This window comes from Ananas comosus, linkage group 11, assembly GCF_001540865.1.
Source record: "Ananas comosus cultivar F153 linkage group 11, ASM154086v1, whole genome shotgun sequence".
In the NCBI taxonomy this organism is placed as follows: Eukaryota; Viridiplantae; Streptophyta; class Magnoliopsida; order Poales; family Bromeliaceae; genus Ananas; species Ananas comosus.
This window is the reverse complement of record NC_033631.1, coordinates 10,304,455-10,375,796: the sequence shown is the minus strand read 5'-3', so window position 1 is coordinate 10,375,796 and position 71,342 is coordinate 10,304,455. Positions and strand designations below refer to the sequence as shown.

Here is a 71,342-nt window from a genome sequence, read left to right as displayed (position 1 = left end):
AATTAATTGATCACGTGTGTGTCCGAACATTTTCTCGTTGCGTGGCTCACTTAAAGTTGCGGGTCATAAGAAACGTAGTTCAATGCTCCTAATATCACGTTAATTGCGACTACACCCTTCATTAAAGAGAGAGAGAGAGAGAGAGAGAGAGAGAGAGAGAGAGAGAGAGAGTTGGGCTAAAATTGGAACTCTTATTAATTTTGATCCCTTTTGTGTTTTGATCTACAAGCCCAGATTGGTATTCATTAACGATATATGTGGAGTGGGTTGTTGAGTTATCACTCCACCATGCACCTAATTAGTATATTTATAATTAAGTACTACAATTTGAGACTTGATAATTCCAAGGTGAGAGCTAGCTTTCAAATGGAAATTTTTGATGAGATCAGATCAAAGAAATAATATAAGAAAATTTATATTAAAAAGTGACAGAATAAGAAAAAAAAAATGTTAGTGAACTTGTGTTGCAAATGAAAATTTATATAAATTGAACCAAACGTTCCTACGACATGTGATAAAGAACTTGATTGTGTTGATATTCAAGATTCTAAATTTGAAACATAATTATTTCATATCTCCTGCTAAGTTCACGTCTTTTTTTTTTTTTCCTCTCTCTCTCTCTCTCTCTCTTTCTCTCTCTCTCTCATGCATGCACTGCAAGGAAAAAAAAAAAAAAGAAAAAAAGGCCCCCTCACATATTTGGGCCGACAAGTCTAATATTGACTGGCCAAATGGGTCTTACAGAAAGAAGTAGACAATGCCAAAAATTCAATATGTATACGAGAAAAATGTAAAAAAGGTACCTTCATTTTCTCTAAAATAAAAACATCTATTAGTTTTTAGGATAAATTGTATGTTTGGTTTTTAAACTATAGGCATGCGACACTTTAGTACTTCAATTTTAACTTATTTAAATTTCTTGCTCAAATATTTAGAATTGTTTAAAATCAAGTTCTATAACCCAATTTAGTCGACTAAATATTGATTATCTCGAATTGAAAGTGATATATCAATATTGTTAATGACAATACGCCAATAATTAAAATGCCGCATTATTTTTACATTAGCAATGCGTAAATATTTAATTAGTTAACTAAATTGGTTATAAAATATGATTGCAATAATTCTTAAAATTAGAGTTGTAAAGTATAATAAATTAAAATTTAAGAATCAAACTATGCAGCGTCTCATAGTTGGAGGATCGGTACCAAACATGTAAGTTACCCTTTTTTAAATTTTCTCCATTACTTTCCATCTATCTTTTACAATCTTTCAAAAATAGCTATTTTTAGCGTACACATATACTACATCCTCTTAAAAATGTGTAACTTAATTTGTGCCAATACTCTTTTATAATTAGAATTTGCATGTGTAGTGTCAATAAAAAAAAAAAAAAATCAAACTCCATGCTACATAGAATCTCGATTAAAAAAATATATATTATTATCCGCAGAACTGGAATTATTAACTAGGTTAATGTTAACATGATATATTTCATCAACTTAAACTAACGTATCATTCGTGTTATTAAGAGAATGTAATATCTTTTACCATATTTAATATTTGTTATTATGCAAATTTTCAACTCGTGGCGATCCTTTTCTCTATTTAATTTCTATATTAATATTGTTGACCATGAGGAAAATGATTTGTTTGAATTTTACCTTTGACCATATTTTATGAAAGTAAGGTGGGTTGTCCACCTACTCCCCCAATTCTAACACATGCGTTTTGAGCAGCTCATTGTGAATTGAAATTACGCAATTTACAATTTGCTCACTCCACTTCCCCACAGAGAGTTTCCAATTTAGCTGAATTAGGGTTTATTTTGTTCTGTTATAGATTGTAAAACATTGTAACAAAAATTATTATGTAAATAGTATTATTATTAAAAATAGTGTTGCATTAACATTATTTTAGATCTCATTAATTTGGTATTGAGGGTAGTCCTATATAGGGATGCGAATGGAATGCAAATGTATTCGAATTAGTAAAGCTCTCGTCTTGACCCATTCTGAATAGAATGGTAAGTGAGAATAAAAAATATAGAAAAATATAATTTGCTCAGCAACCACCCTAATCCGTCAAGAAAATAAAGTAGGAGAGTACTCTTTTCTTTTCTTTATTTTTTTTTGATCAGTTTCAATCCGTCAAAAATTCGCTCTCGTCCCGATCAGCTCCTAATGAAGCTCTAGCTGAAAGCCAAAATTATCATTAAAATTAATTTGTTCTGATTCCGCTCAATTCGGAACAAAAAATGAAGCAGGAGGTAGAAAACCCCTCCCATCTCCAGATCTGGCCTGTTTGCATCCTTAGTCCTATAAAGTTTACAGACATAACATAATTTAGTTTATTTCTTTGTATGTTTGGAAAACCAAAACCTACTTAGCGCCGGAAAGTGTTAGATGATTATGGTTGTTTTTCTATGATATCATTTGTTATAATTATTTTATAGCAAGAAGTTCCTAATTGGATCTTTTATTTTGAAACTTTTTGTATGAAGGGCGAAATAAGTTATCTAATAATAATATATTTAGTATAATTTTTTAATATAATTATAAGTAAGGAATTAATTTTTTTTGTTCTTTCACAAGCCCTACTATCCATGATTTGATAAAAGAATATATTTCATTCATGAGATAATCTATCTTATTTAAAAAATAACTAGATTTTCACCCGTACGATGCACGGCTAATATAATAATATAGAATAATAAAAATTATTATGTGATGATAACAAAAAGATTTTCTAATTAATTTTATATTTTTTAACAAATAAAAAAATATACTATCAATCTTAATTATAGTACATATTAAAGTACACAAGCTAGAGAAAAAAAAATTTGGACCAAAGTAAATATTCAACTAAAATGCAAAATTCAATCCTGCTCTATTATCTATGAATTGGTATGCAAAATAATTTACATTTACATATTGATGTACGAAATAAAATGATAACTAAAATTGATATGAAAAATTACAAATGACATTAATATTTAAGTATATATTGAGATCAACTAAACTTTCATATTTGACACAAATTAGAGTAAGCACACATATATTATGTTCCTACTGTCGCTTTTAAGATTAAAAAATATATAGATGTTGGTTTTCAAGAAAATATAAAGAAAAAAAATTTTGTTGCATGAAGATGAAAAGTTACATGAGTGACAGAAGGGAAAAAAATTACGAAATGAAAATTACAGAAGTGACAGTAGAAAAATAATATGTTCTATTTTAAATCATCAATATTTAAGAGCGAAGAAAATTACATGAGTGATGTGAGTTTTAAATTTTTTTCTCTTTCCAAAAATGCCTCTATCTTTTTTTACTAATATTTTTATGTTCAGAAATTTTCAACCAATCATTTTAAATAATTAACTAAGTAATAATTTATTTCCAAATAAAGATAAATAATTCGTAACCAATTTGAACTTGACACGTAGATTATTAATAATTCGTAACCAAATATCCATATTTGAGTTTGACACGTGGCAAGCATATAGAAAGCCACGTGTCAGCTTCTTACATAGGGTTCATTAAGGATTCTACTTTTATATATAGTAATAGATAGATTTGAACATTGAATATAGTATCAAATTCTAATCATTTGATTATAATTCTTAGCAATCAAATGTACAAATATTTTAAATAAATTAAGAAAAAAATACCGTACAAAATATTCATGCATCCAAATAAGATCTATCATTAGATCATGTTTGAATGTCGAAATAAATTATTTAAAAATAACTTACAAGGTATAAATTTTTTTTAGTATTATTGTGAGTAAGAAGTTTGAGTTTTTACTTATTGAAAAATATTGATATTCATGATTTGATAAAATAACATATTTTATCTATGAGATAATTAATTCATCTTATTCTAAAAAAAAATTTGAAGTTGAATGTGATATTTCGTTCTAAACATGCCATCACGCTTCTCATTGTCCAAATGTATAAAATTTTCGAGTAAATTAAAATAGATATTGAACAAGATATTTATGCTTCCAAATAGAGTTTTAAAGTTTTATTTAACCATTCCCCAAGAAATTGTATACTTTGATATTTATTAATTCTCTAATTAAAAAGATCACAATTAAAAACAAAAAATAATAATATATTTTGTTACATAGATACAGATTTGGTAGTAATGTATCATTTTAGACGCTAGTATACAGTCATATTACTATCATTTTAATAATGTATTATTATCTAATCAGTTAAATTAAATTGTGCAATTTAATTATAATAATTTTAAAAATTAAATTAAAAAATAAAATAAATTAACATTTGATGTACCCTCGTGAGTGAGTAGGGGTGGCAATCCAGTCGCTTGCTTAGTAAACGAGTCGAACACAAGTTGAAATTTTCAACTTGTTTGATAAACGAGCCGAACACGAGCTGAATTCTTCGACTCGTTTAATAAACGAGCCAAACACGAGTTGGGATCAGCTCGCTCGTATTTGGCTTAATAACAGCTCGAATACATATATTTTATATTTATATAATTTATTTAATTTATATTTTTATATCTAAATAAATAATTATATATAGTATATATTTTTATTATTTAATTTTTAGCAAAATAAAAATATAAATGCGAGCTTAATTATAAAAAGACTCATTTATATATAAGATTTTAACTATTAGATTAAAATCTAATGAATAATATTTTATAAATTTATTTTTATATATATTCAATCTAATTATTTTTAACTTATTATTCGTTGACCAGCTCGTGGGCCAACTCATGTTCGGCTCGTTTATTAACAAACCGAATACGAGCTAAATTTTTTGGCTCATATTTTAACAAGTCAACTTGTGTTCGACTCGTTAGCCGAACATAAGCCGGCCTAGCTCGCTCGTGTTCGGCTTATTTACACCCCTACTCGTGAGAGTCGTGTCGCATAGGGTTTTTATTTTCCTTCGCGGCGGCGACCACGTGTACTCTCTCCGTTTCAATTGCTTTCCAGCTCCTGCGTTCCGACCAGCAACGGTCCTTGATGGACGCCCCTCAAATTCAACGGCTGATACCGCACGTCCGCATACGAAGCGTTCGTATACCGAAATTTTCAGTTGGCGGAGAAAAAAATATCTTTTATTACAGTAGTTTAATATTATATAGAGAGATACGGAGAGGAGATAGAGTCCTCTTCCTCTTCTTCTTCCTCTCCCACCATTTTCGTTCGAGAAAGAGGAGAACGAGCTCTCCCTCCATATCTCCCCTATTCCTCCTCGTGTTCTCTCTCTCTCTCTCTTTTGGAGGGGAATTGAAACCCTTATTCGAGGAGATATGGAGGGAGTTATCCTCGCCAAGGGGCTCTTATCCACGCATCTGAAGCCCAATCCCCTGGGTTTATCCCCAATTCGAAGAGCCCGTGCTCCGCCGCGCACCAACGGGGTCAAAATCGGCGCTTTCCCTTCTCCGATGGCCGCATCCCAAAACCCACTCGGGAATTCGCCCTATTTCGCGAGAAAGGCGAGGCCTTTGTGGATTTCCTCCCTCGCGGCGCCCCCACGGGCCGAGGAATCGCCCTTCCCCTGCGGCGGTGAGGGCTCGTCGCGCGGGGCGGGGATTAAGCGGCGGAATCGGGGGATTCCTCGCGCCGATGCCGCGGTGTCGGGCGACGGGGCCGGGTTCGTGGAGAGCAAGGAGAAGCCCAAGTTTTTGGGCGTCGAGGTTATGACCCTTAAGAAGATTATACCACTCGGGATCATGTTCTTTTGTATCTTGTTCAATTATACTATTCTTAGGGATACCAAGGATGTGTTGGTGGTGACCGCGAAGGGGAGCAGCGCGGAGATTATACCCTTCCTTAAGACGTGGGTGAATTTGCCCATGGCAATTGGGTTCATGCTCTTGTACACCAAACTCTCCAATGTGCTCTCAAAGGAGGCTCTTTTCTACACTGTTATATTCCCCTTTATCGCCTTCTTCGGGGCCTTCGCTTTCGTTCTTTATCCGCTGAGAGACGTTATCCACCCCACCGCGTTGGCCGATAGGCTCGTCGCCACCCTCGGGCCGAGCTTCCTCGGCCCGGTTGCTATCCTGAGGATATGGAGCTTTTGCTTGTTTTATGTCATGGCGGAGCTGTGGGGGAGCGTGGTGATATCGGTTCTTTTCTGGGGATTTGCTAATCAGGTATAATTGCGCCTCTAATCACTGCAAGAGAATGTTAAGGTTCTGATTTTAGTTGTGACGTTCAGTATACTGAGCTAAGATTGTTCTTTTACGGTACAAGAATCTAATAGTATTGTATGCATTATTGTCTGTGATCTTTGATCAGTAATACTGTTTCTAGTTTTAGTAATTTTATGCTGTTCTTTCATTACATGATTTGTTGAGAATCCAACTGTGTTGCTGTTGTTTGATACAATTTGATTCGTGTTTCAGTACAGTGTTTCCTCAGTCACTCTTGCATCTTTGTGCTAATGATTTGATATCTGTAAAGATTTCACCTTTGTCTAAAACACTTCAGTTTGAAATAGATAACTGATTTTGGTACCTCAAAAAGCGAAATATGACAAAACGTGGATTTTCGATTTGTCCGATGCCATCTCAATTATCTGATTCTTCTTTTGCCGGATCCGATGATAACTCTTATCTCATAATTCGATAAACTATTTGAACCATCTAGGATCTTATTTTTCAGAGTCTTTTTATTTGGTACTTTAATTGCTTAGATTCTGTGCTAGCGCTTTGAATGGGAGTTTCTGAACTTCTCCTATTGATATATTGCGAAATTCTTTGGTGAGATTTTCTTTGATCCTATTCTACATGCTGTAGCTGCGAGATGGATATTATTACCAATGTCGAGTCTGAATTTTATATTTGGTAGTCCAGTGTTTCCTCATGTTCATCAAAATATGGGAGACTGAAGGTTCCCTTCTCTGTCCGAAATTGTGATTCGTCAATTGAGCCCCCAAAGTATTTATAGAGGAGGACGATTTAATGACTTAAACCGTAAAAAGCACCATGTTTTTTTTTTCGCAATTATCTTTTTCATCTTTAGAATTTGTCTTACTTAAGTCATCCATTCGGAAGAAGTGTTTCTTTTCTTATTGATTCATTTACATTGGAGTTTACTTTTGTTTTAACTGAGATAATACATACAACTGTACTGGCATATACTGCCTTTAGTCGGCTTTATCGTAAAAACAAATTTTTTTTTTGTATTTTTTCGGCTGGATTTATCTTTTCTATTTGATCTCTTTCAGATCACTACTGTCGAGGAGGCGAAAGAATTCTATCCTCTCTTTGGTCTTGGGGCGAATATTGCCCTCATCTTCTCGGGTCGTACGGTGAAATACTTCTCCAACTTGCGCAAGAATTTGGGCCCGGGCGTCGATGGTTGGGCAATATCTCTGAAAGGAATGATGAGCATCGTGGTGATTCTGGGCCTTGTGATTAGTGGTATCTACTGGGGAGTTAATAAGTTTGTCCTGAGCGACCCCTCTCTTCCGAAATCTGATCGCAAGAAAAAGAAGGTTGGCTGCATCATCTTTCCTCAACTACTTCTTCCCTTTCTTTTCTTTTTAAATTTTCTCCTGATATTTGGTTTGCTTTTTTACAGGAGAAACCCAAACTAGGCATGAAAGAGAGTTTGAAGGTTTTGCTTTCTTCACGGTATGTGAGGGATCTTGCGACCTTGGTGGTTGCTTATGGCATAAGTATCAACCTCGTAGAAGTCACCTGGAAATCAAAGCTCAAGGCGCAGGTAATCTTCTTTCCCCCCCTTTTTGAGATGCATAAATATCCCCGCAAAATCTGGGTCTCTAAAATACCCCTTTTTCTGGTATCTATGGCCTTCTCTGTTTTTAAACTTCAGTTTTTACAGACTCTGCAACCCGTTTTATCCTCTTCTTTAATCTTATTTTATTCATTTCGGCAGTTTCCTAGTCCGAACGAATACTCTTCCTTTATGGGTGATTTCTCGACTGCCACCGGAATCGCGACTTTCACGATGATGTTACTGGGCCGGGTTATACTTAGGAAATTCGGGTGGGGTGTTGCTGCAATGATCACTCCAACAGTTTTGCTGCTCACCGGTGTTGGATTCTTCTCTCTCCTTTTGTTTGGGGAGCCATTGACTCCGATGTTGGCTAGTCTGGGGATGACTCCACTTCTCGCGGCTGTATACGTGGGTGCGTTGCAGAATATCTTCAGTAAGAGTGCAAAGTACAGTTTATTTGATCCCTGCAAGGAGATGGCTTACATCCCTCTAGACGAAGATATGAAGGTGTGTACATACTTGTACCCTCATATTATTCCGAATTATTCATTTGCTTTTGCACAAGTATATGGTGTGACAAATTACTTTTAAGTTTTAATAGAGACCGTGGATATTGATTTGTTTCAACTTCTCTGAAAACTGCTTGTGGGTTGGTTGAGCCTAGTTGTTCATCGTGAAAAGCAATCTATTTCGATGCTATTTTGTGTATTCTTTATGTGGCACAATATTGTACATGTCGCATAGTTATGTTAGTGCTTTTCTTATTTATCCGTTATATTAAATAAGAGGTGATACGATTTTTCGGTACCAAGATCAAACTTTGCCTCTTATATGGTGGTTGGATTTAAAGTTCATGGTTTTTAAGTAGATTAGTAGTTGTATGACTAGATATCTTAACTCATTCTTTTCTTAAACTTGCTTGTAGGTTAAAGGAAAGGCCGCCATCGATGTCGTGTGCAACCCCTTGGGAAAATCCGGCGGAGCCCTGATCCAGCAATTCATGATTCTTACCTTCGGTTCTCTCGCCAACTCGACTCCCTACCTTGGTGGCATACTCCTAGTCATTGTTCTCGCCTGGTTAGGCGCGGCGAGGTCTTTGGACACCCAATTCTCTGCCCTGGCTAAGGAAGAGCTCGTGAAGGAGAAGAGCATGAAAGAGAAGGCGAAGGACTCGGTCATCGATATCTCCGTCGAGAATGGATCTGTTCACGAGAAGTCGTCGAATGGGTCGGTGGTGGAACCGAAGTTGGCTCCGGAGTCTGAGAGCAGTTCGTCGGAGAGCTCCGCCGGCGTTCAGTAGATCTTCGCTCCATTTTCTGGTCGGAAATGAGCAGCGGCGAGAGGGTAATGGTGGAATATATTTTTACTACCATAAAGATGATAAATGGTGAGGCTTAAGCGAAGCTATGCAGTTGTTCATTTGGTTTTAAGTGTAGGCAATTTTTGACCGTTTATTGTTGTTTGTTTTTTAATGTTCTCGTTTACCTTGTTTTATTTTTGTTGTTTTTCCTTTTTGGCCCATCTAAACTCTCTTTCACGAAAACAAAAAAAATGTTTCATTTTGAGGATGCATGTTTTGCTCCTTTTCTTATTGTGCGCATACACACATTTTTCTCCTCCTCAGGAATCTTGAATCTTGGTTATTGCTTACAATAGGCTAATTTACGTATATATATCTTGGATTTCAAAGAGAACTTGATTTTTTTTTTCCTTTTTTGTGGCTTGCGGAAATAAAGAACAGCATCGAAAATTGAAGAAGTGTAGCTTTAATTTAAATTTTTTGCTTAGTTTGGTCTCTGAAAACAAACTTTCTTTGGGCTTTATTATACAAATCACTTTTTTACTTGCGTTTCACGTGTTCCCAAAAAGAAAATATGAAAACAAATCACTTTTTGTATCTTCTTTTTCCCGAAAATTAACGCACCTGTGATCTCATCCAGATGCGCGTAGAAAAACCAAGTACAAGCACCAGTCTCCACGAACGTGCGGTGGAGATTGAACGGGCCGTCCAAACACGTGACCCATTACGACCCAATCAACTCAGCCCCGTGGGCCCGTGCCACTTTAAACACGGCCCTCTTCTTTGGCCAGTGAACGGAGCGGAACCGAATGGGACGGATCCGAGTCGGAGTCGGTTTGATAAATCATTGTTTTAAAAGCTGAACGTAATCTATATATATATATATATATATATTCAGTTTGAGATTTACTCATTAGATTTAATTTTTTATTTTTTTGCAAAAAAAAACCTAAAAATAGTATTTTAATTTTATTGAGAAAAATATTAAAAATAATATTTTATAAATTTATAATATTTTATAATATTTTTAAGATGAATTTTAAACAAATAGCGTTTAATTGTAGAAACCAATTATATGATAGAATTACTAAAGACTCAATAATTTTGTTTCAATAATACAACACTATATCGGACAATACCATATTGTAAAATACTTCTACAGAAACATCACTTCGTACGGATTGACCAAACAGATCTATAATTAGATAGTATAATCGCGTCTTCATCTTAAATAATAATTGTACACACACTATACAAATATTGGGACAAAAATTTATGGATATACTCTCCAAGCATCCGGATGGGCGCCACATGGCGAGCGGGTTCATCCCAAACGCCCAGCAAAAGCGGAGCTCTTCTGGAATCTGGACCCAAGATTTTACCCCAGAAATAATAATATTTTTGCTGGACGGTTGAGATAGGCGCCGCTCGCCATGTGGCAACCATCCGATCAATACCCAAATAGGATTATTTTGGGAGTATGTTCGTAAAATTTTGTCCCAAATATTGGATGGACCTGGCAACATTGTGAGGGGTGATCATTTATGAACATAGCAATGATCCAAATTCAAAGGGAAAGGTCTCACAAAATCTTGTTATCTGAAATAACAAAATGAAATTTCTCAATTGAAATTACCTCCAGTTGAAGAGATCCTTGGCTAAATATAAAACAAGTTCTAACATTTTTATAAATCAAATTGCTATTAGATTTTCTTGCAAGTTGATTATTTTGGCCTCTTAGGACAAAATAGCTTATCTAATTATCTACTATTTTCACAGTAGTTGTCATTACCAACTCTTTTGGTAATGTTAAAAGAGATTAAACTCCACTTTTGCTATAGATAATCGTCTCCAATTGAGGGCTCACTCTCAGTGACATTACCATTTTCTCTGAGGTTCGTTTCATTGAATATAATTATATATACAATGTAATAGTTATAATTTTTGTAGTTTGTTTGATTTTGTGCAGTTGTAAATTGTAATTACTGTAGTTTGGTATTTCAAGATTTTTTAAAAAAAAAAAAGTTTGATGATTTGACTCTTTGGCAATTTTTACAGTTAAAACTATAATTAATTTTTGTGAGTTACAGCTGTAGTTGTTGAATCTTTTTGTGTGGTTTTAATTACAGCAGTCGCACTCAAAATTATTGATTCAAATATTGTATTTGAATTTATATGCAGTTAAGACTAAAATGCAAAAGCAATCACGTGAAATCAAATTGCTTCAATAGGGAGAGAGTATTGGGTAGGGGAAAAGTTGCTTGCTTCAATAAATTATAACAAAATAATTCACAGAGTTAAACAATTCAAGATAATTTATCAACAACATTAAATTCTCTTTATCTTTCATCACAAATAATTGGCGCAAATTATAATAAAAGATGCATTACAAGAAGTCCACGATACAAATTAGGTACTATATATTTTGACACTATCTTAAGATAAAGGTTAGATGCTTGCCATAAAGCAAACAAAGAACAATTAGATGCTCTTATCATCATAACCTATGCTTTTGCTTGGCCTATTTTTAGCACTATAAGCCTACGATTCTTTTATTATCGATTTTCTATTACTCATTTGGTGTTGATGTTAACATCGTTATGCAAAATATCAATAAACTATTTTTCTTCGCATATGATATATGTGAAAGTTTTTCCTAGTCTAAATAAAAGCTAAATGACTTGTACATAATGGCCCTTCCACTACCAATGGACGCAATTGCTTCTAAATTTTTTAATGGTCCTTCGTAACTTCGCGCGCATGCTTGCTTAGTCATCCCAATTTAACTATTTGCCCCTTGAAAATTTTGAATATTCCATCATTGCTTCTAGAGTTAAATGCCTAATTATTAGGGCTTTCGCAAGTCAACCCCTTGAATTTTTTTTGAGAAAATCATTCATCTTAATTTTTTTTTTTTTTTTTGAAACATTTGGACGATGAAAGTAGTGACCTGCAAAATAAAATTACATAATTTTGTGTAAAAATTACACTGTATGCAATTTTCGGAAAATAGATCAGTTAGAAATTTTCACCTTCTACGGAAAGATTAATATTGAAAATTAGCATTTCTACCTAATCCAAAAACCATGTCCTTGATCAGTTTTATAGATAGCTTAAAGTGATGGATTTATTAACACCACTGCTAACGTCCCCGTAAATATACTTATTATTTGTAGGGTCTACAAGTTGTTTCTCTAATAAGTGTGCAAAAAATTATATAATTTGTCATAATGACAAAAATAAAATTAATAGTTCTACTGACCGTTTTTAGTGTAAGTGGCAAAGACTTAATTGTTAATGCTTAAGGTTTTAAATTCGAAGCCTAAGTTGTTTATGTTTCCGAATAAGTTCATTTCTAAAAAAATGAATGAAACACTAACAAACTATTACTTTTTTTAAGAAAAAAAATTGTTCTAATCCTGCTATTGGCATTTAAATTTGAGGTTTAGAATGTTGTTTCTTCTTGTTGTTGTAATAGATCTTCCATAACAAAATGAAAAAGCATGAGCCAAATATGCTTTTAGAAGCAAATTTACTTTGCACCCGAGCGGAACTTCTTAAGTGTTTTCTTTGTCCAACATTGTAAAAAACATGTTGCTACCAAAGAAAAAAAGAGAAGAAGACGACGAAGAAGAAACAAGTATTAAGGAGAGTCATTAGACCATGCTTGAATGTCAAAACCTATTATTCAGTGACTGCAAATTAGGGGGCTTAATTTTATTTAAAAAACTTTGAGATTCATAATTAAATAGAATAACGTATTTTACTGAAAAATAATTAACTTATCTTATTTTGATTTAAAGGCTGAATATATAAAAAATCATCCTAAATATTTGATCACATAAAAGTACTATAAAATTTTTAAATAAATAATAAGAGATATAAGGACAAGTTATTCATACATGAAACTAGGAACCTTAATCTATGGTAATCCCTAATAATGTAATTATATTATAATATAATATAGTGTTTAAAGCATAGTAATAGCGTAAAAAATTACACGCTTCATTTTTAGGCCTAAAAAAAAAAAAGGAAAAAAAAAGGAAAAGACAGTCATGACTAATTAATAAGAGACCTCAGAGAGAACAAGAATCCAACGGCGGTCGGCCCCAACGCCCACCGTTGTATTCTCATCATTTCATGTCCTGTTTTCTCCTCTGTCTATAAATTCCACCCCCCCCCACAAAAAAAAAATAAAAGAATCGACCAGACCGAATGGACGGCGCCGATCAGTACTCGTCGTCGTCGTCGGCGGTGGGGCTGTGCCTCCTCCCCTGGGAGCTGCTGGTGCAGGAGATCCTCCTCCGCCTCTCCCTCCCCGACCTGCTGCGCCTCCGCTCCGTCTCCCGCCCCCTCTCCTCCCTCCTCTCCTCCGACTCCTTCCGCCGCCTCTACCACCTCCGCCACTCCTCCGCCTCCTCCCATGGCTGGGTCTTCGTCTTCAAGAAGCGGCCCCCGCGCGACGCCGTGCTCCGGGGCTTCCACGGCGCAGCCTCCCGCTGGTTCCGCATCCCCGTGGCACCGCTCCTCCTCCCCCCCGGGAGGACGCTCCCTTCCTCCTCGCCGCCTCGGCCCTTCTTTTCCTCTTTCGCTCCAATGGCCTCCGCGCCCTACCTCGCCGTCGACCTCTCCTCCCGCTCCCTCCGCCGCCTCCCCTCCCGCTCGGCCCCCGCGGCACACTCCACTCCTGGCGCCGCTCCCCTCCCACCTCTCTCCTCCGACCTCGGCCCCGCCCACACTCCCCTCCGCTTCGCTTCCTCTTCGCCGAGCTCGTCCACCACCGCCCTTCCTCTTCGAGTACGCTCCGACGGCCGACGCCTGGCGCTCCTTCGAAGCCGCCCCGCCCCCGCCCCGCCCGCCCGCGACGCCGCCGACGTCTACCTCCACGTCGCCCAATCCGGCCCCGAGAGCCTCGTCCTCCGCGCCGGCCCCGACCCGGTCGTGTACCGGCCCCGCTTCCCCCCCGGCGAGGACCCGCGCGCCGGCGACCGGATGCACGTGCACGGCAACGGCCACGTGGCGGTGATCCGATCGGCCGCCGCGGAGGAGGGGGCCGGGGGCAGGGCGCGCGCGCGCGTGGTGACCGGCGTGGAGCTGTGGGGGATGGCCCCGCGCGGCGGCGGCGGCGGCGGCGGTGAGTGCGCGTGGGAGATGACGTCGCGGGTGCCGCGGGAGGGGATCGAGGAGATCAGGAAGCCGTACGGGGTGATGATGGGTTGCCTGGCGGAGAGGGACGGGGTGGTGAGGCTGGTGCTCCTCTCCAACTGCAAGGGCTCCTGGGACTTGGCGTGGCTCTCCTACGACCGCGCCCGCTGGCGGTGGGCCCCCCTGCCGGACTGCGGCACTAAGGGCCTCAACATGGCCGGCATCGCCCTCTCCTCCACCTTCTCCCGCCTCTGGCCCTCTCCCTCCCCGTCCCCCTCCGCCGACGCCGCCGCACAATACTGGTGACCCAGCAGTGACGGCGACGGCCACAGTGACGGCGACGGCATGTCAATTAATTCTGCCCGTAGCTCCTGCACTCCAAACAAACAAAAACTAAAGACTTGGACTCAGGTGCACCGATCTCAAAGCAAATCACTGATGGCTTTGTGAAGTGGTGTGGTTGGTAGCAGCAGGTTAATTTGGTCTGATTTAGCCATTTTGGGGGTTGGTTGAGTTGGTTGCCTTGTTTGTCAGTTTGTAAGTTGAACTGTATATATTATGTCTATATATTTTGCTCTTATTTTCTGTGTTAATTTGTTGGTCTAATTGTTTGAGAAGCCCTGATTGGTGAATTGTATCACGTATTTGAATTAATGAGGAGACGGGAAAAAGAAAGGAAAATGTCTTGGCTTTTACCTGTCACATTATAGTCGTATATATGGCCAACTGTATACAACATATAATAATACTATACTATATAAATAAATGGCGAGGCACCGACCGTCTCTAGAGTAAGTGGTAAAGGACTTAGTGGTTGGTAGTCGATACCTAAGTTCGAATCCTAGTTGATTCACATTTCTAGCTAAATTTATTTCTAAATAAAATAAACGGAACGAATAATATGCTACATATCTCTTTAAAAAAAAAAAAATGACGAGCCCTTAATAAATGCTCAATGATTAAATTGTGTGGAAGAAGATTACTATTTTGTCATTTGTGGAGTTAGATATTCGTTGAACCAACTACAACATCCCCGAGTACGAAGGGAATCACAAATGGCGAACGACATCTTGCAGAATCCGACCCCATTATAGTTACGGGTCAACATTGCTTCGATGGCTAATAGGTTATCTAGGTTTGTTGGGCTCAGGCATGGGTACACAACAAATAGATCTATGCTGCTTTTGCCAACTCATAAAACCTAATCTTTATTTTTTTTAAAAAAAAAACTTATTTTAAATATTTACTTATCTATTATATTTGAAGCAGGGGCACAATTTGTTTCGTGTAATGCTTTTGGTGAAATTGTAGAGCGCAAGTATGTCATCTCCTGGTTCATGTATGGCGCGAATTGCGGCATCACCCTACCCCTGAGTTCAAAAAAATCGATAACTCTGTGGGCCGTGACACAATCCGCTCAAGCTCCTGACCACCGTTTGGTTGGGGGTTAAGGGGTGGAATAACCCCTTAACCCCCAATTTATACCCAAACATCACTTTTTTGGGGTGGGGTTAGTAAATCCCACCCCAAACCGGGTTAGTGAGGTTTACTAATCCTACTCCCCCTCCCAACTTTAACCTCGCACGCATCCCAAGCCCTTACCTTTTTTTTCTTTATCAATCATTAACCCCACTCCCCCTCCCAACTTTAACCCCGCACGCATTTCGAGCTCTCACCTTTTTCTTCTTTATCAATCATTATCTTCTTATCCATCTATTCCAACCAAACATTTTTTTTCACTATCCTAGACTAACTCCAACCTCCAACCAAACACAAAAAAATTTTAACACCATTTTAATCCTGAACTTAACCCTATTCCTGTAATAGCTACTTTTTCTTAACCCCGAACCAAACGGGGGCATAGAGATCAAGAACCAGAATATAAAAAAACTCTGCATAAGAAGCAATTTTATGTTACATTTAAGTCACAAATATTTTAGTCAATAATTTTTGACATGATTAAAAATCCAAACTAGTTTAAAATATCATCAAATATAATGGAATGTCAAAGGCTTTGTTTTCGATGCCGTGGGTTCGATAAAATATTAAAATCCACCATTAGTAAATAACATGCACTAAAAATATGATTTAGACCTTTAATTACGACACACAACTATAATTTACCTACTTTAAGACAGGGACATGTCGCATGCGTCACGTATACGTGAGCAAATTAAATTAAACTTATTAATAAAATCATAATCTTATCCATTTGAAGCCCCCTCTCTTTTAAGTTTAAATGCTCCACGCTTTTCCCCTCCCAAAACCCCTCTCCACAAAAACACCATGCACTCTCCCTCCTCCAACAATGGCGTCAATTTATACAAAAAGTGCCCCAATCCCCTTCTCCCCCAAACCCCCGAAACCCAAAACTCTAAACCCTTTCCCCAACCCCGTTCTCCCACAAATCTCCCCCAAAAAGTCCTCAACACTCTCTTCTCCTACCCCTAACGCCATTACCACCACCTCCTCCTCCTCCGACCTCAACCTCCACATCCGCCGCCTATGCGTCCATGGCCATTTACACCAAGCTATCCTCCTTCTCGACTCCTCTTCTACGGAGGACCCGCTCGAAGAGACCACCTATGTCGCCCTCCTCAGGCTCTGCGAATGGAAGCGGGCGGTCGCCGAGGGCTCGCGCGTGTACTCCCACATCGATTCCACGAGTGTCCATCTCACGCTTCGCCTCGGGAACGCGCTGCTGAGCATGTTTGTTCGGTTTGGGAATCTCCTTGTTGCGTGGTCAGTGTTCGGTAAAATGGTTCAAAGAGACGTCTTTTCCTGGAATGTGATGGTGGGTGGGTATGGAAAGGCCGGGTTTATGGAGGAGGCGTTAGATTTGTATCAAAGGATGATATGGGCCGGCATTGTACCGGATGTGTACACGTTCCCTTGCGTTCTGAGGAGTTGCGGAGGTATTCCCGATCTTAATCTGGGCAGGGAGGTCCATGGCCATGTAGTTCGATTCGGGTTTGCGTCGGAAACTGATGTTCTAAACGCTTTGATTACCATGTATGCAAAGTGCGGTGATTTGGTGAATGCACGGAAGGTGTTTGATGATATGCCTAAAAGAGATTGTATCTCTTGGAATGCAATGATTGCTGGATATTTTGAGAACGAGGAGTCTGTTAAAGGGTTAGCATTGTTTCTCACCATGCGAAATCGTTCTATTGAACCGGACCTTATGACAATGACGAGTGTGATCTCTGCTTATGGATCATTGAGCGATTGGAGTTTAGGAAAGGAGATTCATGGGTATGCGATCAAGAAAGATTTCATTGCTGACGTTTCAGTCCATAACGCATTGATTCAGATGTATTCCAGTCTTGGGAGACTGAGCGAAGCTGAGAAAATCTTCTCTAGAATGGAATTCAAGGATGTTGTTTCATGGACCGCGATGATTTCTGGTTATGAGAAAAATGGTTCCCCGAGTAAGGCTCTGGAAGTCTATGAAGTAATGGAAGCCCAAAACATGAAACCTGATGAGGTCACAATAGCTAGTGTACTTGCGGCCTGTGCCTGCTTGGGTCGTTTAGATATCGGCATCAAGTTACACGAACTTGCAAGAAGTAAAGGGCTTGTTCCGTATACTATAGTTGGAAATACTCTTGTCGATATGTATTCAAAGTCTCGATGCATCGATAAAGCCATTGAAGTATTCAAGCACATGCCTGAGAAAGATGTGATATCTTGGAGTTCAATAATCTCTGGCTTTCGCATAAATCATAGGAGTTTTGAAGCTTTGAGCTTCTTTCGCCGCATGCAAGCCAATGTAAAACCCAACTCTATCACATTCATTGCTGCCCTTTCCGCGTGCGCTGCAGTTGGAGCATTGATGTGCGGAAAGGAGATTCACGCTCAAGCTCTGAGAAATGGTTTAGGATCCGAGGGTTATCTTGCAAATGCGCTCTTAGACTTGTATGCTAAGTGTGGAAGGACAAAATATGCTTGGTCTCAGTTCAATATACAGGAGAAGAAGGACGTGGTATCTTGGAATATCATGCTTACAGGCTATGCCGGGCGCGGACAAGGTGATCTCGCCGTTCAATTGTTCGATTGGATGGTGGATGCTGGAGTGAAGCCAGATGAAGTTACATTTGTTGCTCTCCTTTGTGCTTGTAGTAGGTGTGGATTGGTTAGTCAAGGTTGGAACTTTTTTAACAGCATGAGTAAAAACTACTCCATAGTCCCGAATTTAAAGCACTATGCTTGTATGGTGGACCTTTTGGGACGTGCAGGGCTTTTGGAGGAAGCCCACAGATTCATAAAAGAAATGCCCATTGAGCCAGATGCTGCCATATGGGGAGCACTGTTGAATGGATGCAGAATACACCGCAATATTGAGCTTGGCGAACTTGCTGCTGAGTTCATATTTAATTTGGAGTCGGAAAAAATTGGATACTATATACTCTTATGTAACCTATATGCTGATGGGGGAAGATGGGATCAAGTGGCTAGAGTTAGAAAGATGATGAGAGATAAGGAATTAGAGATTGATCCCGGATGCAGTTGGGTTGAGGTTAAAGGAACCGTTCATGCATTTCTTAGTGGTGATGAATCTCATCCACAGATCAAGGAGATCAATGCTGTCTTAGGTGGCCTTTACGGTAGGATTAAAGCAGCGGGTTATTTTCTTGAGGATCAATCGTCGAATGACCTTGAAGAATCAAAGAGCGATATATTTTGTGGCCATAGTGAGAGATTAGCTGTTTCTTTTGGACTCATAAATAGTGTGCCTGGGACGCCGATTTGGGTTACCAAGAACTTGTATATGTGTCAGAGGTGTCATAGAATTTTAAAGTTGATTTCAAAGGTTGTGCGGCGAGATATAACAGTGAGGGACACAGAGCAATTCCACCATTTTAAAGATGGGAAGTGTTCTTGTGGAGATGAGGGTTATAGGTAAAAAATAACTATGAAGGTATATAAGAGTTGCTTGTTTCTTTTTCTGTAGCCTCATGGATATCAGGTAATGAGCCCTCTATAATGAAGATAATTTTTGGGTCTACAAAAGAGAGTTACATCATGCCATTGATAGCAAATGTGAGCAGCGAGACAGTGCATTGCTGTAGATATGTGGTTTGAGCTAAAGGGTAAAGTTTCATGGAGTAGCTCAATGTGATGGAATTTTACGAGTACAAAGTGGAAAATAACTCTAAATAAGCTATATGCTGTAGAGTTTATAATGGTATTGCAATGATGGGGAACATAGATGGCATTGTATCATCAATTGTCCTGTGAGATCTTTCTACATGGACAAAGGGCTAATATCTTCTCTTTGATCTCATAATTCTCCTTTAAAAATTATCTATTTAAAGGGGGATATAATCCAGATTGATTGATGCCTTAAGGATTCTGCTGTTTTCAGGGAAGGATTTTCATATACTAAAGTTGGATGATCATTTTGCTTTAGCATCGTCATGGCATATTGTGAGTTAGAGAAAGGCCATAACCTTCTATTTTTTGCATGGCAAATAAAAATGCAAAGTCCATTAACTTCTATTTTTTTGCATGGCAAGTAAAAATGCCGAAACATCATTATTGAAACCTCGAAGATAAGAGTTGCTTTGAGATGTTTTGAATCTTTGGTGGCGTCATCAAATATGCGCTCTCATTCTTCCCATGCCTTTATATTCTGAGAAGTAATTCAATTTACTTCTTGATTCTTTTCTCTTACTGCCTTCGACTCGTCAGCATGCTGCAACAAGATATCTAGAGCTTTTCCTGCAAGCAGATTCATTGGGTTCTGCATCTTCTTTCATCCAAGTAAGCCAGAAACATTATAACAGTTTGTACAATGCTAAGATCGGCGATCACTTGCCTGAATTCTTTGTGTATATAACTGTCAGTCTTTATGCATATAACCTCGTGCAAGTATGTGGAATTATGCAAGTTCTCCTGTCAAGTTGGTATTTGTTCATTTCATGTGTCCCTGCCTGTGCCTGTGTGCCTATGCAAAAACCACTTTTGTATGTATACTCTGGCATAACTACAAATAAATATGCTTCCAGGAGTAACGAGCACACCCGCAAATACCAACTTTCTAGGAATACTTAAACAATTTTGCATAGTCATGGGGGTTATATACACACACAAAGAATAAAAAGAACATATAAAAATTGATGATGCATCTACTACCTTGCTGGAATAATTGCTGATATCCATGCTGTATAATCTGTTCTGTAGATTCCTCTGTTCAATGCCACTCTATTATTCTTGACATAAACTAGCTTTTTAAAGGATCATGTACCTGATTAATTTTGCAGCCAACTATGCTTATAACTTGAAAAGGCAGTGTCTCTCAGAGTCTTTACTAATTTTGCGCTGCTAAGTGCTGCCATTAGAGAATGTAAATTAGATTTTTAACATGTTGTCTAATTTATCTGAGTGTTTTAGGGAGTTTCCATAGTAATCATCTTTACCTTATTCTTTTTCCAATGAATATTTTAATGACTAAATCAACTTGACGTGGAAAACATCTTAATATTTCAAACTATTCATCAAAATGCTTACTTTTTGAAAGGTAATTTGTCAGAATAATTCATTTTTCTTGAAATAAGGTAAATCATTCTGTATGTTAAATTCATTATTCTTATTTGCATTAAACTAAAATTAGTTTACTCATGATTTAATGGACATCGAAATGGATTAGAACTAATCTTCTAGATTGCAATTGTTACACATAAGTTCTCTCCAGAACATCTAAACATGCCCCATTTGTGTATTCTTTCTATGGTAAATATAAAGTGATGCATATGATACATACCTTCATGTTGTAAAAGCTTCTTTCCTTTAGAAGTAGGCATTCCGCTGCATCCATCAAATTAGTCACAAGGCCCTCTCTCACCTAGCCCCACATTATTTACAAATTTACTCCTTGTTTTGGATTCCCTTAAGTGAACATTGCCACAAATTGCAAATTCACAAACCCGACCCCAGGGTTCTCCCAAATTAAATTTGGCCTCATAATAATAGTAACCCCTTGCTCTGGTCCCTCACATGCTTTTTTTTTTTTAATATCCTATATAGCAACTTGAGCATCAATAACATAAATATATAGTCTTGCAGGAAAAGGAGGACAAGTGGAAATCCTCACCATTCATAGTAATAAGGACCCGAAAGCTCCCTCATTGAATGGCACAACTCCACAGTCCACACCAAGGTAAAAGAATCTATTAATTATTTTATTACTTTATTTTTATTGCACAATTTAAACTCTGTTGCTCTGAAAATGTTCTTTGAGTTGCATAGGATTCCATATAGTTCTAATTGGTACAATTATCTGGTCATTGCTTTATTTAAGATAATGATGCATTTGAAAGTACAATTGCCTAAAAATTTGAAAATAAAAAAGTTTACAAGTACATCTGGTTGATACTTTTACAAGTCAATTATTGTGATATCAACATCCAAACACTAAGCACTCCAGGTCTTTCTGCGGAAAAAAAGAACCATAAACCACTCTCATGGATTGCTTGTTCATTTTTTAAGATCAATTAATCAACTCCGTCATTAAATTATCATTTCTCTGTTGATGATTGATGCTTGGGATATATGCTAGAGCTTTAACCACATATCATCATTGTAATTGATTTTGTGAGAACCTCAAATCCTTAAATCTCTTAAAGACAGTTACCCAACTATAGGATAATTGTAAAAATGAAAGAAACAAAAGCATAATCAGCATGATTTTCATTATTGGAGCATTCTCGTGAGTACAATGAACATACAGAGATTTCAAAACAATCGGTAGATTTCAGTATCAATTAAGACAGTTCCCTAATCTTTTTTGTCAAGTCATTTGGGTAACAAAAACTTTTCAAACTGTTGTGGATTCCCCCCAGATCCTTAATAGCATGATTAATCACCCTTTACGAGCTATAATTCCAATACCATTTATTTTTGGAAAAACTTTAAATACCACTCCTGTGTTTTGTATTTTTTCACTTTAGTGCCCTATGGTTTAAAGTGTATCAATTTAGTACTTTGTGGTTTCATTTTTTTTATTATTATCTATTTCACTAATTTTTTTCGTTAAATGAGTGACAAAGTTAAAAATTAAAGGATACTAAAGTGAATATTTGATAAATCTAGATGGGATATATGAAGTTTTTTGTATATAATTTAACGAAATATTAACGGATGAGCTGACGAAAAGAAAAAAAAAAATGAAATCATAGGGTACTAAGTTGATACACTTTAACCTACAGGATACTAAAATGTGAAAGTAGGAAATCACAAAAATAGTATTGAAAGTTTACTCTTTATTATTTTTCATATCTACTTTTTCTGTTTCTCTTTGTACTTTATGTTCATCTTATTTTATGCATCCGTGCTTCTTGATGCGTCCCTTAGCCACTAGGTGGTACCCAATTTTTTTTTTAAAATAAATTATATTACCAAGAACGATTATTATCTCCCAATCCATTATAATATAATGTTACACGAATATTGATGTAATCCTTGTCGGGCGCAGAGTGCGTTTTTAATATTAAAATAGTATAATTTGTTGAAGGGCAAGTAATGAGTGCTCATCTTAGACGCTTTAAATTAATAACCCAAGTGGTGATCAAGAGCTATTAGTACATGTATATTATTATTGAACAACCGCTATACTTTTTGCATTGTGCATCTATTTTATATCTTCAAAGTATGAAGGAAAATTTTATAATATATTAGAGAAGTTAAAGGAAACTTATCGATTCTAATCAAACAATTATCCACAGTTGGACCGGAAGGAAAGAGAATAGAATGGTTATTATTAGTTAATCTTTTTTTAATTCATTCATGGAGCAATCAACACGATAGAGATTTTTTAATTGGAAAAAGAAAAAAGAAGGGCAAAAGGATCACAAGAAGTAAAGGACATGGTGTATATTTTTATTGCAAAACAATTTTTATAGTATTGTGGTAAACAAAAAGTTAGAAAATTTTCCTGTGACTTTTATGCTTCCTTGTAATTTTGATTTTACTTCCCCTCTTGCTAAATTTTGTAATACCAGTTCATATTAATATTCGACCCCTGAAACCCATATTTGTCTGCAGTTATTCTGGAATACAAATTAGAGAAGTTGACAAATTCTTCTAATTTGGTTTTTTTTTTTTTTTTCTTTTTTTGAGAGAGAGAAATAGGTAACACGCTACCCGCTTCGTTTATTTCATTTAAAAATAAATTTAGCTAGAAATGTGAATCAACTAGAATTCTAATTTGGTTATTGCTTCTATGTCACAGAGGTAACAACATAGTAGCCGAGATACATATATCAATTTTATATATCAACAAAAGTAAATACAAAAAAAAAAACAAAAGTAAATACATATCAATTTTATATATCAACAAACTTGTTTTATGAACCCATGTTTAATACAAAATTGTGAAGAATCGTACTGTCAAAATAAAAATAAAAATTATTGAACCATATGGTTGACTCTTTCACGGCAAAGATAGCGTTATACGGATAAGATAAGGGCATGTTTAAAAATGAGGGCGGCCTAGGGGTCAAAGACCTAGAGACCATGAATGTAACTTTATTAACTAAATGGTGGTGGAGGTTCTTCTCTAACAGGAACCATCTATGAGGCACACTAGTAGACGGAATCTACTATACCCGATGGAAACCACTTGCGGAAGGCAGGTCATTAAAACCCTACTCTTTTTGGTGGAAGAGTATTCTAATGACCAGGGAGGTCTTCAAATGTGGTATGTCTTTTACAATTGGGAACGGTCAAATGGTTAATTTTTGGACTGATATCTGGTGCGATCGAGCTCCACTGCGAACTTTATATCCATGTATCTTTGATAAGATCACTTCCAAAAACTCTAGACTGAAGGAGTGTTGGGGGAGAAATGTGGAAGTGGCATAAGATTTTGTCAGGATTCACCCCTTCGACCCCGACAGACAGCGACCAACTATCAAATTTCAAGGAGTTGCTTGTTACAATTTCTCCAAGTAATTCACATGACGAAATAAGATGGAGGTGAACACATTCCGAAACGTTCTCGGTCAACTCAGTATATAAATTCCTTACGGACGGTGGAGTCAGAGTTGACAGTCCCGTACGTCTTTGGAAGATTAGATTCCCTCTTAAAGTCAAGATCTTCGTTTGGCTTGTGCTGAAAAACAAGGTGCTTATCAGGGATAACCTTCTCAAAAGGGGCTGGAATAGAGATAAAAATTATGTTTTATGTCTAGATGAGGAGACTGTAGATCATCTCTTCTCTGGCTGCGCCTACACAACAGCTTTACTGAAAGATTTGCTACCTAATAAACTAATCTTTAACAATCGCCATTCCGCGAAGAAGATTTGGGAAAAAAGTAGTGCCAAAAAGGGCGCACAGGGGATATAGAAATGTTAACCATCGTTGCAACGTGGTGAGTATTATGGTTGGAGCGCAACAAAATAATTTTTCAGCAATCAAGACGGGTGCTAAGGAGTCTGTTTTTGGAGATCAGAGTGCTTAGAGACTCGTAGAATCGTTCATGTAGTTGATATGTGATATTTTTGTTTTTCTTTTTGGTTTTCTTTCTCTTTTCTTCTTTTCTTTTCTCTTTTGTCTTTCTTTTGTTTTTCTCGTACCTTGAGTTTGTCTTTTTTTTTTTCCTCTTTTTTTCCTCTCGAGGCTCTGGATGTCTCAATCTGTAGCTAGGTTCACTCCCTAGTTGAATGAAGCGGTAGCATGCTGCTACCTTTTCTCGAAAAAAAAAGGGTAAGGGCATGTTTGGAGGGATGAAATTAAAATATAATGAAACTCATGTGCAGCGACGTTAAATTTATTGTTTGTTTTGATAGAATTTAGTAGCATGAAAGAAAAGTTTCAACATTTCTGTTATTTGTTTAGCTGAAGCTTTACCATAAGTTGTTTTTTTTTTACTTTTTGTTTTTGGTATTATCAGCATGTACGTTTCATCTTATATCATATAATCCTAATTTCTCCTAAATGTTTAGATAAATTGTAGACAAACAATTTTAGTGAGATAACATTTTAATAATTTTTATAGAAAGTGAATAAGTGGACGAAGATTACTAAACTTCCATATAGAGTCAAGTGCGCTGAAGTAGGAAAAAAATTATAACTACAGTAACAGTACCTTTTCATACTTACAGTAAAAGAGCCATTTTTGTATATTTCTGAAAATTTTTTATCTTTCTTATTTAATCTTATCAAAAGCTAATATTAAAAATATTTTTTAAAGGTTCTAAATTATTTCAAATATGCTTTTCTATTAGTGAACTGTTACGAAAACCATTGTCTCTGTGACCCTTCAAACATACTTTTTTACTGTTATCAACTGTTCTTATTTGTCCTTAGGTTAGAGGCAAAAGAAGTATTTTGACTTTTACCTTTCAGATATATTATTTTAGCGTCACCAATTTTTCTTATCTGCTTTTAAATTAGGGGTAAAAAAAGGTATTCTGACATTTTTTTAATTCTAATAGAAAATTAATGCGGAATTAATCTGAAATGACTTGACAGTGGAATATATTCAAAATAAAAAAATTAAAAATATATAAAGATATTTGAAAATTTTGAAAGACATATTAGATATTGACCTTATATATTAAAATAATGGGGCAATTATTTATATACCCTTGAAAAGTTTCTGACTTTTCGATTTATCTCTCTTAGAAGACTAATATTAAAAATATCTTTTTTACGTTCCAACCTATTTCTAATATACTTCTAGAGTTAAAATCTGTTAATTAACTCTGTTATCTCTATAAAATTACTATTTTGTCCTTTCAAATATACCCTTCCACTATCACTGATTTTCTTATTTATCCTTAAAGTAAGGGGCACAAAAAGTATTTTGACTTTTGGTCTTTCTAATATACCCCTCTACCATAACCAATATTTCTTATTTACCTTTAAGTTAAGAGCAAAATTGATATTTTAATTTTTTTTAACTGTGGTAGATATTTAACTCACGTTTAACTCAAGTTAACTTAATAGGAGATAACTGTAGGGATATTTTGCAGTAATGGTGGAACATATAAAGAATATTTTAGAAAAAAAAAAAATAAATCGGATATTTTTAAATATACTAGAGGTATATAGATAATTATCCCTAAAATAATTGTGGGAAGTTACCCCTTACACGAATTCAAACACGCCCCAAGCGGTAATGGTCCCTTAAAAGCGAAACGGAGACCACAGAAAGATTCCGAATTGGCCCCTCCCAATGCACTAAACGTGACTAACCATCTCGGACGCGGACCACCGCATCATTGGCTCGACTCGGGCCCCACCACAATCGGGTCCGTTTCCATCCCGTGCATTGTGCCTGCACCTGGTGCACGAGCAAGCACCGCACCACCTGTCAATTATTATTTTAAAATTAAAATAATAATAATATGATAGATGTGATATGCAGTATCGTAAATGTGTATACATATTAAAATTCATACATCTTCTGGGCACCCAGTAGCTTTAAAATTTAACGTCGTTGAAGGAGTTATTAATTTGGTTTATAAAGAATCGGTGGTGGTCGAAATTTATAATTTATGTTGTATAAAATTTTTGAATATAATGGAAGACATTTAGGAATCGTTGTTAGGTTGATACATATCAATTTCATTGTAGTTTTTAAGCATATACAGATTCAAATATGATATTAGATTTTAATGCAGTGGACATTAAATAATGTAGTTGAAACTATACCAAGAAGCTTAATTGTGACAATTAGCATTACGTCCAAATTGACCATAATTTTAACTACAGTAGTTAAAAAGAATAATTTTAATGCTATATAATTTTAACTATACTGTATTTTAATTGCATTTAATCAGGCTCCTGAATGCGTAAATATTTTAATTTTAAAGTCTAGTTTTATTTTCTTCTAGAGTGTGGTGTATAAAATGTATTTAAACGCCGGGCGCAGGCAACAATTTTTTTTTGCACCTTGTGAGTTGTGACCCCGTAACGCTAACGCCCACCTTGGGCGCGCCACCCTGTGACGTGGGCCCCACCGATCCGGCGGATCGGTGGGCACGCACCCGATTAGCCGTCCGCGTCTCGATTGGACGGCCGTGATCGCGACGCGGCCCCTCGAAAGCGATTCCCGTCACCCGCGACGAGCCGTGTCGACTCACCGGGACCCACCCGGGAGAGAGCCGGGCCCCACGTGTCAGTGTCCAAGCATGCTCATTAGTTCCTTTCACCTGACGGGGTCTCACTCCTCCAGTTCTTCTTTTTTTCTTTTTTCTTTTTTTTTTTTTTCTTTTTTTGGGGTACCCTTTTGCCCCAATTGGATATGGGCGGTGAAAGATACAACCCGCATTTTTTTTTCCAATCTATAAAGTGTTGAAACAGGTAGGGCCCACAAGGGTGAATCCAGAACAACATTGGCTGGGCTTGGCGCACTGCGCCATCCGTGGACCGCGACCCGCACGGGCGGTGTTGATTGGAAAGTATTTCGAATGGACGACACGAGAGAGTACGGTCCACGGAAGACGTGGTGGACCGAGTCGATGCAAAAATTGAACGATCTACTCGCAACAGGCGCGTGCCTCAACACGAGCAGCGTCACCGCTTCACGCACTCAAGAGGAAACGGGGGAACAGCGCCACCCTCTTCAAAAGGGCGCTGGGGCCCGCACGAGCCGAGCGACGTTAACGGTTCCGCGACACGTGCCGACCAGTACAGCTGTAGGGGCGACACGGCGCGGTTTTGGGGCTCTCTCGTGGGTCTGACCCGGGCTTTAATTGCCGAGCCCGAATAGGAAATTCTCAGTCACACTGCTCAGCTACGTCCCCTATCCGAGTTTTTTTTTTTTTTTTCCCTCTAAATATGCTGGAATATGCTAAGTTAACTTCAGTGAAAAAAAAAAAAAAAGAAAAAAGAAAATCTGTTAAAAGAGATAAAAATTAATTTTAAATTAGAGACAAATTTAAAAAGATACAAATTGGATAAAAATAAGAAGCGGTTTAAGATCAAAGTTAAAAAAAAAAAAAATGAGGGACTAATATAATGCAATTAATTCCAAATGTTAAAATCTAATTGCAAAAGTTGGTGATCAAAATTTTTTTTAAAAAAAAATAGATAAAGATGAGAACAAATGGTTCGATTATTAAATTCTCTTTTTTTTCTTCGACATGCTCTGACGAGAAAATAGGCTGCTGTAAAGATAACAATGCTTAATTTATTTTTAGTTTATTAATTACTTGTACCGCGGATCAGAAAAAGTAACTTAGCCCAGAGTCGATCTGGTGCCGGTGTGCTTACGTGTCAGCGCACTTCGGCACTCGCGCTTGCCACGTGTTCGTGTTACCTCGCTGACGTCATCGTCTCGGTCCCTTCCCCCTGCTTCCGGTCACCCACATAAGAGAGACGAGAAGAGGAAAAGGAGAGGGATAGAGACAGAGAGAGACCGCTTCCCCGCTCCATCTTTTCTCCGTGTATCTCCGGAGATAGCTAGCGTTGCCTCCGCTCTCACGTTGTGGCAGCGGCGGTACGTGCCAGGGCGATGGGGTCGCGTCCGTACGGGTTCGGGTCGGCGGGCGCAGGGGACGGGTGGGGGGCCCACGACCCGGCCTCCCTGCAGAGCTCCGGGCCCGAGATCGACGGCCTCCTCGCCGGCGCGGGGTACCGCGTGCGATCGTCGGATCTCCGCCACGTGGCGCGGAGCCTCGAGCGCCTCGACGCCGCCGCCGCCGCCGCCGCCGCCCCCGAGGCGGTTCACTACAACCCCTCCGACCTCACCGCCTGGGTCGACTCCATGCTCTCCGAGCTGAACCCCGACGCCGCGGCGGCGGCGGGGCCGGAATCCGCGTTCCCCCAGCCGCAGCGCGACGCGTGGACTGCCCAGATGCTGCAGCAGCAGCAGCAGATTCAGATGGCGGCGGCGGCGGCGCGGCGGCGGAGAGAGGAGGAGGAGGAGGACTCGGGGATACGGCTCGTGCACCTCCTGATGAGCTGCGCCGACGCGGTCCAGCGCGGCGACGCCCCGCTGGCCGGATCCCTGGTGGACGAGATGCGGCTCCTCCTCGCGGGGCGCGTCAACACCGCGTTCGGGATCGGCAAGGTCGCGGGATACTTCGCCGACGCGCTCTTCCGCCGCCTCTACCTACCTCCGCCCCCGGCGAGCACGAGATCCTCTACCACCACTTCTACGAGGCGTGCCCCTACCTCAAGTTCGCGCACTTCACCGCCAACCAGGCCATACTGGAAGCCTTCGACGGCCACGACCGCGTCCACGTGGTCGACTTCAGCCTGATGCAGGGCCTGCAGTGGCCGGCGCTGATCCAGGCCCTCGCGCTCCGCCCCGGGGGCCCCCCCATCCTGCGCGTGACGGGCATCGGGCCCCCGTCGACCAACGGCCGCGACGAGCTCCGCGAGGTGGGCCTCCGCCTGGCCGAGCTGGCCCGCTCCGTCCACGTCCGCTTCGCCTTCCGCGGGGTCGCCGCCGCCCGGCTCGACGACGTGCGCCCCTGGATGCTCCAGGTCGCGCGCGGCGAGGCCGTCGCCGTCAACTGCGTGCTCCAGCTCCACCGCCTCCTCGCCGCCGCCCCCGCCCCGGCCCCGGCCCCCATCGACTCCGTGCTCCGCTGGGTGGTCGGCCTCCGCCCCAAGATCGTCACCGTGGTCGAGCAAGAGGCGGACCACAACAGCCCCGCCTTCCTCGACCGCTTCACCGAGGCCCTCTTCTACTACTCGACCGTGTTCGACTCCCTCGAAGCCGGCTCCACCGCGCCCCACCACCACCACCACCACCACCACCACCAGTCGTCGCTGATGATGGCGGAGATGTACCTGCAGAGGGAGATATGCAACATCNACAACGTATAGAGGGAGACGTCCATGTAGAGGCGGTAGTAGTCGCTGTCGTCTGCTGCGACGGCGCCGACCGGGTCGAGCGCCACGAGCCGCTGGGCCGGTGGCGGGCCCGGCTCACCCGGGCCGGCCTCTGCCCGGTTCATCTTGGGTCCAACGCGTTCAAGCAAGCGAGCATGCTCCTCACCCTCTTCTCCGGCGAGGGCTACTGCGTCGACGAGGTCGACGGCTGCCTCACGCTCGGTTGGCACAATCGCCCCCTCATCTCCGCCTCCGCTTGGCGCGCCGATTCTGATGACGTGGCGTCTGACGACACCACCACCCTCGTAGCGAATAATAATCATCATAATAATTTTTACATAATAAACAACAATAATAATAATAATAATAATAATAATAATAATAATAGTAGTAGCGCTCAAAGTAATTCTAATAGCAGTAACAACAATAATAGCAGCACAGGTGACGTTCAGGATGCAGCGGGAGCGGTTTTGATGTAAATGATGGTGATTCCCAATTTCTATTGATTTAATTTTAAACTCTCTCTCTCTCTCTCTCTCTCTCTGCGACTTGTGTGGTGTATATCTTGTGACGTTATTGGCGACGATGATGGTGATGATGGGAGGAATAATCGGACGGCTGGTGATGACGGAGCGCGAATCTTAGGGCACGGATTGGGATGCGGATTCGCTGCCGCTACTTGGTGTGCGTGAGGGGGCAGCACACGATTGACAGGTCATCACGTGGGCGGTCAGAGGCCTCGGCCACGAGATCAGAGGTCACGCGGGCGTTATCTGCCACGTGTCGGGCCGAGGTTACTCCTGCGCATGCGTGATGCGTTCGGGGCTCCGGGTGTTCTCAGCCGTCCGATGGTGTTCCGGCGGTGGGAGTCCGAGGCGTAGGAACTGTGTAAGGAGGAGAAGGGGGTGCGAGGAAAGAGGTAGAGGCCCCAGCGTGAAACGGGGACCGTTCGATGGTGGTTGCTCCGGGAAGATCGTACCGTTGCTTTCACGTGCCACAGTTTACCATCCTCGCCCGTGAGGTGGCATCTCACATGTGCGGACGGGGACCAAAAGATCTCGCGCGATGTGGACGACACGTGGCACCACTAGGAAACGCTGTAACTGTAGCTTCTTTATACAAACAAAAGAAAAAAAAGAAAAAAAAGAAAAAAAAAACTGCATTAGCAGCGTCCGATTTTTCTACGTAGCTTGTCAGATCTCATGAGTCTCATCATGAGCTACGTACACATCATATATACGTATTTTTATTTTGGAGTTATTACCGTTAAAAATTTAATGTAAAAATATACTGAAATTATCTAGCTATGTATCATTTTAAATAAATTGATTAATCTTTCAAAATTTTAATTGTACCATCCATTTTTTTTATTTACTTAATTTAAATCAGTCAATCAGATTTAGTGAATACATTTCGAAGCGGATAGCGTGTTATCTATCTCTCTAAAAAAAAAAAAATCAACTGCAAACGGCAGTTCTAGTAATGGTCATCCACCTGCAAGTGATGGTTCAACCACCACATAATGGAAGGACATAAAAGAAGAATAGGGCATCACAATATACATAATTAAGAAGCACTAAGTTGATAATATATATTTGGGTAAAATTTAAATACCACTTCTATGGTTTCATACTTTGTCACTTTAGTATTCTGTGATTTAAAGTATATCAAGTTTGTATCATGTGATTTTATTTTTATCTTTTCGTTAATTTTTTTTGTTAATATTTTATTAAATTATATACAAAAAACTTCAAATATTCTACATAAATTTATCGAATATTCTTCTTTTTTTTGAGAAAAAAATTTATCGAATATTTATTTTAGTACTATTTAGTTTTAACTTTATCACCCATTTAACAAAAAAAATTAGTAAAATCGATAATAAAAAAATAAAAATAAAATCATAGGACACTAAATTTATACACTTTAAAATATAGGGTACTAAAATAAGAAAATATAAAATCAGAGGAGTGGTATTTAAAGTTTTTCTTATATATTTTTATATACTAAATTGACTTATTAATAATATTNATGCTCCTCACCCTCTTCTCCGGCGAGGGCTACTGCGTCGACGAGGTCGACGGCTGCCTCACGCTCGGTTGGCACAATCGCCCCCTCATCTCCGCCTCCGCTTGGCGCGCCGATTCTGATGACGTGGCGTCTGACGACACCACCACCCTCGTAGCGAATAATAATCATCATAATAATTTTTACATAATAAACAACAACAATAATAATAATAATAATAATAATAATAATAATAATAATAATAATAGTAGCGCTCAAAGTAATTCTAATAGCAGTAACAACAATAATAGCAGCACAGTTGACGTTCAGGATGCAGCAGGAGCGGTTTTGATGTAAATGATGATGATTCCCAATTTCTATTGATTTATTTTTAAACTCTCTCTCTCTCTCTCTCTCTCTCTCTCTCTCTGCGACTTGTGTGGTGTATATCTTGTGACGTTATTGGCGACGATGATGGTGATGATGGGAGGAATAATCGGACGGCTGGTGATGACGGAGCGCGAATCTTAGGGCACGGATTGGGATGCGGATTCGCTGCCGCTACTTGGTGTGCGTGCGGGGGCAGCACACGATTGACAGGTCATCACGTGGGCGGTCAGAGGCCTCGGCCACGAGATCAGAGGTCACGCGGGCGTTATCTGCCACGTGTCGGGCCGAGGTTACTCCTGCGCATGCGTGATGCGTTCGGGGCTCCGGGTGTTCTCAGCCGTCCGATGGTGTTCCGGCGGTGGGAGTCCGAGGCGTAGGAACTGTGTAAGGAGGAGAAGGGGGTGCGAGGAAAGAGGTAGAGGCCCCAGCGTGAAACGGGGACCGTTCGATGGTGGTTGCTTCGGGAAGATCGTACCGTTGCTTTCACGTGCCACAGTTTACCATCCTCGCCCGTGAGGTGGCATCTCACATGTGCGGACGGGGACCAAAAGATCTCGCGCGATGTGGACGACACGTGGCACCACTAGGAAACGCTGTAACTGTAGCTTCTTTATACAAACAAAAGAAAAAAAGAAAAGAAAAAAAAAAACTGCATTCGCAGCGTCCGATTTTTCTACGTAGCTTGTCAGATCTCATGAGTCTCATGATGAGCTACGTACACATCATATATACGTATTTTTATTTTGGAGTTATTACCGTTAAAAATTTAATGTAAAAATATACTGAAATTACCTAACTATGCATCATTTTAAATCAATTGGTAAATCTTTCAAAATTTTAATTCTACCATCCAATTTTTTTATTTACTTAATTTAAATCAGTCAATCAGATTTAGTGAATATATTTCAAAACGGATAGCGTGCAATCTATCTCTCAAAAAAATCAACTGCAAACAGCAGTTCTAGTAATGGTCATTCACCTGCGAGTGATGGTTCAACCACCACATAATGGAAGGACATAAAAGAAGAATAGGGCATCATAATATACATAATTAAGAAGCACTAATAAGTTGATAATTAATATATATTTGGGTAAATTTCAAATACCACTTTTGTGGTTTCAAACTTTGTCACTTAAGTATCCTGTGGTTTAAAGTATATCAAGTTAGTATCATATGGTTTTATTTTTATCTTTTCGTCAGCTTCTTCGTTAATATTTTATTAAATTATATACAAAAAACTTCAGATATCCTACATAAATTTATCGAATATTCACTTTAATACTATTTAGTTTTAACTTTATCACCGATTTAACAAAAAATATTAGTAAAATCGATAATAAAAAAATAAAAATAAAATCATAAGGTAATAAATTAATAGACTTTAAATCATAGGGTACTAATGAGAAAGTATAAAATCAGATGAGTGGTATTTAAAGTTTTTCTTACATATTTTTATATACTAAATTGACTTATTAATAATATTTTAGAGTACATAATTAAATGCTCATAATATCAGTAACTATTATTAGGTATAATTGATTTGCTTTTCACGAGGCTATTTGAGAGATCAGGTCAAATCTTGTGCGTGCGCGCGATTTAAACATGGGCTTCAAACTTATCTTAAACTCTTTAATAAAATAATTTATAAGTTCTTAGGAAGGACCCCGCTAGAGACAACTTAAAGAATAATAATAAAAAAATGATCATTCCATTTACACAGAAAAAGAATTAAAATGTTGTGATATGACATTTGCTATCTATATCCTAATGATTGCGAAGTTTCATTTGGTGACCGTCAACCTTTTATCCTTTATGTTTGGTTTTTTTTTTTTTATTAAAAAAAAGTCTACTATATAATACTTATATCATATTATCAATAATAAATTAATTATATTTTTTAAAAAATATATAATAATAGTATTTTTTATATAATTATAATGAAACGGATAAATTTTAAAAAATATTTAATTAGTTAAAAATACTATATCACTAATATATCTGGTGCATTTTAATTTTTTTTGGCCCGTAAAACAAATCCATGGGATGAATAGAATATCAATGCAATTGCTTTGTCACCTTGATGCTTACATGAAGTGACATATGAACTACAACTTGCTCGAGCTAATACAAAATTGTATTTTTTCTTTATTTATTTCAGCCCTCTTTAAATAAATAAATAAATATTTTATTTAATATATTTTTTAAATTTACACTAGAAGTTTGCAGATTAGGAGTGCCATCAAATCTTTGAAATGGAATACCATGTTAAAGTTTTAAATTATTTTTGAAAGGAAAAATTAACTTTATTAGTATAATATATCATCTTATCAAATTATATATATCATGACCACCAAACTGGACCTTCCTTTATCCCCCCTATTTCTACTTCTAAGTAATGAGCTTAAGCGCGTATTGTGTTACAAAATATATTTGAAGGATGAAACTGGACAAGGAGGATTGTTTTCCTTTTTATAATAGAAACTTAAACGATAAAGTATCTTTTGTTATAATGTGACAATTCCATTACCTATTCGAGCTATGATGCGCTACTAAATAAATGTGGTGTGTAAGAAAGCAAGGAGTATAACAGATTATTATTATTCAATTAGGGGCCGCTTGGTTAGATGTAATTATAAATACAGTATAGTTGAACATACATACAGTTGAAAATGCAGCAGTTTCAATTACATCCATTCTGTTTGATTAGATGTAGTAGAAAATACTGCAACTATAAATAATTTATTTGATTGTATGCAGTTGAAAAATAATTTTTTAAAAATTACCATGTTATAGATATGATGGTGAGATTACCTCCAATATAAAAAATATATATATTTTTTACTTTAAAAATAACTAATGATGTAAGGATATATTTTGTTTAAAGTTATTCTCTCCAGCTGCTGTAGTTGGAATTGCGGCCAATTTGGGCGTAATTCCACCTGCTGCAGTTGAACCTCCTCTTGCAGTTCCTATTGCAATAGTTAAGGTTAAATATATCAAACCAAACACTGAATTTACATTTACATGCAATTACAATTACAGTACAATTGTAACTATATGCAACCAAACGGCCCCTTATTTGCATAAAAAAAAAAGAGCAGGGCAAGAGGGGAAGATAGATAAACAGAGCCTTTATATAGATTTTAGTAGTCATTCTATATTATAAAATGATTACTTTACCATGTAGAAACGTAAGACAATATAAATAAATTAATAATGAAGGAACATTTAGGCATGTCTTTTGCCTCAGCATATTTGCATTTTACTATTCTGTGATTTTGTTTGTTGCATGTAATTAACCGTGCGCACCTTTATGCACTTTTAAGCTCGCTCTCTCGGGCGAGGATTGTTTCTCTGTGAATATTTGTGAGCCCATTTACGATTTAAGATTTTCGGCCTATTTAGGCCTGCTATTATTTGATCCTTGTATGTTGGGTCCAGCTAAAAATGGAACTGGGCCCACATTTTTATTCTTTGTTTCGACTTAAAAACCGTAATCATAGAAGGTGAGGGGCCCCACAGTTCAGAAGTAGAAGAAGAACCTGCAATGGGCCCCTAAATAGTAAATCCTAATTTCTGGTCTCAACTTTTATTAGGTTCGTAGAAGCGTCGATACATTTATACAAAACTTGTACCCCGAGAACACGCAATGGAGCCGTAGACAGTCAAGTAAAATCCAATCCACGAAATAATTTGATCTATGGACGACATCGTTGTGGTAAAGATCATAATGCCAGAGGAATCATTACCGCAAGGCATAGAGGGAGAGGTCATAAGCGTCTACACCGTAAAATCAATCGACTGTATAACCAAGTATCATATCTAAAGTTTACTGTAATTACCAAACAATAGTTCAATTGGTAGGTATATTCATACTAAGAACGTTAATATCAACTTTTCAGTCATGTCTCTTACATCCAATAACTTATTACGAATTTGACCTGGCTGCAACGGCACCTAACCTTAATGAGCTCCTGTGCTTTTAAAAACATAGAAGCATTTATGCTCGCGGTTTTTTGCAGTTGGATCGCCTCAAGATCCGTATAGCATTATTAACGATGTGTCGCATTAAGTTTTTTTTACTAGTACTGTATGAATTTTCAGACTATTCGACAGCTAAAAAATTGTAAGCACATTGAGCACCGGTGTTTTTAAAAGCACAAAAGCTCAACTCATATATTATATGGTTGAAAATTGATTGAAACAACTGGTAGACACTGAACATCCATTTGAAACATCTGAGAACATGTTTGATTCTTATTGAAATGAGAATAAGAAGTAAAATTAGATTGCATTGAAATGAAAAATAAAATGACAAATCATCCAAATATTTGATTCATTATTAGAACAAAATTCGAAATAGACAATTGAAACACCTAAGATTTTGACCGAGAAAATTAGTTAAGAAAAAGGAGTGATGAAGAGATTCAAGAGAGAGGTTTGAATGATTTACTTTAGAATGGGCCAATCTAAAATTTAAAACTGTAGAGTCATAAATGTATTGGGTCATTTTTATTCCAAAGGAATAAACAGTAATTGCTGAACTCAGTGAACCCTATTCTGATTTCAGTGAACCCCATTTTGATTTCATAGTCTAAAATGTGTGCACCAAACAAGGCCTAAAATTGAAGACAAAAGTAGAAACTAAAATTAGTAGTGCATTTAATACTTGTGTCTACATAAATGGCAAGAGTAACCCAATGGTATGCGAGTCCTTGGGCCTATATTTAAAACCGGTGCCGGTACAATGTCTGTAGCAATTTATCCGCAGTGTTTGCACTGAAGCAAAGATTTAATGCTTTACACAGCCCATTCTGTGATATTTTGGCTCTAATTTGTAACGCAAATTAATAGAGTACGTGCAAAGGAGTTGGTGGATACATCAAGGTCACATCAAATTTACTCGAGTAGTGAGATTTCAAATATCTTGTTTGGGAACAAACAGAAATTTTTTTTTTGCCAAACTTCTCCGGTAAATGTAAAGCATTTCACGATCAGCTAGACTTAAATGTTAGCGAATGAAAAAACCACTTAAATTTGGTCCAGACTAATTATCAGAATAGCATTTGAATCGAGCAAGATCACTATCAAATATTGAGTTTCAATACGTATGTGAGTACGAGAAATTATATCCAATCCATAATGCATTAACGTACCTTAATTAATTACAAGTTCCTCTAAATTCTCCATTGATGGCAAACCGAACCACCTCTGCAACGCGCTGCAGCTTTCTAAATCTCTTCAGAGCTCTTGTCCGTGCAATATAAATTTTCAGCCGCTTCAACAAACCAAAATTTTGTCAGAGTCCAAAAGCTGAAACCAACAGAAAAGAATTAAGCCAAAATTACTTCTTCTGCTACTTCCTGCCATAAAGTTTAACTGGAAGCTTAGCATACAATCCATCTCATCCCTGCAACAATTTAATTCCAACCACCAATTGGTTCCATGGACAGGGAACCAACTTACCAGCAAAAAGATCCGCAGATGATTCTGTACGAGGTACACTGCAACGGTAAATCGAAGAGACCTTAAATACCATGAATGCAGAATCCTTATTGCACGAAGCAGATAGCATGTATCAAAGAACCCAACGTAACGGCCAGAACTGTGCCCGAACAAGGTTTAAAAACTCACCTAGTCAGACTTTAAACCCAATTCACGTGGCTGAAGTCCAATAAGTCAAACTAGTGAGTTCAATGGTACTAAAGCATCTTTTCAGGTTACGGCCGATGAGTTCAATTTCCTAGCCGTTGTTTTTATGAAAATATTTGAAAGTTTAAATAGTAATGCAACTAATGCCCTCTAAATTTTCTTCTTCTATTTATTGCCTCATCTTTCCTAGTATCTCAGCTATAGACAGAAATAGCAGACCCAATATTTTCCGGGTTTCTCCATTCTCAGAACCTTCACATAGTGTTTGTCTCTCTCTATTGATCAAAAATCAATTTGTTACTGAAATTGGATGGTATTTGTAGTGAGTTTTCAGATCAAAAAGCTAAATAATCCTCCATCCAGATAGCCGTAACGACAAAGTAGCCATATGGATATCACCGGAGGCCAAATATTCACCGGACTACGCCGGAGTGGCTCAGCATGGAGGAGCAGCAGCGGGAAGGATATCTTCTCCCGCTCTTCTCGGGATGAAGATGACGAAGAAGCACTCAGGTGGGCAGCACTCGAGAAGCTGCCCACTTATGATAGAATGAGGAGAGCAATATTAACCGCACCTACGGGTGAGCACAAGGAAATCGACGTCGAGAATCTCGGTTTTCAAGAGAGGAAGGATCTGATAGAGAGGCTAATTAGAGTGGCAGAGCAGGATAATGAGAAGTTCCTATTGAAGCTCAAGAACCGGTTAGACAGGTAAGCAAATTCCCTATTTCTAGCTTTGTTTGCCTGTTAGGCCCGGTTGTAAGGTGTGTTGCTTGAGCAGTCCTGCTAAGAGAAGCTCTAAAGTTTTTTTGAGCAAAGTCTATCCCAGTAGCTTCTGTCTAGAGCAGCAAAAGATCCTCAATTTGTAGCTCAGCTTTTGGGACTCAAAATCTTTTTTTTTCCCCCCTGCTTTCCACCATAGTAGAAGAGAAAAGCAAGCTTTTTATTTGCCAAATGTTTCACTAGAGATGGCTGCAACAGACAGTAGTAGCAGCTAGGCTAAACAGGCACTTCGACAAAATGCTTAGTTCCTTAAAAAAGCGTAATGAAATTTTGCTCTCTTTTTTAGAGTTGGGATTGAGAATCCAACTATCGAGGTCAGGTTCGAGCATTTAGAAATCAGTTCAGAAGCTTATGTTGGAAACAGGGGTGTTCCTACCGTCATGAACTTCTTTATCAATAAAATAGAGGTAAGATGCAGATAAATCTCATCAGGATCCTGAGTAAAACTACATAAAGTTTTGACTTTGATTTCCTATGTTTCTTTTATAGGATTTTCTGAATGCAGTGTGCGTACTTCCAAGCAGAAAGAGACCAATAAAAATACTTAATGACATCAGTGGAATCATCAAACCTGGCAGGTAAAAGGAGTAACAAAGACCGAGCACCAACTGAAATGTGAACCAACTATTTGTTATGCTAAGACTAAAGTTTCTGCATGTCTCCAGGATGACCTTGCTTTTGGGGCCTCCAGGCTCTGGAAAAACCACTTTGCTCCTCACCTTAGCAGGAAAGCTCAACGCTAACTTAAAAGTATAATTGCTACCTTTTCTTGGTGGGAGCTATGCAGCTATTTTTCCTTGTTCATGAAGCATAAAAGTGCTTAATTTATAATCATGAAATAATAGGTTTCGGGTGAAGTCACTTACAATGGCCATGGGATGGATGAGTTTGTTCCCCAAAGAACTTCTGCTTACATCAGCCAAAATGACCTGCACATAGGAGAAATGACAGTTAGAGAAACCTTGGCTTTCTCTGCTAGATGCCAAGGTGTAGGAACACGATACGGTAGGCTCTAGATTAACTAAAACTGTCAATTTGATATCCAATTTCTCTTCAGTATCTGAAACTAATTTGGTTGCATTCCCCGATGCATGAACTCCAGAGATGTTAACAGAGCTATCAAGGAGAGAGAAGGCCACAAACATTAAACCAGACCCTGACATTGATGCATACATGAAGGTGTGTGAAATCTTTTTCCACAGAAAGGTTATATTAATGTAGAGAAATTTGCCTCACCCTGGTTTCCTGCTGACAATGAACTAATATTTTGGCATATAACGCATGTCTCCAAACACCAAAAACCTTGGACCAAAATTTGAAGTGATTTCATCTACAATGGTTAGACCCATTTGGCCAAAGCAATGCAACTAAATGTCGCTGCTAATTTTCAACTTTTCTCATAGCTCATACATTAATTAAACACCTCTATATCTTCCCAAAAATTTAAGAAATCTAAACTCTGGTAACTTTTGTTATTTACTAGTTACAAATATAAGAAAACAAAGTCATATAAATCATAGTTCACTAAAAAACGAAGAATTAGATGTCTATAAGTTTCAGAAACAGTTTAGAAAAAGTATGAATATAATAATATAGGAAGGCACCACTTATTATCAATATATCTCTGTAATGAATCGTGAAAACTCAATACATGAAAGAGATAATAAATGCAATTTATATCAACAGGGTTTGATCTGAAAATTTTTTAACAGGAAAAAATATGTTGCTAAAAGAAAGTTACAAATTAGTAATATGAAAATTGAAGAAATTATTTCCTAAACTCTAAACTCTAAACTCCAATTCTCAAGGTTTTTAAGTGCCGTGGCACGGGGTCATGCCGAGCATTTCTACCATGCCAATATGTGCCGTTCACCAAAAACCTACATGTCGATACAAAAAAGCATAAAATATTTTGTTTTCTTTGGCATTAATATATTCTTATTGATTAGTAGATATATCTTTGTCAATTTTTTTGCACTTTATTGATGTAACTACTAGCAAATTTCAAAGAAAAGAAAGTTTTGAACCTTGCAGCTGAATGGAGGTTATAGCATACCGATATCTTGTAAGCGCGAAACGGCAAGGAGAGCACGGCCCGTGTTGATGGGCACTTAAATCCTTACTAAATCCTAAAAGATCTATCACAAAATTATAAGAGAACGTAAATAGACATTACTAAGATTAAATGTATACGATTTTTACTTCATAGCTTGACACTAACATTCCCTCTTCTGTTTCAGGCAACTTCAGTACAAGGGCAAGAGGGCATAGTTACAGACTACATACTGAAGGTAGACCTTAAGATGATGTTATCCTTAGTATAAGTTTCGACAGATCTTACAAAAGCGAATATTAGGATTTCTACCAATAGCACTTCTGATCATAGCCACTAACACCCATAACATGAGTGGCTCCAAATAATTCTCCAACTGGGTGCATGAGTAAATTACAACATTGATTACAAAAAAATGAAGTTTAAATTAACATACTAATCGTTGGTAACAGAGAAAGGATTAAGCTGGTAGTAAAAGAGAACTAGTTTATAAAGTTAATTCAATGTGCAAAAAGATTTACTCAGGGCAAAGAAGAAGACAAACATGACTCAAATATAGATGGTAATCTGCGAGAAACTATCATAGTATCAGTGGCTAATAGCCATAACTACCTAACTGTCATATGTTATTTCCTCTGGAACTGCAGATATTAGGACTCGATATCTGCGCTGATACTATGGTAGGGGATGCAATGTTAAGGGGTATCTCTGGAGGTCAGAAAAAGCGAGTTACAACAGGTTAGCTTGCACTTTCAATGAAAAAAATTCTTTTTCTTTATTTTTTCTTGTTTATAATGCCTAAATTTTAATTTGATTCCTCTCTTGCCAATAGGTGAAATGCTTGTCGGACCAGCAAAAGCCCTATTTATGGATGAGATCTCCACTGGGCTTGACAGCTCCACGACCTTCCAGATAGTCAATTCCCTTCGCCAGTCCATCCACATACTTGGGGGCACCGCACTCATTGCTCTGCTTCAGCCAGCTCCAGAGACTTACGACCTTTTTGACGACATCATTCTCCTCTCAGAAGGACAGATCGTGTATCAGGGTCCTCGCGAGCAAGTGCTTGGCTTCTTCAGATCAATGGGATTTAGCTGTCCTGAGAGGAAAGGAGTTGCTGACTTCTTGCAAGAAGTAAGCGGCTACAATAAGCTCAAACGCAGATATAAGTCCATCTAGCAAAATTTATTAAATATCGAATCCTGTAATATTCAAATTTTGGAAGGCTAATGTGAAAATTGGAGTTCTACACCAGCACAAACATAAATAGGTAACTTCGGATATATACATAATTATCTGAAAGAATTTTACTAACAAAACTCATTCTTTTTATAAAAGGTAACATCACAAAAAGATCAGCAGCAATATTGGACAAGGAGATATGAACCATACCACTTTGTGTCAGTTACGGAATTCGCAGATGCATTCTGGTCTTTCCATGTTGGTCGCGAGTTGCGAGATGAATTGTCCACCCCTTTCGACAAAAGCAAGAATCATCCAGCTGCTTTAACTACTTCAAGATATGGCGTCAGTAAAAGGGAGCTGCTGAGAGCTTGCATGTCAAGAGAGTTCTTACTTATGAAAAGGAACTCATTTGTTTACATCTTCAAGCTTTTCCAGGTGAGCTCTACTTCGTATCACAGATAACTTAAATACATGGTTCAAAATTGAAACTTACTTTTTGCATATATTTTCAGCTTTTACTGATAGCAACTATAGCAATGACGGTTTTCCTACGTACCAAGATGAATCATGGTTCCATTGAGGATGGATTAGTCTATATGGGTGCACTGTTTGTTGGAATTCTTACTCATCTATTCAATGGGTTTGCGGAATTGGCAATGAGTATCGCAAAACTTCCTGTATTCTACAAGCAAAGAGATCTCCTGTTCTATCCAGCCTGGGCTTATGCAATTCCTACATGGATCCTCAAGATTCCAATATCTTTTCTGGAATGTGGCATATATGTCGGCTTGACTTACTATGTTATTGGTTTTGATCCAGATATCCAAAGGTAACCCTATTTTGATAATACATTATCAATTATCATAAGATCCTAATAGTCTTAATGATTAAATTTAACTTTTGTTGCTTTTTGTGGGGGGAAGCAGGATGTTCAAACAATTCCTGATATTTTCACTGGTCAGCCAAACAGCATCTGGGCTCTTCAGGCTCCTTGCTGCATGTGGCAGAGAAATGGTTGTTGCAAACACATTAGGTGCATTTGCACAGGTGGTGCTTATAGTGCTGGGAGGCTTCGTCATATCACGAAGTATGATATAAAGAATATCAAGAGAACAATGCACTTGACAACAAAATCAAAACTTGTCTTCTTCATAAGTACCGCAATTAATGCCAGATAAAACCTGACAGATAGGTGCATGAGTTAACCTCATTTTCCTTCTACAGATAATATCAAGAAATGGTGGACCTGGGGTTATTGGTCATCACCCCTGATGTACGCGCAGAACGCGGTAGCTGTCAATGAGTTTCTAGGGAAAAGTTGGAAGCAGGTAAAATGTCATCTTTTCAGATATGATAATACTTTACACCAAGACCTATCTACAGCACCAAAGTACTAATTGGCCTTCAAAAAGTAGGCTGTCAATGCAACTTCAAGCAAAGTTCCATTAGGAGTTCAAATTTTGGAGTCTCGAGGTCTGATTCCACAAGCAAAATGGTTTTGGATAAGCGTCAGTGCAATGGTTGGATATATTCTGGCTTTCAATGTCCTCTTTACTGCTGCACTTGCCTATCTCAACCGTAAGTGTCCATTTATCCAAAGTTTAGATGTTTCCAAGTAATCAGGCATCTCAAACATGATAACCTGATGACCTTTTCTTTGTTTAAATGCATTGATCCAGCTATTCGAGAAAACCAACCAATAATATCTGAGGATGTTTTAAAAGAGAAAGAATCAATAGAAAAAGAATCGGACGCCATCCAAACAGGTGAAATCATTGAGACACTATCAAAAGGCTCAAAAGGTTGGATGAGCAAGCTAGTTGGCCTTTGCTCTATGTCAATCTGTGCAACTAATAAGTAAATGAATGCAGGTAATAGAACTACAACAACAAAGAAGGAAAGCAAACATGAACCTAATCAGTACAGGAAGAGGGGTATGGTACTTCCATTCTGTCCCCTCTCAATCACCTTCAGTGATATCAAATATTCCGTGGATATGCCACAGGTATGTTTTAAGTTCAAACACATTAATTTATAGAGTTAGTTAGATACATAAATATATCCTTGCAAAGATCGAAGTTCTCAGAGATGTCTTTCAGAAACTTATTTACTTGCATACACGCCCTTATACTTAAATAATCCTTTCTAAATATGTTTCAGCTCCCCCTTATGAAGTGGAGTACCCAAACTAAGGTTATGTTACTTTGGAAGAAATATGTTTTAGAGGGGCATGTACTGTGAATAGATGATTTTACAGGGACATATATACATCTTTAAAAGCCTCTAATGTATATGGTTACTTAGGTTAAGAATCATCGTTCAAGTACGCAATAGAATAACTTGGCTATTAAAGTTCTCCTTGCAGGAAATGAGAGCTCAAGGTGTAAAGGAAAATCACCTACTACTTCTCAAAGGTGTAAGTGGAGCATTTAGGCCGGGAGTACTTACCGCACTAATGGGTGTCAGCGGAGCAGGTAAAACAACCTTAATGGATGTATTGGCTGGAAGGAAAACCGGGGGCTACATAGAGGGGAAAATATGTATAAACGGACATGCGAAGAAACAGGAAACATTTGCTAGGATTTCAGGATACTGCGAACAGGATGACATCCACTCACCTCATGTGACAGTCTACGAGTCTCTTGTTTTCTCTGCATGGCTTCGATTAGCCGCTGAAGTAGATTCTGCCACAAAAAAGGTTCGGACTAAAATAACTAATTGTATCCTTTGATTTAAGTAAATCACTAATAATAGCAACATTACTTCATATGTATCATTATTTGACAAAGTAAAAGGTTGAAAACTACATGGAAAAAAAAGCACAACGCTTCTATAAAACTATAAAACTACATGGGTGATACACAGCACAACACTTCTATAAAACTACAAAACATTGTGCAGGTTTACGTCACTTCACTCACATAATTTAGATTGCTAAAAACTACCACTACAAATCACTTAATTTCATGATCATTTTCTTGTACATCAAGTGGAATAATAAATAGTAAGAATGTAATACTTAAATACCAAGATTTGCTCTGGTAATTCCAAGAACTGTCTGGATGTGCAGATTCTAGCACCTAATGAAGGAAATTGACAAGATAATCCTAATCTAGTTTGAACAGAACAACATCTTTGAGAGTACTTGAAAATTCTAATACTATTTTGGTCCCTGCATCTGAATCTAGTCAATCTGGATTTTATCAATCTGTTCCATCTGGAAAAAAGGAAAAGATGACGAATAAGTGTTACATGCAGATGTTCATCGAGGAGGTTATGGAGCTAGTCGAGCTAACGCCACTGAGGAAAACATTAGTTGGATTGCCCGGTGTGAATGGATTGTCAACTGAACAGCGTAAAAGACTCACGATTGCTGTTGAACTTGTCGCCAATCCATCCATAATTTTCATGGATGAGCCTACTTCAGGATTAGATGCAAGGGCAGCCGCAATTGTTATGAGAACTGTTCGGAACACAGTGGACACAGGAAGAACAGTTGTATGCACAATTCACCAACCTAGCATAGATATTTTCGAAGCATTTGACGAGGTAAAAGAATAGTTAAATAGTTACAACAAAGAACAGCTAATTCTATATTATGGAAGGATATCTTAGTGAGCTAATCTTTCTATCATTCGAATGACTTACGCGGCAGCTCTTTCTAATGAAAAGAGGAGGAGAAGAAATATATGTAGGCCCACTGGGGCACAACTCGTGTGAACTCATCAAATATTTTGAGGTGATCTAACTGGAGAAAACAGTTTAATGCTTCTTCAAACTTTGTCCACACTAAAGAAGCTTAACAGATTCTTTTTATCTTTCCTTTTCTTTTATTTTCTTTTTTTTCAAGGGAATACATGAAGTGAGTAAAATAAAGGATGGTTACAATCCAGCAACATGGATGTTGGAAGTGACTTCAACGGCACAAGAAGAAGTATTGGGAGTCAACTTTGCTAAGATATACAAGAATTCAGACTTATATCGGTACGATAAATTATAAATGTTTGTATAGCATTTCGTTTTCCTGATTGAGATATATATATATATATATATTTGGTGATTGTCTCAGGAGAAACAAATATCTAATAGATGAAATGAGTGCACCCCCTCCTGGTTCAAAAGATCTTTACTTTCCTACAAAATATTCACAACCCTTCTTCACTCAGTGCATAGCTTGCTTATGGAAACAATACAAGTCATACTGGCGAAACCCATCATACAATGCCATAAGGCTGGTCTTCACAACAGTAATAGGCCTGATGTTGGGGACAATCTTTTGGAGACTCGGCTCTAAAACGTACGTTAATGAAGAAGCATTGCTAGAATCACTATGTTCTAACTCTCAAATTCTTGTCAACTAATGATTGTAATAACTATCCATTTAATTGCAGGACAACGAAGCAAGATCTCTTCAATGCCATGGGTTCAATATATGCTGCAGTTATGTTCATTGGAGTTCAGAATTCTCAATCCGTACAGCCAATCGTGGACATCGAGCGTACAGTCTTTTACAGAGAAAAGGCTGCGGGAATGTATTCTGCTTTACCGTATGCCTATGCACAGGTAAACATACTTCATTGAAATTTCTTACAAAAGTCACATAGCAACAATCAAAATGTCTCTATTTTTTCACGGGCTTTTTTTGATATTCATACACTCACCGACTTCTACCTATTTTTCCGCACTTAGGTGGCAATTGAAATCCCCTATACCTTGATTCAGACCGTGGTTTATGCATTAATAGTAGTCAAAATGATAAATTTTGACTGGTCCGCAACCAAGTTCATGTGGTACATATTCTTTATGTTCTTCACATTTCTCTACTTCACTTACTACGGGATGATGGCGGTGGCAATGACCCCCAACTCAGATATTGCTGCAATTGTCGCCACGGCATTTTACGCAATATGGAATCTCTTCGCCGGATTTATTATTCCTCGTCCCGTAAGTTCTCCATCACGTCATTGCGCGACCCTGAACAATTTAGTTCCCAATGTATATCCTGCATAACAATTAAATCCTCCCCTTAATCCCCGACTACGAACTTAATCCTTTTTCTCATTTATTATATAGAATTGCATGACTTAAGTTGTTTTGCCGACACAACAGAGATTACCTATATGGTGGAGATGGTACTTTTGGGCATGCCCAGTCTCTTGGACTTTGTACGGCCTATTCGCGTCGCAATTCGGCGACACAGATCGCATTATGGACAATGGTGAAACAGTGAACAGATTCTTGGAGAGGTACTTCGGATACAGAGACGACTTCTTGGGGACGGTTGCTGCTGCAGTTGTGGGATTTACTTTGCTCTTTGCTTTCGTATTCGCGCTCGGCATCAAGATGCTAAACTTTCAGAGGAGATAACATCTCTTTGACATAAATTTCATGTTCCCTGAAATGTCTAGTAGATACTAAACAATGTAGCTTAGATTAAGAATATGTTGAGGTTCCTTTCTAATTAACAAGTATGCTGGATCATTGTCATAAGAAACATGTTTTTTCTATCCTAGAAGTTCTCTTACTAATTTTGGTAAAAATATCTCAATTTATGCTTTAGAATTAATAACATCAAACTAAAAGTAAAAAATAAAAAATAAAACTAGAGAGAATGTATGAACTAGTTATTATGGATCATGGATCAGAGAAAAAAGTTTTGATAAGTTTAATTAGACAAACTCTACTTAATGTGTTCTCCATGAAATTATCACGGCGAGGATTGATACACCAAAATAAAAATAAATTATTTTAAAAAAAAAACTTTTGACTGCTAAGAGAGCGAGTATTGAAGCAACAGGGAAAAGATGGGGGAATTAGCGCCGTGTGGTGAAAGGTGGAAACGAACAAACAAAAAAAATGGAAAGGACGAGAAATTGAAAACCATGAGTTGATCTAAGTACCTCTTTGAAGTTCGACGTAGCAACGAAGATAGGAGATGAGCCGGAGAGGCTGAACCCAGCTTTTATCTGGTCTGGTCAGGCAAGGTCTGGTTCGTTGGGTCGATCTGTGGGCCCTAATATTAGGGGCCCACGAAGAGGCTGAACCCAACTCCCAAAGCATTGGGAGTTGGGAGCCAGGCCCAAGGGTCTGACCCTTGGGAGTTAGTTGGGTAGCATCTCCAAAAGTCAAAATTTTGATTGTTGTAGAGGGCATTTTGTCCCACTAAAAATATTTAATATTTTAAATTTTTAAATTTTAAAATATTTAAAATTTTAAATATTTTTAAAAATTTGAAACTTTTCACTAATATTTTATTTTAAAAATAGTATTTTAATTTTTAATTTTTTAAATTTTTTTGATAGTTTTAAATAAAACTAATGAATTAAAAAGATCCGGCTTGGCCCGGGTCATTTCGACCCCGGGCCCATTTTGACCGGGCTGAATGTGGTCCATGCCAGACCCGCATTCCACGCCTAATATAGAGTTTTGCTAGCTAATATTGATAGTAAACAACTCGACTTACTACTGATTTGTTTTCAATCATAAAGCTTCCAAATCGATGTTTAGCTCCGTTGAACATAATCTAAACCATTCAAACTATAAAAAACCCAATTTTATATTTTTTCGATATCACTAACCAAACGAACAATTCGTTAGAAAATTTATCGCCGGTGCAATGTGTTTAATCGTTTAATGGTAGAAAAGAGTCCAAGTCAGCTGAATGTTTTTAAAAGAATTCTTTAAATTATTTAAAACAAGATCTAAGCTCTAAATCTTGATTACAAAATTTGATATTTATTTTCGGTCATTCATTTTATATCAACTCGATAGATAAAAGAATAAAATCAAAAAAACATAAAATTTAATTTTGAGATAATTTAAATGGTTTAAATTATATTTAATAATGTCGATCGTCGATTTGAAAGCTCTATCATTAAAAATAAATTGATAGTAAATCGGACTCATATATATATATATATATATATAGAGAGAGAGAGAGAGAGAGAGAGAGAGAGAGAGAGTAAAGCTACTATACTATCGGAAGCATAGGGGATCTGATGCTTTCTACTTTTTGGCCCTTAAATCAATCCCTTAGATCATTTCTAACCTTTGGATTAATACTATTACTCTGTGGGACCACTCAACCTTAGAAGTACTACTCAACTCTAGGGGGGAACCGCAATCATCCCAACCGCACAATTTTTAATCCAAAGGTCAAAAAGTCGAAAGTTTAAAATTCTCTATACTTTCGATAGTACAGTATCTCTACACTATACATATATATATATATATATATATATAGAGAGAGAGAGAGAGAGAGAGAGAGAGAAAGAGAGAGTGAGAGAGAGTTGAGCTAGAATACTCTCAAAAACACCAAGAGGGCTGTGCTTTTGAGTTTTTAGTCATTGGATGGAGAGATGTAAGTTTGGGATGATAGTGGTAGTTGGTGGTAGGTGGAGGTAGGTGGAATAGTGTTTAAATAATCAAGGAGTAGATCAAGGGCTAGAAATCTAGAAGCACCAAGGGATTGGTGCTTCTAAAAGTATTCTAGCTCAATTATATATATATATATATATATATANCTCCATGAAATTATCACGGCGAGGATTGATACACCAAAATAAAAATAAAATTTTTTTAAAAAAAAGCTTTTGACTGCTAAGAGAGCGAGTATTGAAGCAACAGGGAAAAGGTGGGGGAATTAGCGACGTGTGGTGAAAGGTGGAAACGAACAAACAAAAAAATGGAAAGGACGAGAAATTGAAAACCTTGAGTTGATCTAAGTACCTCTTTGAAGTTCGACGTAGCAACGAAGATAGGAGATGAGCCGGAGAGGCTGAACCCAGCTTTTATCTGGTCTGGTCAGGCAAGGTCTGGTTCGTTGGGTCGATCTGTGGGCCCTAATATTAGGGGCCCACGAAGAAGCTGAACCCAACTCCCAAAGCATTGGGAGTTGGGAGCCAGGCCCAAGGGCCTGACCCTTGGGAGTTAGTTGGGTAGCATCTCCAAAAGTCAAAATTTTGATTGTTGTAGAGGGCATTTTTGTCCCACTAAAAATATTTAATTTTTTAAATTTTTTAATTTTAAAATATTAAATATTTTAAATATTTTTAAATTTTGAAAATTTGCACTAATATTTTATTTTAAAAATAGTATTTTAATTTTTTAATTTTTTAATTTTTTTGATAGTTTTAAATAAAACTAATAAATTAAAACGATCCGGCCTGGCCCGGGTCATTTCAACCCCGGGCCCATTTCGACCGAGCTGAATGTTGTCCATGCCACACCGACATTCCACGCCTAATATAGAGTTTTGCTAGCTAATATTGATAGTAAACACCTCGATTTACTACTGATTTGTTTTCAATCATAAAGCTTTCAAATTGACGCTTAGCTCCGTTGAACATAATCTAAACCATTCAAACTATAAAAAACCCAATTTTATATTTTTTTCGATATCACTAACCAAACGAACAATTCGTTAGAAAATTTATCGTCGGTGCAATGTGTTTAATCGTTTAATGGTAGAAAAGAGTCCAAGTCAGCTGAATGTTTTTAAAAGAATTCTTTAAATTATTTAAAACAAGATCTAAGCTCTAAATCTTGAATACAAAATTTGATATTTATTTTAGGCCATTCATTTTATATCAACTCGATAGATAAAAGAATAAAATCAAAAAAACATAAAATTTAATTTTGAGATAATTTAAATGGTTTAAATTATATTTAATAATGTCGATCGTCGATATCATAAAAAATAAATTGATAATAAATCGGACTCATATATATATATATATATATAGAGAGAGAGAGAGAGAGAGAAAGAGAGAGTAGAGCTACTATACTATCGGAAGCATAGAGGATCTGATGCTTTCGACTTTTTGGCCTTTAAATCAATCCCTTAGATCATTTCTAATCTTTGGATTAATACTATTACTCTGTGGGACCACTCAACCTTAGGAGTACTACTCAACTCTAGGGGGGAACCGCAATCATCCCAACCGCACAATTTTTAATCCAAAGGTCAAAAAATCGAAAGTTTAAAATCCTCTATACTTTCGATAGTACAGTATCTCTACACTATATATATATATATATATATATATAGAGAGAGAGAGAGAGAGAGAGAGAGAGAGTTGAGCTAGAATACTCTCAAAAACACCAAGAGGGCTGTGCTTTTGAGTTTTTAGTCATCTGATGGAGAGATGTAAGTTTGGGATGATAGTGGTAGGTGGTGGTAGGTGGAGGTAGGTGGAATAGAGTTTAAATAATCAAGAAGTAGATCAAGGGCTAGAAATCTAGAAGCACCAAGGGGTTGGCGCTTCTAAAAGTATTCTAGCTCAATTATATATATATATAAAAAATAGGACTTGTGTGCTATTATATATTATATAGAATTAGGCTATATCATACTACCTATAGTGATGTTCAAATTAATGATCCATATTGTTGAATATGTCTTAGGGTATACAGAGTTCTTAGAAATAAAATTTTAATTTTTTTCAATATGATTTATTTAGTAAGTAAATTATGTTAAAATGAACGGTTGAAATTGAACAATCTTTAAAATTTGAGGATAGAACTTTTAAATTTAAAATCAAGGATGTTGATCTTGATTTAAATAGTTTAAAGTATTTTTTTATCAAAATTTGAATAAATTTAGATTCTTCTATATTGTTAAACTACAAATTCGTCATGCTAGCTATTGAAAATTGATAATTTTGAAATGAGTTGATCATAAAGTAAACTATGCCGAAAAAATATAAAATTTATTTAGGCTTTGTTTGGTATTGCGGGGAGATTGTGTTACGTGCGATGAGAAAGTACGTTGAAAAAATACCCTGTTTGTTTCTGTACGTAATATTGCGTTCTGTATATCGCGATGAGTCGGTTACGATATATTTTCTGCGATCCCACCGGAGAACGCAGAAGCATATCCCTATATGCTTTTTCCTCAACTCAATTTTATCTAATAACATTTGATAAGCCTCAATACCAAACTAAGCCTTATAAAAACTTCAAGTATTGATTTTATAGATAATATAGGAGCCTGACTATATATATAGAGAGAGAGTTGAGCTGGAATGCTATCAATAGCAAACAAGCTCTTGTAACGACCCAGCCTACTAGCAATAATAACTCGTTGGGCCCAGCCAACAGCCCAAAATGCTTAAGCCCAGTTATTATTACTAGTGTCTAAGTCTCTTATAAATCCAATGACAACCCCATTCCCATCCGATATGGGACTATTGGAGTGTCACAGACTCCCCCCGTTAAGGCCCTGACGTCCTCGTTAGTCCAATCACACACACAGCCCAAGATCACCACCAGGCGATGTGAGACTCGTCTCGCTAGCCCGTCATCCAGACCCTGGCTCAGCCGAGACTCGCCACACATGTCTAGCTGGTGAACCGGCGCTGATACCAAATGTAATGACCCAGCCCACTAGCAATAATAACTCGTTGGGCCCAGCCAACAGCCCAAAATACTTAAGCCCAGTTATTATTACTAGTGTCTAAGTCTCTTATAAATCCAATGACAACCCCATTCCCGTCCGATGTGGGACTATTGGGGTGTCACAGCTCCGTTGTCACTCATTTGTTTTGATGATGGAGCCTCCAAATCGACGATTGGTACTGTTGAACATAATCTATACCACATGAAGCATTTAGAAACCAAATTTTATATATTTCTTGATATTGTTCACTTGTCTACCAAGTGTACACAAAAATAAAGGTTGAAAATAAATATTCTTAAAAAAATAATGATCGGAGTCTTGTAATCAAGATCAAGAGTATAGATATTGTTCTAAATAGTTAAAAAAAAATTTCTAACCAAAATTTAATTGATTTGGATATCTTTACGCCATTAAACGATAAAATATCTTATATCAACCGTTAAAATTACAAATTTTAAAACTTTTTAGTCATTAGGCCAATAATGTCAAAAAGATTTGAAATTTAGTTTGTGAATATTTTAAGTAGTATAGATCAAGTTCAACGGTTCCGATCATCGACTTGAAGTTTTCAACATCGAAAACAAATAGGTGGCAACGGAGCTTGTTATATATATATATATATATATATATATATATATATATATATATATATATATATATATATATATATATATATAGAGAAGGGTTGAGTGAGTGGTTGGTTGAATAGTATAATCTAACAGGTAAAAATAATGTTAAATCTAACGATAGAAAACTTAATAGCATCAAATTATTGGTACTATCAACAGTATCCCAACCGGACTCTCTATATATAAATATATAGAGTGCGTATGGTATGCTTCTGAAAGTATAGAGCGCTCCGTGCTTTCAAGTCGTTTTCGATGTTGGGACTTTCGAATTGATGATCAGCTCCATTAGACTTGATTTAGAGTATTTTAAGTATCTAGAAAATAATTTTTGTGATTTTTTGATATCATTTGCCTAGTAATCGAAGTGGCTCAAAATCAACGGCTAAAAATAAAAATCTTACAAAACATGATGATATGACATTAAAATTTTAGATAAAAAATATTGATCTTGTTTTATATAGTATAAAGAATTTTCTATTAAAATTTCACGTGATTTTGATATTTCTATACCGTTAAACTTGGAAACGGCTCACCATGCATGGTCATTAAAATTATTGATTTTGAGCCCCTTCGATCACTAGGCAAATGATATCGAAAAATTATAAAGTTTATTTTCTAGATGCTTCAAATACTCTAGATCAAGTTTAACGGAGCCAATCACACTACAACAAAAATGGTCTATAGCGACACTTTTAAATATCGGTACTGGTCAAAAAAAGTGCTGCTGGCTAAATTACCAATACTTTTAAAAAGTGTTGCTATATGTGGGGTCGCTAGATATATAGTGATAATTAAAGAGTGTCGCTATAACATAAAAAAGTGCTGCTAATTTACCAACATTTATTTAAGAATTTAGCAACCGCCGAAACTCTACCTCGTTGGCTGCGGTGGTGGAGGAGGACGAGAGGAAGGGACCTTCGTCTAGGATTTCAGTCGATTGAGTGAGGGGAGAAGGGAAAATGGTAATCGATTTTTCTTTTCTTTTTCTTTTTTGTTTGTAATTGGGCCGAATGGGCTGGGTGGGGTAGGTTGAGTAGAGTAACTTTTTATTTTTTGTTGGATTAGACTTTATATTTAGACATTAGTAGATTTTTTTTAAAAGTTTTGGTATAAATGGGACACTTACATAAAAGTGTCCCAAACATGTGTCCCTATAACCTAATTCTGTTGTAGTGTCATCGATTCGAAAGTCTCAACATCGAAGACGACTTGGAAGCATGGAAGGCTCCGTGTTTCCAGAAGCATGCCAGCTTAATATATATATATATATATATATATATATATATATATATATTATAAAAGTATTTAATATACGGCTGCAAATTGCAATATAATATATTTAAGAATTGAATCCGCAACGCGGCAGCAAAAAAATCCATACAACGAACCAAACCATGCCCCACTCACATACAAGTGGTCGACAAATCCCTACCCTTTGCTAGTAGTGAAATTATTGCGTGAACCCAGAGCATCCTTTAATTTATTTATACATCATTCATTTACCCGCCGTATCTTATTAATAAAACCAATTATTGCGTGAACCCAGAGCATCCTTTAATTTATTTATACATCATTCATTTACCCGCCGTATCTTATTAATAAAACCAATAACTTATGACATTAATTTTGACTTTTACTGTTATTCAAAAAATTGATTTGAATCTGATCATATTCAATGATAATAGAAGAAATAGAAAGTGAGAATCTATGCCATTGAATGACGAATCAGATACGTGCTCTAATAATATATTATTGATCAAAAAATTTAATCTGATAGAGAATAGTTTACAAATAGTTTAAATAAGAAATAATGATATGCAAGTCATATTTAGAATAAAAGGCTAATAGATATGCCGTGTATGATTGTAGGATGCACTCGTGCACACAATAATTCGTTTTTGCTATTGCATACTGCATAGTGAGTCATGGTTGAGTGAAAACTCTCCGGGTTCACGAGAGAGAACAACTCTTCTTTTTTCTTTTTTTTTTTCCGCCTCCTCTGAGGGTACAGATCAAGTATAATGGAGTCGATCATTAATTTGTAAGCTATATCGATCATTAAAAATAACCCGATAGTACGGAGGCCTCCGTGCTACCGATAGTATACCAACCTAGCCCTCTCTCTCTCTCTCTCTCTAGATATATATATATAGTTCGGGTACAATAATATCAATAGCATTAAGAACTTGGTGCTATCAAGTTTTCTTCCGTTGGATCAACCCCGTTGACCATATTCACCCGCTAGATCATGCTATTCAACCAACCACCCGCTCAACCCTAGGATACCACTATTATCCTAACAGTACATTCTTTCATCCAAGGGCCGAAAACTTAATAGCACCAATAACTTGGTGCTATTAATAGTTTTCTAGCCTAATTCTATATATATATAGAGAGAGAGAGAGAGAGCTAGGCTGGAATACTATTGATAATAAAAAAAAAAAATTACTATCAAGTTTTTAACTCTTGAATGAAAAATTATAGGGTTAGGATAATATTAATCCCTTAGGGTTGAGTGGTCCCACTAGGTTATAATATTTAATCCAATGGTTAGAAATGATAAAAACAATTGATTCAAAGGCTAAAAACTTGATAGCAAATAAGACCTTTTGCTATCAATAGTATTCTACCCCAACTCTCTCTCTCTCTCTATATATAGTTGAGCTGGAATATTATTAATAATATTCGGACTCTTTTGCTATGGATTTTTTAACCGTCAGATATACACTTTAATCAATTTTATCCTGTAAATCATACTATTCAACCAACACTCACTTAACCCTTAAAAAAACTACTATTAAACTCTAGAGTACTACTATCATCTTAATCCTATATTTTTTCATTCAATGGTTAAAAACTTGATAGCAAATAAGCCCAAATATTATTAATAATATTCCAGTCCAATTCTATATTTATTCTGTGCTCCTAATAGTACATAAAATTTACTCTCTCTCTCTCTCTCTCTCTCTCTCTCTCTCTCTATATATATATATATATATATATATATATATATAGTGTAATGCTATTATACTTTCGGAAGCATAAGAGTGTTTGTCCTTCCGACTTTTTAGTATTTAGAATTATATAGTTGGGATGATAGTAATTCTTTCTAGAGTTGAGTGATTCTCTTAGAATTGAGTCGTTCCCACAGAAAAATAATATTAATTTAAAAATTATAAATAATTAAAGAAATTAACGTACAGACCAAAAAGTCAAAAATACTACACTTTTTATGCTTTGGAAAACTTAATAACTTTATTTTATATCTATATAAAAAGAGAAAGGGACCAACCGTCCATAGAGCAAATGGCAAAGGGCTTGGTGGTTGGTGCTCGAGACCTAGGTTCGAATCCTAGTTGATTCACATTTCCAGCTAAGTTTATTTCTAAATAAAATAAACGAAACGGGTAGTGTGCTATCTATCTCTCAAAAAACAAAAAAACAAAAAAAAAAGAAAAGAGAAAGGGTCCCTGCAATTTCGTTTCCGTGTTTTACTCAAAAAAGAAAAAATCGAAGAGGGAAGGTGCCTCGACCGCTCGGGTGGAGATTCCCCGATCTGCAGGGCAAGTGGTCACATATATAGCGTCGGTCCAAAAAAATCATCTTTTTGTGGCCACTCAGCACCGAAATTTTCGACAAATAATTCGGCACAGGTGTTTTAATCCCAAATGCTGTAATCAGTTATAAAAAAAAAAAAAGTTTTATTCTGACTTCTTTTGAAAAAGTCTGTAGACAGGTCTATTTATTTGATTTTTTTTCATAGTTCACGAATAATTTGTATTTTATTTATGAATTAACTACAAAGAATGGGAGATAGTTATCCAAAAAATATTAAAATATACCAACTCAATTTTTAATAAAACAGTAAAAAATTATATGATAATTAAATTATTTTTCACCATAGATTTACCTGCCAAACTTGGAATGTCCGTTTAGATTTATTTTACTTTATGGTCGAGAAGTAAGATTAGATCCCGAGTTTCCCAGCGGAGGGAAAAAAAAGTTCACTGGCTATAAGATTTACGTACAGGGACCCAAAGCAAAGGTACAAATTTTGTACGGACTAACGTGCAAAAGTCCTCACAAAAAGAAAGCGCAAGCATTGGATGCACGACATGCACGATAACGAACTCCATTTAATAGCCTCCAAGTAGTAGGCGGCTCTTTGGACTTCCGCGTTCGCCACCCGGTCAAATAAATGCAGTCACAAAAAGTTGAAAACCAAAAAAAAGGGCCAACCATTGACTTCGCCGTTAAAGGCTTATTCCTACACCCGGTTCATTACGTCACCCCCACCTCATAATTTCATCCAATGTTTACTGTTTAGACCTCCATTGATTTTATTGCCATTTCTTTACAAATAAAATTTTTACATAAAATAATACCGAGAGAAATTATGAATTGTTTATAATTCTTGCATTAAAAATACTTTTTTAGTAGCCAAAAATTAAAATTCAAATTTTTTCAAATTACTTATCATTCTTCACGTTGGAATGTATTACTGACTAACTAATTACGACAATAATAATAAGAAAAATATTTTCACTGATATATCAATTTATATAAAATTAGTGTTTTAAAAAGTAGAAAATCAGCAGCGAGGCCTTAAAATCAAGTTTTTTCCTTCTCATGTACAAAAAAAAAAAATTAAATAATGGAGATTTAAAATAAGATATAATGCTGCGAGATTAGTGCGTGGATGATATGGTGCGCCAGGTGCATGCGTCGACTTCCACCTCCGCAAACCGACTCTATCACTAATTACTCGCCGTCGTTTTCCTCATATTCAAACTAACAAAGGTCAAAATATAGACGCCACCTTAGTCAAAGAATAACGTATGGATATATATAGATAGTCTCTATACTATCTCACTATTACAATTTGGTCCCTCTGTATCTCCTCTTTTAGGTACTGTTTGATTCGGGTATAAGTAAGAAGTAGCTATTACAGGGATAGGTACAAATATAGGGATAAGAAAAATAGCATTTGGATGAAAATTGGATTGTTTCCGGGGATAAGAAAAAATATTAGGTAGTTTTATATAGAAAATGAAGGTGTTGGTGGGGATAACCAAGAACTACTATTCTCGAGTAAAAAATTAGCGTTTGGGTATAAAGGGGGATAAGGACCTATCCCTATTCCTATCCCTATCCCCGAACCAAACGCTGCCTTAATGCATACCGTAGTTTAGTTTAAACCCATCTCTTAATCTTATTTCGAGCAAATCGAGATAATCTTGGTCCTTCTGAAGTGAAGGGTTTTATGCGAAAAGTATAGGGACCGAGCTGCTATATAGGAAAAATAGAGGGAATATTCGTGCAGTTTACACTATAACTGATGACCAATCCCCATGTGAAAAGGTCTTCCAGCGAAGAGGAGACCAAGGCAACAAAGACTGCAAATTAAGTAACTTAGAATCGAAGTCGCGGCTGGCCAGTCCCCATAAATTAGACGACTTCCTCCATTTCCATACTTATCCGAATTCACTAACATTTCGCAAAGCGAAGAAGAGCAGAAGAAGAAGATTTAGAAGCAATTAGTTTGCTGAATTGAGCATAAAGCGGAATAACGGTATAGAGAGCTTAGTTCATGATCAATGGAGGGCAATTACAGGATTGCGAGCTTGCGAGGGAGTATACGGCGGACCATGAGCAGCTCCTCCTTCCGCTCGTCCACCGCCAGCCAGATCTTCGGGCGGTCGGGCCGTGAGGAGGACGACGAAGAGGCTCTAAAATGGGCCGCACTCGAGAAGCTTCCGACCTACGATCGCATGAGAAAAGGCATACTCGCGGGGGCGGAGGGCGAGTCGCACGAAGTCGACGTTCACGGCCTCGACATGCAGGATCGGAAGAACTTGTTGGAGCGCCTGGTTCGAACTGCCGAAGAGGATAACGAGAAGTTCCTTCTGAAGCTCAGAAGCCGCATGGACCGGTGAGTGAGGTCGCCTTCATGTTGTGGCAAATTCTGTCATTTTGAGTAACGAATCATTGGTCGGCTTAACTTTCTTCTTGTTCCTCTTCTAGTGTTGGGATCGATAACCCCACGATCGAAGTGCGGTTTGAGGATTTGAATGTCGATGCGGAAGCCTATGTGGGGAATCGAGGAGTTCCGACGTTTCTCAACTTCTTCGTCAATAAGATTATGGTAGATATTGCTTCGGATCGCATCGCAACGTAAAAATAATAGACGTCATAAATCTGCTTCTAAGATCATAACACGATATATTGTCGCAGGCAATTCTGAGTTATCTTCATATAATTCCGAGCGGAAAGAGACCAATATCGATTCTTAACGACATCAGCGGAATCATCAAGCCTAGCAGGTAAGGAGATGAAGAGCTCTCACCAAATCATAAGATGTGTGTAGATAAAGTGATTGCAGATGAAATCTCTGACACCACAATCTGAAATTATTCCTGTTTTTCGATGTGTATGTCGCAGAATGACTTTACTTCTAGGCCCCCCAGGTTCCGGAAAGACGACACTGCTGTTAGCTTTGGCTGGAAAGCTTGACTCAAACTTGCAGGTAATCATTCACTTTGACAAATTGAGTGGCTGAGATTAAGTTAATGAGAGAAATATACCAAGATGTTTGAATACTGAAGAAGAGTATTTTATACACGACTAGATTCTTGAGGACTGAAAAAGCAATGAATTTTCTTAAACATTTATCAGGTTTCTGGAAGGGTCACTTACAATGGTTTCGACATGGACGAGTTCGTGCCAGAGAGAACCTCCGCATATATTGGTCAGCACGATCTTCATATCGGAGAGATGACTGTGAGGGAAACTTTGGCTTTCTCTGCAAGATGTCAGGGAGTCGGAACCCGTTATGGTAGGTTTAAGCCACAAAACCCTCGGCTAATGTAATTAAAGAGCTATAGAGATTGCAACTGATATGTAACTCATGAATTACATTGCAGATATGTTGACAGAGCTATCACGGCGGGAAAAGGAAGCAAACATTAAGCCTGATCCTGATATTGATCTCTATATGAAGGTTAGAATCAGTCATAACTTCAGTAGTAGTATAATTTTCCATTGGTTTCCAATTTATTGCTTAAATTCTTGCAAAATACAACATAATTTTCTTCCGGATTTTGCGTGATAAGATTTTAGACCATCAATAATCCTATGTTGTTTTCATAGCATTGGCAATGTAGTTTTGCCTTTCTCATGACCAACTTTAGCTCGACTTTTCAATTCATATTTGCAAATTGCATTACATGCTAATTAATAAGAAACTCAAAACTTGTAAAAGCTTGTGGATAAGATGCTATGTATTAGTTATTTAATTGCAAAAAAAATGAACTGTTACAGGCAATCTCTGTGGAAGGGCAGGAGAGTGTGGTCACAGATTACATTTTGAAGGTAAGAATAGTAACTGCAAAAGAAAAAAAAAAAACAAAAAAAAGGTGGTCTACAATTGGTGTAAATTTAAAGCTTACAAAAATTGAAAATTTCAAACCATTCTATGGCAGGTATTAGGTCTGGACATCTGTGCTGATACTTTGGTAGGAGATGCAATGATAAGGGGCATATCAGGAGGACAAAAGAAACGTGTTACAACCGGTAGATAATCATAAAAAGCACATATAATTGTAACTACCTCGATTATTCAGAAAAATAAGCCAACTGTGTACCGCTGCTGGGATTTCGTGCAGGTGAGATGCTTGTTGGACCAGCTAAAGCTCTTTTCATGGATGAGATCTCCACGGGGCTTGACAGCTCCACGACTTTCCAAATTGTCAATTCCATAAGACAATCTGTTCACATCCTTGAAGGGACGGCACTGATTGCTTTGCTTCAGCCTGCTCCAGAGACCTACGAACTCTTCGACGACATTATACTCCTCTCAGATGGGCAAATTGTCTACCAAGGTCCCCGAGAAAACGTGCTCGAGTTTTTTGAATCGATGGGCTTCAGATGTCCTGAAAGGAAAGGCGTCGCAGATTTTCTGCAAGAAGTAAGTTGTAGTGATAGTTAGTAGATAGTACTAATCATAGCAAAGGACTTGTTTAGCTCAGCTTTTGCTTCTACAATATGCTGTTCAAGTAGAGCTGGCAACTCTTTTTCTATTATAATCACCTCAACAGCTTCTTGCTGCAGCAGAAGTGGGAGGTTCAAGTCGTAGCATTAGCTTTTGGGCTCAAAAGTTCCTTTAGCTTGTAATACAAGTTCCAAAATTTGTTTTAGTCATATATATGATTTCTGAAAGCTTCTGCTTTCTAGTGCAGTAAAGCAGTTCCAGGAGCTAGGCCAAATAGGCACTAATTAAGCTTACTTAATCGAATACTCAAATCTTTACAAACACTCTTTAATCATAGGTAACATCTAGGAAGGATCAACATCAGTACTGGGCACACAGGAATGAGCCATACAGATATATTTCTGTGAACGAATTTGCTGAAGCTTTTCAGTCGTTCCATATTGGCAGCAAGCTAGGCGACGAGCTCAGCACCCCATTTGACAGGAGAAGAAACCATCCTGCTGCTCTGACTACTACAAAATATGGTACAAGCAAAATGGAGTTACTCAAAGCTTGCATTGCTAGGGAATGGCTCTTAATGAAGAGAAACTCATTTGTCTATATATTTAAACTTGTCCAAGTAAGTCACAAACTACCTTAAACCTTCGCTCTTTAAAATTTACGGATTAGAAAGATCTACTTTTTCTTCAAATACATTCTAATCTCTTTTTTTTTTGGTGTTAGCTTATAGTTCTCGGATGCATTGCAATGACGGTCTTCTTGAGAACTACAATGCATCGTGAAACACATGAAGATGGAATTATCTACTTAGGTGCACTGTTTCTGGGACTTGTGACTCATCTCTTCAACGGATTTGCCGAATTAGCTATGACAATTTTTAAGCTGCCAGTATTCTACAAACAAAGAGGCTTCCTATTTTATCCATCTTGGGCTTATGCTTTGCCCACATGGATCCTCAAGATTCCAATATCGTTTGCGGAATGTGCGATTTGGTTAGTCATGACTTATTACGTCATTGGCTTCGATCCAAATATCCACAGGTTAGATAAATACAACTTACCTGATTGCTTTCGCATTCTATTAAGTAAACAGTCTATTTTAACTACGTAATTGGCTGGAATTACAGGTTCTTCAGGCATTATCTTCTGCTTGTGTTGGTAAGTCAAATGGCTTCTGGACTTTTTCGGCTTCTTGCTTCAGTTGGAAGGGAGATGGTGGTGGCAGATACATTCGGGTCCTTCTCTCAGCTTGTTGTTTTGGTTCTCGGTGGATTCGTTATATCACGAGGTAAATCGAATGTTCAAGAAATCTAACAGGACAATTTTGTGTCTGTTTTTTCTTACCTTTTGAAGCAACTTCCTACCCCATAAAGAAGGAGCTTCTAGAAACAAGCCATTAGGTTATCTAATAGACGGAGCTTACCTATGACAAGAAGCTAAAATGGGCTCTTGGGGCCCAAAAGTCGCATATTCAATTTGAAGCTTTTACTTCGATGCAAAGAGAAGCTGTAGAGGAGATTAGTGCTTCTCAGAATTGCTTCTCTCAAACAGCATATTTCTAGAAGCTCCAGACGAGCCAAACAGTGTCAAGTTACCTATCATCCTTTCATCTTTAGAGCACTGCAGTGAATAACTGATGAGCACATTTTTCCTACAGAGAATATCAAGAAATGGTGGATCTGGGGTTATTGGGCTTCCCCCTTGATGTATGCACAGAATGCAGTAGCAGTGAATGAGTTCTTTGGACACAGTTGGCAAAAGGTAAGAAGAAAACAAATGAGCTAAGCACTATTTTTTTACATTACTTCTCAATATATCATGGACCGTCTCTAACCATTTGCTCCATCATATACAGATTGTCAATCCAGCTATCAGCAATGACACACTCGGTGTTCAAATCCTCAAGTCTCGCGGGATCTTTCTTGATCCGAACTGGTATTGGATCGGCGTGGGTGCTCTGTTTGGATACATCATGTTGTTCAACATCCTTTTCATTCTGTTTCTTAAGTGGCTCGAACGTAAGTTTCAATCCCTTTGATGAAAAATATCCTTTTTCTATAAAATTTATCTCATTCTACATTCTAAAATTTCTATGGGATGCATGCAGCCCTTGGGAAGGGTCAGGCTGTTATATCTGAAGAAGCATTGAAGCAGAAACAGGCCAATAGAACAGGAGAGAATGTTGAGCTATTGCTACAAGGAACTGACTCTACTAGGCCATCCACCGAAGGCTAGTCTCCACAACCCAACAACTTCATATATTATTATACCATGGGCCAGTTTGGCAGGCTGAGCTTATGGAAAACTGTTATTTTCATAGAGCTGTTAAAATAAGCAGAAACTGCAAAGACTTTTGTTCACCAAACGTCTGGTTCTAAAGCTAGTACTTTCTAGAGTAGAGAAACTGATTCTGAAGCCAGGCCAAAAGGCACTACAAACATAAACCCCGATATTATCTGATGTTTCTTTAAAATTTATGCAGAAAGAGGCAAAAGAATTAGTTCTCCGCATGATGAAGCTATCTCAGACAGAAGACAGAAGGGAATGGTGCTCCCATTTTCTCCGCTTTCAATCACCTTCGACAATATAAGATACTCCGTGGACATGCCACAGGTTTTATTCACATCTATAATTTCTATGTAACAAAAGTCATCTATTACGGAAATACGGAAATAGTTCTAAATTTGTTACTCACAGGAGATGAAAAACCATGGAGTTGTGGAAGATCGACTGGTGCTACTGAAGGGGGTGAGCGGAGCTTTCAGGCCCGGTGTTCTTACAGCACTGATGGGTGTTAGTGGAGCTGGAAAGACTACTTTAATGGATGTCTTGGCTGGGCGAAAGACCGGTGGTTATATAGAAGGTGATATTTTCATCTCTGGGTATCCCAAGAAGCAGGAAACATTTGCACGAGTATCCGGCTACTGTGAGCAGAACGACATTCATTCCCCACACGTCACGGTCTACGAATCACTTCTTTACTCGGCATGGCTTCGATTGCCTTCTGAAGTTGATACCAAGACAAGAAAGGTTTGTGGATTAGCACCTGTTTGACCCAGCTTCCAGAATAGATTCTCTACTTCTTTGGTTTAATATAAAAACTGTTGAGGAGATTTTAGTGAAAAATTTGTCGATGCTTCTTCCAATAGCTATCCTCAAACAGAATTTTAAGCTTTCAAAGGATATTGTTTATTCGATTTATATTCCAAAAGACTTGAAAAGATATTTACTGCAGATGTTCATTGAAGAGGTGATGGAACTCGTAGAGCTGAACTCCATTAGAGGAGCTCTCGTAGGATTGCCTGGTGTTAATGGTCTTTCGACAGAGCAAAGAAAGAGGCTGACGATTGCAGTTGAGCTTGTAGCAAATCCTTCTATCATATTCATGGATGAGCCTACCTCCGGATTAGATGCAAGGGCCGCAGCGATTGTGATGAGGACAGTGCGGAACACAGTGGACACCGGAAGAACTGTAGTGTGCACCATTCACCAACCCAGCATCGATATCTTCGAAGCTTTTGATGAGGTGAGATCACTGACATGCTATTTAATGAAGCCAATACGCATTGTTTGTTGATATTTCACTTCGTAATCTTGGACTATCGCATACTCATCCTCGGCTAATTTTCAGCTCTTTCTTCTCAAACGAGGAGGAGAAGAAATATATGTCGGCCCACTGGGTCGGCATTCATGCCATTTGATTAAATACTTCGAGGTAAGCCTATCCCAGACATGACATTTGAATTGTTTGCATGTATTGCTATATGAGGAGACAAACTGAATATACTGCTATCTTGTACTATTTAGAGTATTCCGGGGGTTAAAAAGATAAAAGACGGTTACAACCCAGCAACATGGATGCTGGAGGTTACAACTATTGGACAAGAGGATATTTTGGGGGTTAGCTTCACCGACATATACAAAAACTCTGATCTATACAGGTAAAAGAGTCAATCAGAGTCGATCTCGCTCTCACATTTAGCTCCAACATATCCTATTTACTCACCGGTATCACTTGTTACAGGCGAAACAAAGCTTTAATTCATGAGCTTAGTGCTCCTCCCCCTGGTTCAAGCGTTCTTTTCTTCCCCACTAAGTACTCACAATCCTTCTTCCAACAATGCACGGCTTGTTTATGGAAGCAACATAAATCTTATTGGCGTAATCCATCGTATACCGCGACAAGAATATTTTTCACCGCTGTCATTGCCCTGATATTCGGGACAATCTTTTGGAAACTTGGCAAGAAAGTGTAAGCATTTTGTGCTCCATACGAGAAATATTTTTCTTATATCACTCATAAGAATCATCTTCCTTTTTCGTCGCAAAATTTAAATATTGATGGAAACTGAAACCTTATGTATATTCAAACATTTCAGGAGTACACAACAGGATCTGTTCAATTCCCTGGGCTCGATGTACGCTGCTGTTATATTCATCGGCATCCAGAATGGCATGACCGTGCAGCCAATTGTAGATGTCGAAAGAACAGTCTTCTACAGAGAGAAGGCCGCGGGAATGTACTCCGCTCTGCCTTACGCATTCGCACAGGCACGCCTTTATAGAAATTTCCACCCTAACTATCATCAAAATGTTTCGAATGCACTAATCCTAATGTCAATTCCTCTTCACCTTACAATTCTTCACCTACAGGTCATGATTGAGGTTCCCCACATTTTCCTCCAAGCTGTCATATATGGTGCCATTGTATATAGCTGCATTGGTTTCGACTGGACACCAGCGAAATTCTTCTGGTACTTGTTCTTCATGTTCTTCACATTTTTGTACTTCACCTTCTACGGGATGATGGCCGTGGCCATGACACCGAATGGCGACATTGGTGCTATTCTCTCCACCGCATTCTACGCAATTTGGAACATCTTCGCCGGCTTCCTCATCCCTCGACCCGTAAGTCCTTGACCTCACATCTCATTAAAGTGAACACACTTCCTAATAGGAAAAATCACACCATTAGTCGCCCATCTCACTTTGGACAATTTACGCAATGAATTTCAATCTTGAAATAAAAAGTTCATGTCATGCATTAATTGCAAGACATCAAAGTTTGGCGACCTACGTGAACATTCACGACAAGTTCGCCTAGCAGTGATGTAATTCACCTTTCCTAGTGAAACATGGATTGCTAAAGATGCTTGTGGCCTTGATCACAGAGAATTCCTATATGGTGGAGATGGTACTACTGGGCGTGCCCGGTCGCATGGACGTTGTACGGGCTCGTCGCCTCGCAGTTCGGAGACTACACCAATATCATGGACGACAATGGTCTCACTGTGCAGCAGTTCCTCGAGAGCTTCTTCGGCTTCAGGCACGACTTCTTGGGCGTAGTAGCCGTCGCCGTCGTCGGCTTCACCGTGCTCTTTGCCTTCGTCTTTGCCTTCTCAATTAGGGTGTTCAACTTCCAGAGAAGATAGAGAAGCATGTATCAAAAGTTGCTAAAATCAAACTACATTGTGTGTTTGATACGTAAGCATACTAAAGTAGGAATGTAGGATTGTTCTTTGTTCTTGTTGTACTTGTTTATTCAAAGTTGGCGGTTGTAATTAATTGTGTTCAATATGTACAAGCAATAAAAGTTGTCTAAGTTTTGCACAAATTACTTGCATTAGATTGCGATACAGTAATAACAAATTCTAGATAAAAAGAAGATGAAATTGTTTGTGAGCCGTAGGAAAAATGAGAAATGATAAAGAGGCCCAAATGGAGAATGCAATAGCTGTGGAAAATTACCTCCATGCATCGTTTGATGGCAACTTTGGTTGTTGTTACGCTCTAGCGGTAGCCGGTAGAATATTAAGTACTTAGGATAANAATAAAAAAAAAAAAAAAAAAAGTGAGTTAAAAAAACAACTCGAGGGTGAGTGGGGAATTTTATCAAACAGGTGGAGGATAAACATGGGCAAAGGAGTGGAAATGTAAGCGCTAATAAACGAGGCGCTTTTTTGTGGCTTCGGGGCCTTTGCTGGACACACGAGCCCATTGCGTTAGCAGTCTAGCGGGCCCTTCTATCCCTGTATAGACTATGGACCCATAAATCACTATTCCCCCTAACACTCTTTAAAAAAAAAAAAAAAAAAAAAAAAAAAAAAACCATGTAATCTGCTTAGTTTATTTTTTAAAAATTAAATTTAATAAAAAGTATGAAGCAAATAAATTTTGAATTTAGAATTTCGAATACTAATCATTAAGTTTTTGCCACTTGTATTGGAAAGGGTCAGGGTGGTTGTTAAGAACTCATATATTTGTATTAAAAAATTATTCGTATTAAATACAAAAATAATAAAATATCCTAAACTATGCTTACTATAATATGCTAACTTCACCGATATTTCTTAGGGCCTTTCAACTTCATTGCCCAAAGGCAATTTAAACATCTTTAAGTTAAAAATAGAAAAAACTTCAAATATCACCGTTGTGGTTTTCTACTTTTCAATTAGTATCATGTGGTTTAAAATGTACTAATTTAGTGTCATGTGGTTGCATTTTTATTTTTTTTATTATCTATTTTAATATTTTTTTCGTTAAATTAGTGACAAAGTTAAAACTAAAGGGTATTAAAGTAAATATTTGATAAATCTAGGTGGGATATCCGAAGTTTTTTGTGTATAATTTAACAAAATATTAACAGAGAAGCTAACGAAAGAATAAAAATAAAACCACAGAGAACTAACTTGATACACTTTATACCGTATGGTACTAAAGTGAGAAAGTACGAAACTACAGGAATGGTATTTAAAATTTATCCTAAAAAATATGAAGAGTTTTTGAAATATTACAAACAGTGAAATAAATAGTAGTAAGAGTTATTGCAAACCATCAATTGTTCTTAGTGCAAATGACGAAGGGTTTGGTACTTGATTGTTGAGATCCCAAGTTCGAATCCAAGTTGGTTCATATGTAATTGAAAGTTAGAAGTTTAATTTTTACTGCTTTAAAAGTCTTTTGTTTTAGAAATAAGTAGCATGCTACCCGTTTCATTTATTTCATTCTCCTTCAAAAATCTTAGTATTCATAATTTAATAGGATAGCATATTTCACCTACGGGATGATCTATTTTAGTCTGAAAAAATAATTTGAATGTTGAATTTGGTTCCCAATTCATATAATTGATCATGTGATCTACTAAATACTGTATGCTTTTTTAGTAAATTGAAAAAATATATATACGAATAAGATATATGTATTCAAGCAGAGCATAAAACACAAGTCTACATCTTCTATTCAAATGTATAAAAATAACAATAAACATTGAAGATAGATTCACTTTATTCTTCAATAATAATGCTTAATTTTAAATTTAAATATTGGAGAAAAAACAGGTCGCTTTGTATTTTAAAGTTGTACAAAATCATGTGTATCATATGCGCTCAAAACAGTTATTGTATGCTCGAAAAGAGGGATCTATTAAAATATTTGATAATGTTTAGGAAATTCAATTGTCACGAATTAAAATTTAGATGTCTATTTATAAATACTTGCTTCCATTATTTGATTTACTGTAAATCAAATTCGGCCGTAACTCTATCCTTCCGAAATACTATTATTCGCCTTAACCTTAAAAGTGCTGAAGTCAGTTTTGGAAGAAAAACAGATAGAATTTTTTTTAAAAAAAAAATTTGCTGATTTTTTCACCTTTTTATGTTATAGTGTAGAAATTCTTGTAAAATAAATTAAAATTTGTGAAAAAAAAAATACCTTTATTAAACAAATAGTGGTGAAAAAGTATTTTTTCTGAACTTTAGGTCAACTGAAAAATATTTCCAACCTTTTTTGCTTGCTAGTGTATTAATCTAGACAAGCATACTCACTGAATAAAGTATTGAATTTACAGTGAGTTGCAGTGAGCAGTTCGATACGAGGAGGGTAAGCGAAGATAGAACTCAACCTACAAGAAGAGGGTGAATAAAGAAGCCTAAAAGCATCCTACTTAAAAATATTTCCAGCTTTTTTTCTTTGGTGCATTTCTTTCTAGTTCCCGCGGAGGTCTAGTTGCCTTACTGATGTAGCAAAATTTATCTTTCTATCGAATTAAGTAGATAACACGCTATACTTTTTAAAAAAATTAAAAAAATATATTTTCAACCTAAAAATTATTTTAAGTGCAAACAAAGGGGCGCTTATGATTAACCGAAGAGCATAGGAATGTTCAAACAGATGCGTACCCTCACTTCGGTTTGAACGAAAAGTAGGAAGTGGAAACTGGGGAGCCCAGTTCCAGCTGTGAGCGACTTATCACCAACGCACTTGCACGGGAATGCCCAGGACCTGCTATGGTCTCCTCTGTGGTCTCCCAGTGGCTTCAAAACCACAGAGCAATGTGTTGGAAAAATCTTTCTAAAAAAAAAAAAAAATGTTAATTACATATAGCTCTCTATAAACATATCAGATAGTAGATATATTTCTTTTAATTTTTTTTATTTTTATAAAAGTCCTAATGTTTTCAACTATAACTCTACTGTTAGCATCCGTTAGAAAAATATAGTTTACCCTAAATAATTACGTAATTCTGATTAGTGAATGAGTTATATTATTCTTTTTATTTCTCTTATATTATTTGTCATGATAGAAAGAAAGAAAATAATCGTTGGAAATTTTTAGAAGAAAATTTCTGTATAATTTTAGTAATTGGAATTTTTGAAGGAATATATTGGTGACGGAAAAAATATTATTTTACTTATTTTTTAAAAAATAATAATAATAATAAATCAGAGCGATAATTATGAATATCACTGAACTTTTATAAATGATTAGGCACTTTATTTTATAAAAAAAATAAAAAAAAAAAATTAGCCATTGATCAATGGACGGTAAATATGTAATTTTAGTATATAGCAGGTAAAAGTGTTACTTCATTCGAGATTATTTTTATAATTAAACAATAAAATATTTAAATAAAATTTTTAATTGATATTCTAAATTTGGACATTAATTTTGCACTAATTTTAGAAATTGATTGATATCCCAAATTTAGGTATTAATATAGACATTTATTTTAAAAATTTAAAAGTTTCTCAAATTAGGCATTAATTTAAATTATAAAAATTCTAGAAATAGTACTATTTCTAAATATATTGAATTTAAATATTAAATATTAAAATTTAAAAATTTAAAAATATTAACTTAGGATAGAAAAAATCGATCTCATTTTATGGATGGAGGACCTATCCTTACACTGTTACAAGTAGGGGAAATTTTGTATTATTTTTTAAAAGAAAATTTAATGCTGATAAATATTTAAATTCAAGATATTTAATATATTTAAGAATTATAAATTTATCTGGTTTAGATATTAATTTTGTATCACTTATTTAAAAATTTTGAATGTAGTTAAAAAAAATTCAATGTATTTAATATGTTAAAAAAAAAAATAGAATCGTTCTACTTTATACATTAATTTGCATCACTATTTAAAAAAAATTATAATGTGGGTAAATATTTAAATTCAACATATTTAATATGTTTAACAAAATTTTGAATTCCTCTTGTTTAGATGTTAATTTTGTATTCCTAATTGAAAAAAATGGAATAGGGGTAAATATTTAAATTCAACATATTTAATATGTTTAAAATTTTTTTGAAACTTTTCTAATCTAGATATTAAGTTTTTATCACTATTTAGAAAATTTTAATGTGGATAATTGATTAGAAAAAGCGGGTATAATTTAAATTTATTGGTAGAATAGAATTGTATAGGCAAAATTAATTCCAACTTTAGTAGTAAAAATTGAATTTTTAGAATAATGAGATCATGCATCATAATTTAAAATATAAGATGAAAATAAAATAAATTTGAAGATTAGAACTTAAAAAGTATACAAAAACCTCTAATAAATCTAAATAGTATAGTACAATTTAAACTTATCAATAAATAAATTTAGACTGTATAATTGAAATTTTAAGGTTATAATAAATCTCCATCATAGAGTTTTACTAGAGTAAACAAAATTAAAAATGTAGATAAATTAAACAAATTTATATGGAACATATTTAGACTATTAATTTGTATATTTATCGATTTGATCAATCTAATTAATTTAATTTATTAAATTGATTTTGACTCTGATCGACCTTTAAAATTTTTCAGCTTTTAGTTGATTTTTTAAATTTTAGTTTCTTATCTTTTGGTTTACAATTAGCTTCCTAACTTTTATTAATCATTTTAATTAAATTAGTATCAATAATTTAAAAATTAGATTGAGCTAATTGATTCGACTAATCAGAACTTAACCTAGTCTATCAAGCGTCTGAGTTCAATATATTGAACTGA

General features: G+C 37.0%; 6 protein-coding genes, 1 long non-coding RNA gene and 2 pseudogenes across 10 annotated transcripts; 8 read left to right on the top strand and 1 right to left on the bottom strand.

Annotated features, from left to right (window-relative positions):
- On the top strand, positions 5,135-9,320 carry LOC109717779 (ADP,ATP carrier protein 1, chloroplastic-like). The gene is made up of 5 exons (XM_020243680.1): positions 5,135-6,140; positions 7,217-7,486; positions 7,573-7,716; positions 7,891-8,238; positions 8,657-9,320. Exons 1-5 carry the CDS (start codon positions 5,292-5,294, stop codon positions 9,029-9,031), a joined length of 1,986 nt encoding a protein of 661 aa, XP_020099269.1. The 5' UTR covers positions 5,135-5,291; the 3' UTR covers positions 9,032-9,320.
- Positions 12,988-14,871, top strand: LOC109717057. Its single transcript, XM_020242718.1, is given in 6 exon segments — positions 12,988-13,582; positions 13,585-13,644; positions 13,646-13,685; positions 13,688-13,810; positions 13,813-13,899; positions 13,902-14,871. Coding segments are annotated over 6 exon segments (1,227 nt in total). The 5' UTR covers positions 12,988-13,246; the 3' UTR covers positions 14,483-14,871.
- On the top strand, positions 16,409-24,951 carry LOC109717463 (pentatricopeptide repeat-containing protein At1g15510, chloroplastic). 3 transcript variants are annotated; one of them, XM_020243272.1, is made up of 3 exons: positions 16,409-19,942; positions 21,245-21,338; positions 23,743-24,951. In XM_020243272.1, exon 1 carries the CDS (start codon positions 16,416-16,418, stop codon positions 19,080-19,082), a length of 2,667 nt encoding a protein of 888 aa, XP_020098861.1. In that variant the 5' UTR covers positions 16,409-16,415; the 3' UTR covers positions 19,083-19,942; positions 21,245-21,338; positions 23,743-24,951. The 3 variants fall into 3 exon arrangements, with proteins under 3 accessions (XP_020098861.1, XP_020098862.1, XP_020098863.1); XM_020243273.1 differs by having other exon boundaries at positions 21,237-21,338; XM_020243274.1 differs by lacking the exons at positions 21,245-21,338; positions 23,743-24,951 and having other exon boundaries at positions 16,409-19,413; positions 19,545-19,678.
- On the top strand, positions 28,499-31,227 carry LOC109717465 (annotated as a pseudogene).
- On the top strand, positions 38,399-38,734 carry LOC109717466 (pleiotropic drug resistance protein TUR2-like). The gene has a single exon (XM_020243276.1). It carries the CDS (start codon positions 38,408-38,410, stop codon positions 38,732-38,734), a length of 327 nt encoding a protein of 108 aa, XP_020098865.1. The 5' UTR covers positions 38,399-38,407.
- LOC109717158 (ABC transporter G family member 39-like) lies at positions 39,183-42,873 on the top strand. Its single transcript, XM_020242831.1, has 10 exons — positions 39,183-39,209; positions 39,292-39,380; positions 39,468-39,552; positions 39,648-39,789; positions 39,905-39,981; positions 41,043-41,093; positions 41,503-41,593; positions 41,688-41,989; positions 42,194-42,475; positions 42,553-42,873. Exons 1-10 carry the CDS (start codon positions 39,183-39,185, stop codon positions 42,871-42,873), a joined length of 1,467 nt encoding a protein of 488 aa, XP_020098420.1.
- Positions 42,746-47,934, top strand: LOC109717464 (annotated as a pseudogene).
- LOC109717445 lies at positions 58,595-63,884 on the bottom strand. Of its 2 annotated transcripts, XR_002218188.1 has the most exons (5): positions 63,753-63,884; positions 61,450-61,570; positions 60,678-61,025; positions 59,765-59,870; positions 58,595-59,623 (listed from the first exon to the last, which is right to left on the bottom strand). It is a non-coding gene; the product is annotated as an uncharacterized LOC109717445 (long non-coding RNA). The 2 variants fall into 2 exon arrangements; XR_002218189.1 differs by lacking the exon at positions 61,450-61,570 and having other exon boundaries at positions 63,753-63,849.
- LOC109717444 (ABC transporter G family member 39-like) lies at positions 58,666-66,671 on the top strand. The gene is made up of 24 exons (XM_020243241.1): positions 58,666-59,000; positions 59,093-59,213; positions 59,303-59,391; positions 59,510-59,594; positions 59,744-59,903; positions 59,992-60,068; positions 60,389-60,439; positions 60,550-60,640; positions 60,733-61,034; positions 61,396-61,677; positions 61,782-62,098; positions 62,185-62,345; positions 62,715-62,818; positions 62,913-63,075; positions 63,165-63,287; positions 63,540-63,670; positions 63,755-64,087; positions 64,293-64,583; positions 64,689-64,772; positions 64,865-64,998; positions 65,082-65,309; positions 65,437-65,608; positions 65,711-65,965; positions 66,229-66,671. Exons 1-24 carry the CDS (start codon positions 58,666-58,668, stop codon positions 66,487-66,489), a joined length of 4,350 nt encoding a protein of 1,449 aa, XP_020098830.1. The 3' UTR covers positions 66,490-66,671.

Excerpts from the sequence above, each read along its gene's own strand:
- LOC109717466 (XM_020243276.1), top strand. The coding sequence starts at position 38,408 with ATGGATATCACCGGAGGCCAAATATTCACCGGACTACGCCGGAGTGGC.
- LOC109717463 (XM_020243272.1), top strand. The coding sequence starts at position 16,416 with ATGCTCCACGCTTTTCCCCTCCCAAAACCCCTCTCCACAAAAACACCA.
- LOC109717779 (XM_020243680.1), top strand. The coding sequence starts at position 5,292 with ATGGAGGGAGTTATCCTCGCCAAGGGGCTCTTATCCACGCATCTGAAG. Across the intron at positions 6,141-7,216 it reads TCTGGGGATTTGCTAATCAG|ATCACTACTGTCGAGGAGGC; the intron begins GTATAATTGCGC and ends GATCTCTTTCAG. Across the intron at positions 7,717-7,890 it reads AATCAAAGCTCAAGGCGCAG|TTTCCTAGTCCGAACGAATA; the intron begins GTAATCTTCTTT and ends TCATTTCGGCAG.
- LOC109717158 (XM_020242831.1), top strand. The coding sequence starts at position 39,183 with ATGAACTTCTTTATCAATAAAATAGAG. Across the intron at positions 39,381-39,467 it reads GGAATCATCAAACCTGGCAG|GATGACCTTGCTTTTGGGGC; the intron begins GTAAAAGGAGTA and ends GCATGTCTCCAG. Across the intron at positions 42,476-42,552 it reads ACATCTTCAAGCTTTTCCAG|CTTTTACTGATAGCAACTAT; the intron begins GTGAGCTCTACT and ends ATATATTTTCAG.
- LOC109717444 (XM_020243241.1), top strand. The coding sequence starts at position 58,666 with ATGGAGGGCAATTACAGGATTGCGAGCTTGCGAGGGAGTATACGGCGG. Across the intron at positions 61,678-61,781 it reads ATATATTTAAACTTGTCCAA|CTTATAGTTCTCGGATGCAT; the intron begins GTAAGTCACAAA and ends TTTTGGTGTTAG. Across the intron at positions 64,088-64,292 it reads TTGATACCAAGACAAGAAAG|ATGTTCATTGAAGAGGTGAT; the intron begins GTTTGTGGATTA and ends TATTTACTGCAG.